Source organism: Diadema setosum, chromosome 15, assembly GCF_964275005.1.
Source record: "Diadema setosum chromosome 15, eeDiaSeto1, whole genome shotgun sequence".
NCBI lineage: Eukaryota > Metazoa > Echinodermata > Echinoidea > Diadematoida > Diadematidae > Diadema > Diadema setosum.
The window spans coordinates 18,257,575-18,329,663 of NC_092699.1; the positions used below are offsets into that span (position 1 = coordinate 18,257,575).

Consider the following 72,089-nt stretch of genomic DNA (forward strand, 5'->3'; position numbering starts at 1 on the left):
AAAACAACTTGACACAATAAATATTAATTTTAATAAATAATATGTAACACCTGCTGCGTGGAACCCCAGTAATCAAGTAGATATGATGTCTGTCGAGCAATCACAAGGTCATTGATTCGAGTCACACCTCGGTATGTACATGTATACCCATGATTTTTGTCATGGCTACTACTGAAAACTTAGTAAAGACAATTTGTTTATCACTTGCAATTAAAAAAAAATATTGATACAAAAAACACTAATTTGAAGTAATATCTTCATTATCATCACATATGTGTTATACAATGCAGCTACAATGTAGCTAGAGCTCTACATTGTGTGGTGAACAGTACCCAATATACTCTTAGTTGAACTGCAATTTTTAAATCTGCTTGTGTATTTGGTTTCAGAGGTCTCTACTTAAAGGGACTGTACAGTTCTGGTTCAGATGGGAATTCTGATTTCAACTTTTACAAGATAATTAGCACTTCTTTTATGAAATATTTAAATAGCATACAATTCTAAGAGGAATTCAAAGTTAACATGACAAAAATCCGTTTTGAAATGGCTGAGATATCCAGAAATGTGTCCTAACAAAGGGTGGGTCACATTTTTTTTATTAGGACCACTTCATTTTACTTTATTTGTTTGTTTGTTTGTTTTTTGATATCTCAGCCATTTCAAATTGGATCTCCATCAAATAAACTTTGAATTCCTCTAGACTTGGAATTGTGTGCTCTTTAATGATTCATTATAATTGGTTTCCAATCATCTCGTAAAATGTTGAAAACTGAATCCCCATTACTATACCATCCCTTCAATGCTGATTTTCATTGTGTATTTTGACATCTCCCCTCCCCCTTTCTGAAAATTATTCAGTCAAGTACATGTATTGTTTCAAGTGTCTATAACTCAATAGTAGCTGCAAAGTTGGGATGCTTTCTTCAGGATGATTGACCATTTGTGTACTGAGAGACCCTCCCAGCTAGTTTCATGCATTCACATGCAATATGTATGAGGATGTCCCATACATAACACATTTGTCCCATACGTAAAATTATTTAATTGCCTAATAAAAAAATGTTTCTTTTACTGTTTTTTCTCTTTTCTATGGTATTTAACTTCTCTAAACAATAAATTAGAACTTTCCAAAAGGGCATTCAAATAACCTTAGGATTTTCAGAGAAAACCTAAAGAATGACCTCAATTTGTTACGTATGTGGCATCTCATGATAGGACATGAGCTAATTTGCATAACCATTTGCATAATCCCTAAATTTTCATACCGAGTTAAACTATTTGATGAACTTCTTATGTCCACATATCAATCAAATATCATTTGCTTTCCTTTGAATAATTATGAATTTTTATAATGTCCCATACGTAATGCTGTATTTCACATTTATGCAAATGAAGCCCTTGAAATTTGCATAGATTTACATAATATTATTTTTTCCTCCATGGAAATCAAAACTTCAACTCATAAGCTTCAAAATGATACCAAACATGTCAATATTGAGCAAATATGAAATTTTGCCTTCTGAGGGGACCTTATCGTGGACTTGCCCTTTGTCATTCTTTTTTCAGTTCACCACTGATGATGCATCTGCTGTCAAAAGGCTTCTATCTATAGACAATTGCCCTGACCTGGTGTGAAAGAGAATACTGAGGCTATGTAGCACCAATGTCGGTCGTCGTAGGGACACGTGTCGTCCGTGGTCCAAACTGGGCGTATGGTGACAAACTTGCTGAGGAAGGCCATGTTGGGACTGTAATCCAAGTAAAACAAGCGCTATCGGTCACTGTCATTTGGGACAACGGAAACAAAAACGACTATCGTGCTGGTTCCCAGGGTCGATTCGACCTCTGCGTGTATGACAGTGCCCCCACAGGTATGACCAAGTGGATAGCATGCATTTTATCAAATGTGTTCGTTGTAAAAGCACTTACTAAGTTAGATACTGTAAAAAGCGATACAGTACTGGATAAACCTCACGTAAGTCAACATGGTACTTGGGACTAACAAAAATCTGTTGGCTTTCATACTCGATTTTCAACTGTCCCATATGAAGACAAATGTTGACTGACACGTGTTCAGAAGTTAGCAGTATCTTGAATCGCCAGTATAGGTGTTTATGAACATATCTACATTTGGCAATTTGAAATGCTTACTACTGATGTAGTGAACCTTAGCAGTTTGAGGTTACTGTATGTAGAGGTGGAATTTTTTGCACATTTCGCACTACATGAAACTACATGTACAATAGTGCGAAAATGAAAGCTTGCAAATGTTTGTGCGTCTGTAATATGTAATGATATTGCATATCTTAGATAGACTGCAATGCCTCTTTCCGGGCCCTTTCAAAATGTGGCTAGCATAATTTTTCTAGATTTAAAATTTATATAATTGTTTGGTAATTTGTATTCATTGCATAGCAAAAGTAGCTGACGGGGCTGCAATGCTCAGCTGATAATATTTCTTATAAAATCCAGATCTGTTCATCAGTTGATGATGATTTGCATACCGGTACTCATTCAGTTTCATTCACTGATTGCATTTTATGTTTGTTTGAGCCCTTTCAAAAATTTTGATGAAGAGAATGTGCTTTGCTTTTAGATTTGAAATTGCTTTTTAATGTAACTCAGCTTAATTCTCATCAAGTGAATTCTGTCGTTTATCAGTTATGCACAATGAAGAGATAGGGAAACAAGTAGTGCTTCTTTGACACCTAATATTTCAACCATCATGAATTAACCAGTACTTCCAACTGTACTTTATGTGTACAGTCATCATATGCCCACAATTTGTTGAGTACCATAGTTTTGACATGTACGTATGTGAAATATAGCATGTATGTTAAGCATGTAAAGTACAGTGTCCTCGCTTTTTTTTAATGTCAGTATTACTGTGTTTCTATAATTTAGAGTGTATCTCTCAAAGCATCATGCTACTTTTGTTATCTTCTGTTTTTTCTTTTGTTTCTATAATGTTGTTATGCTGTGTTATATTATTTCATATGTGTTTCAATATGAGGTGATTGTTACAGCCTTACGGGTGTACTACACACGGTTCAAACAAGGACCAGAAAAAACAAAACAAAACAAAACAGACCTTGGCCACTGATGAAGCTAACCTGAATTCCTTTGGAAAATGTACAGTAACTATGAATTTATGTAATTTATAAACAAGCGGTCATCCTACTTGCAGAGGTATCTTCTCAAACATTAACACCCTCATTCTTTGTCTTGTTTTTTATCATCACTCCAAGGTGTTATCCATCCAGGTGTGCACTGCTCTGGTTGTGGGCAAGAAAGCATAAGGGGCATACGGTGGCAATGTTACCGCTGCTTTGATTTTAATCTGTGCCAGCCCTGCTTCAACAGTGGCAGTCATGCGATTGGTCACGAATTCCTCAGATTGGTCAGCAGTGACTCTCAGGGGTAAGTCAAAGTTGACCCTAAGACATCATTATTGTTCTAAGAGTACCGATAGTGAAAGTTTCTAAGGAAAAAAAAGAAGAAGAAGATAAATTCAAAGAATTTAAAGTTTCATTTGATGTCACAACTGTTCACAATCACAATTAAATCAGATGAAGTAATGGGGCTTTCCCCATAAGTTTCCCTTTTGCCTTCATGGAAAATTCACTTACAATTCCCAGATTTCTATTGGCTGGGTTTAAAACAAGAAATTGCATTATCCATCACATCGCTCTTAAAGCCCAAAGAAAGTTCTGGTACGCCTGCAAAAGTTGTCAAATTTTGCTCCAAAATGTGAACGTGTGCCTAGGAAATGTGCGGAATAACGCTGTAATAACAAGATATACTCGATGGGTAACGACGAAAATGGGAAATATTAGCCAAAAACGTTCAGTCTCAGAACTTACCCGAACGGGATCAGGCTAGACTCGGACTCGGGGATAACTCGGTCTCGCTGTGCTTGACGGCGGGATGAGTTGTATTGGTTGTCCCTCTGGATTGTACAGCGTTGTACTATGCATATGGGAGCGGCCTGTATAAACTACATTGTAGCGTTCTGGCTACTCGCAGTAAAATGGTCCGAGTTGTTACAACGCGCGCATCAAAAACCTCTTTGGCGCGCATGCAAAATTAGTGTGCGCCTCTCAAGCACCTCTAAAAGCAATCAAAGACGCTTGATAAACAACAACAAAAACTTCAAAGACCGCGCGTCTCAGCAACTGAGGTAATGTGCGTATTTAGGCTTGAGGACCGCGCGCTGTCCATTTGTTTTGTACAGGATTAGCACGCACTTTCCTTTCTGCTCATCAAGGCCTCGTTTGGTACCTGTATTATAGAGTACTGATGAACATGGCGATCACGAACTGTGTGTAAATTGTCTGAAATAGGGTCGAGTTTTCCCTAAGACCGAGTTAGTCTGGAGCCTTCTGGAATAAAAGTCGGTCTACCGACTTTTATTATTTTTCTCAAAATACTCCAAAACGACTCATCATTCCGGCAAACCGCGTCAGCCAGGTAAGTTTCTTTGTAGACTCTTTCGATATATTGCAAGCAAATATGAAATGGTGTCAGACGGGTTCTCAGGCCCTTACCAGAACTTAGTTTTCACTTTAAGTTTTAATGATTTGCCAACAGTCCATTGACAATAATGGAGTTACATAGTTGTTTTATGTTGCTTGAATAGTTGCAAAGTTGTTTGATTGTTTGAAAAGTGTTTAATACTTCATTTATTATAAAAACACTCAGAAATGTGAGATAATTATCATAACCTCCTCTTATGCATCATGATTGTGACCAATACTGCTGTTTTGTAAATACAGTCATGTGGAACTTTCTAATTCCATTTCTGTCCTTCATTTTGTCCACTCACTGCTGAAAGTATAGTAATATCAAAATTTCTAAATTAAAAAACAAAATCAAATTCAATTCAATCATAGCAAGCAGTCCTGTAATCAGTTTTCACATAATTCCTGCATGAGAAGTGCAATATGTAGAGTTTGTGTCAATATTTGTCAAGCCTTCGCCCTGTTCAGACATCATGTGCAGGGTAAAATCTGCCCACAGGATTCTTGCAATGATTTCATTTACCAATCAGTGTAAAATTTGACATACACAGCCAACCAAAATGTTTATCTGTGGTCCACTTCTAATGTCTTTGTTTTTCTCCATTGTGCTCACAAAGCAATGTATTGTGTGATTTTGAGATGATAATTAAAGTCATGTTAACCCTAAAAAGACTTTGGGGGAGGGGGGGAGCCATCAGCCCCCCCCCCCCCCCCCCCCCTGGAAATTTTGTGATAACTTCTAGAATTTATGAGACCCCACCCCGAGACTTCATGACTTTTTTCTTTGAATGAATGAGGTTTTGCAAGATTTTAAAGGTGCATAGTCACAGTAATGTAGAGGGCGCTGTTGATGATACTGCCGATCATCATTAGCATTGATACCAAGATTACTGAAGTTGAGCTGTCATCAAGAGTAAAATGCGTAGGTGTTGCTAAGTAATGTTGCCTTCGTTGTCTTCTCTGCACATTGCGCAGTCTGTAGTAATGCCAGGGTGCGTGCATATGTGCTTCTTCTAATAGCATCACAAAAGAAGTATGCTAAAGCTGTCATCCCCCTCAGCCGAATCATGAGCCGAACTGTGATTGGCCCACTGACTACAGTGGATCGGACTCCTTTGGACTTGGGGAAGTGGGCCACAGCGTAAGCGCCAAAGAGGAGTCGATAGCATAGGTGTCCATACGAAACTTGCGCCGTGCGCCCGCGTACGCATTTGACTAAAACACCGGGACCATGCACCTTTAATGTGTTACTTCTGTTTTTGTACTGGTTTTCAGTGTGCAGAAGATGGTTATTTAGTACCATGGTATTTTGTGCAGCCAGATTCTGTGCAACTGTACCTAGTTCCTCATGGGATTAGTACATTTTTTGTAATTCCTTTGCCTTTGGTTACGTGCCTCAAACAGTTGAGTTCCAAGCAATACAGTGTACCTGCTTGTAATATAGTAACGTTACAGTGCTGTATGTATGTTTATGTTGTTATTCAGGACGAAGTTGTACTCAAGAAATTCAGCCCGGCAGGTAGAAGCGAGGGGGCTGTTCCCGGGAGCTCAGGTCCAGCGAGGAAAAGACTGGAGATACGGAGATCAAGATGGTGAGATTGTCCTGCCACATTTTCTGAAGTTTGTAGCTGGTAATCTTGTGAGTTAGCCAAGCAGAACCATTGTTATATGACCACTCTTTAATCACACACTGGGAGCACACCAAGTTCTTTAGACACCTGTTGAGAACATTTGGTAATTCAATTAAATCAACCATTGTAACTTTCTGTTCTCTCAAATGAATATTCAGTGTCATTTAATTCATTTGCATATTGATGTGGTCTAGAACGCAGAGAATCTTACTGGGACTACAGGGTGCTACATAACATTTTTTTACTGCTTGCCCAGTCGGGCAAGCACATTTTCAAATTGTTGCAGAACACTTGCCCGAAAGTGAATTTTACTTGCTCGAAAAGAAAGTCCAAAGATATAAGAAAATGATATAGAAAATTACTTGTAAAGTCAAGGGCTTGATAAAACACAATCATTTGAAAAAACAGCACATGTGCAGAGTAACAAACTTGGTTCGACAGAGTGTTGGTGTTAGATTGGTGAGACTTCTTCATGTAAGTGTTGGGAAGTAAAGATGGCTTAAAAATGTTTTACTTGCCCAATTCGGGCAAGCATTTATTCTCATTGTTTCAAAACACTTGCCTTACTTTGATTTTTACTTGCCCCGGGCAATCGGGCAAGTGCTATGTAGCACCCTGGGACTACCAGGTAGACAGATTGAGGTAATCTTACAGTGTTAATTGAATAACAATTTTGCCTTTTCCAATGCAGTAAAGCAATGACTAAATAACTGCAACTGAATTAGATATCAACATGAAAGACAGTGACAGGAGTATGTGTATTTATAAAATATCGTTCGCCATTTGTGCTGACTTGCAGGATTCTAATGTCAATTGTCTGAAACACTTTGCAGGGGGTGATTCGAGGCGCTTAGGTTATGTCATCGACGTCAGGAGCTGGCAGGAGACCGCCTACCGTGGGGCCGTGGCGGTGCGTTGGCCGGGCAAGTACGAGGACAAGATGTATCGCTACAGGGTCGGTGCGGATGGAAAGGTGGACCTCAAGAGCATTCGTGATGGTTCAGATGGATCCTACTACCCAGATGTCCTTCCCAAGTTGGGTGAGTGAGCTAGACAGTAGCCAGTCCGTAGAGAGTTGGTCAGCTCAAGTCAGCTAGTGTAAAAGTGGAAATTTTCGCGATGTTGAAATTTTTCCGCATTTTGTGCAACAAGAAACTAGCACCAGAATAAAAGCACTCAAATATTTTTGCTTGCCATATGTTCCATTAGGTGATGTCTTGATCTTGATTTTGAGGAATTGAAAAAACATGGGAAACTCATCTTACCTGGCTGAGCGTGAAAAATTACTCTCACGAAAATTTCCACTCCTACAGTATTGCCATCATTCACTCAAGTGTCTGGTGTGCATTTGACCATGCAAACACGTGGTCAAATTTTCTGCAAACTTTGCAGGCATTATTGCAGGTGTGAAAGCAAATACACAAATGGACACCATGCCCCCTTTCAACAAGTCTCCCAAATATGTTATGTTCTTCCTAGTTAGTCTCCAAGAATATACCCACTGGGTCTCCCGTTTCATTCTTCAATGTTTTATACGGTCATGCACTTTGCAATAATATGCCAGGCTACATTCATCAGTATGTAGGGAGCCTTCATTTCTCTTTAGCATAATGTAAATGAAATACTTGGGTGTTTACAGTGCAACAGGTTCTCCTCAAGAAGTCTGTTGTGAGTCATTATGGACTACAAGGATTAAATAATTCTCCTATACTTGGTTTCATCAGGACCTACGTGATACTGAAAAAGTGGACATTTTCATGGTGTGAAAATTTTCACACAATTCATGCAACAAGAAACCAGCAGGAAAATATAAGCATTCGAAATGTTTCGCTTTTATGTAACACTATTTCATGTTTTTATTTCATGGAATTAAAGACACTCAAAATTCATCTTAACTCTACTGAGCGTGAAAAATCACTTGCACGATGATATCCACTTTCACAGTGGTAAGCAAACAAAGCATGCCCACTGATATGCTCTCACAATCACACATGCTTGTTTGCTCCTGCTTTTTTAATGAATTGACATTACTGTGAATTATTTCCTTCCCATACAGGAGAGGATGATGACATCCGAGTTCATGATAGTGCCGTCGTTGCCCCCAACAAGGAGAGCAAGAATTGTCTCTCACCCCAGGACACCTCTACTGTTCAACAGGTATCAATGCTATATGGCCATTTGCCCCCTTTTCAGACGCAAGCCAGTTTATACCAAAACTCGATAAAGAAACGACGTATAAAGAATCATCGTATAGCCGATAGACCGTTCAGACGCTAATTTCGACCATTCCGGAAAAACGTCGTATAGATGTGCAGTTTCTCACTGCGCACGTTGTTATGGTCATGAGTGACAGGTACAAGGTCACCTTTCGTGCTCGCTCCCATTAAGCCCCGCCCAGTTATACCGTTCTATGGTCGCCATACGTTCAGACGCACAATGCACACGATGGAATGCTGATTCGTTATCGAGTTCTAGTTCGAAACAATGCTCTGACCGTCGTTTCGCTATACGTCGTTTTGTTATACGTCGTTTCGTTAGTCAGCGTTCAGACGTATAAATTCATCGTATAGCTATACCGTTTTGGTATAGCTATACCGTTCTAGTATAAATTTTTTGCGTCTGAATGCCCTGTTACTGTTTCAATGCAGTCCAGCGCAATGATAGTTGGTTATGCTGTATAAGCCTTGCTCTTTGGTATTAAAAAATTGTTTGCCCTCATGTGACGGTAGGTACATTTTCAATAAACAATATTGTGTGTGCTTTCTTGTAAATGCATTGCAATGATACAACTTTCTAAATTTATAGAAATTTGCAATCCAAAATGTTTAATTTGTTTATGTCATAGCATGGTTTGAATGATTTTTGTTTGGTATCATTTTGGCATACAAATTTCCAAACAGGAAAGAACAACATTTTGTTACCTTTTTCCTTATGGTCTTTGCATTGTGCAAATTCTCCAAGCATTGTCCCACCTATGCAAATCCATGTGAGTTTTGATTTTAATTGAGAATACCACCTTGCTTGCATATCCTGATTTTCCAGAGATTAATGCCTTCCATTAACTCAGTTTTATTATTCATCTTTTACTCTGTAAGTATCTCTCATTACCTTGATTATAATTTTGTTGTCGTAACTACCTTTCTACTTTTTTTTTTTTCCAGGTATCGGGGAAAGAGTGCAAAGTTATGGCCCTAAGTGACAAGGGTGTCGTTTCTGTCCAGGTCCCAGATCAGCCTCATATTCTGAAGGTACCCTCTTTTACCCTTCGAAAGGTCAGTACCTTTGCCATGAGCTATGTTTGTGTTTTTCTTTTGTTAGTAGTGGTTTTGACAGAGCTCATTGGTTTGACCTACTTTGGGTTTGCACTGTCTCATGTAGGTCATTTACTTACTGTATATGCCATATATTTCGCGAGTCTAAATTTTCGCGAATTGGGAATTCCGGACGATTTCGCGAGTGGTTAAATTCTCGATAGTGGAGTCTGAACTGAACGGAGAAATGTACATGCGTACGTCACATCCACATCGGGATCAGAGTCAATATTTTCGCGTGCCTTTAATTTCGCGAATAGCACCTGACTCGCAAAATTCGCAAAAATAAAAACCTCGCGAAATATTCAGCGTATACAGTACTTGGTCTATTGTGCTTTTAAAATGTCTCTCTTTCTTTTCCAACTACTCATGGTAACTTAAACAGGTCAGGAATTCCCCTTTAAACCAGGATCTGAATCTGCTGTTTCTCATGTATAGTACTCTCCGCATAATCGGGTAAGCTCGGGCAGAGCGTTTCTTACCCGATTAAGCGGAGTACCCGATTATCAGAAGAACATGTCTCATTCATAATTGACACACACAATGTATATGTATACATGCATTGTACACTGCACCAATCACCTTCACTGTATGTTTAACACGCGTGCTTGCACAGCACATTATACATACCTTACACTTGCTCAGTCATGAGCAATCATTTACACTCTTTTTATGGACAAATATGTCTTCAGAAAACTTTGTCATTTGACTATAGACTCCTCGCTAACACGTAGGCATTTTCCGAAATGAACACGTCTATTTGCGTGCACTAGTCACGTAGAACGTCGGGTTACTTTTCGAGAAGTGACTGGGGAAAAGCAAAATTATATATGGAGGTGTGGTGCATGGCCTGATTTTTGTTGCACGCTTCTCGTATAGTGAATGTTGTTGCGGAGTAAGGGAGGAGCGCAAGTGTGTTCAACTCCCGTCTGTTTATTCAATTGTGAGTGCCAGCGACATGTGCAATGTTCGTTTACGTGTGGCAAGTCGGTACTGGTACATGTGTTTTCATGTTAAATCACTCCCCAAATGATCGGTCTTCTTTGCAATTTAAGCAGAGAACGCGATTAGTGCATTCATGATTTCATAAAGTGTTATATCTGCGATAAAATGTGGGTAGAAATTAGACTACAAGAAATTATTTGCCCATTTATGTGGAGAGGCAACCCGATTATCAGGTAATTTTAATGTGCATTGGAACTGATTTTTACATTACTACCCAATTAAACAGAGTACCCGTTTAAGCGATACCCGATTACGTGGAGAGTACTGTACCAATCACACATCCTAGAATGAGTAAGCTTCTGTTTTGTTGTACTTCCTTTAGGTGCCCAGCTTTCATCAAGGGGATAAAGTGCAAATCGTTGATGACGTTGAAGACTTGGCAAGAATGTTGGATGGAAAGAATGAATTGCAGAGCATTGTGAAAAAGGTAAGATATGATGTTAGCATTGTTTGGGGGGGGGGGGGGGAGAAGGGCTGGGGCCCAACCACTTATGTTGCACAACACATAGGAATACATACGGTGTAACCAATTTGGGCCCCCCTCATTTTTTACCCGGAAATGTCACCCGAAAAAAAAAAAATGCCGCTGAAACCTTGAAGTATGAGTGGATTATTTTTTTGCTTGTTAGCAGATAAAACCTGCAAGTGGCACCAGAACAAACTGCCCCCCGGAAAACGTGCCGGCCATGTTTAGTACACGTAATGATTAAAAAAATAGTACCAAGTGATGATGATGACCATGTAACATGAATTATAATTGAAACTGTGATGGATGTGTCTGAATGATTTTGTGATATCTCTTTGTCATTGCTGAATAATGGTAGTGTATTAACAGTACTAACATTCAATTCATGGATGTTGTGAGTTCTGGGCTCCATTTCATAAGAAGTTCTATATGACAGCAACTTTTGCTGAAATCGCAAGCACCATGGTAAGAATCCTTCTTCCTTATTGGCTGTTGCTCCAAGAAGTTGTCATTCTAGCATGAGTTGCTATCATCGTATCATCCTTCATGAAATGAGACCCTAATAATATGCTGTAAGCCTGTTTTCACAATGCTGTCCCAGTGTGGCTTATCATAATTTAGGCAAGTAGAAATGAACAGTAATACTCCACATTAAGTTGAAAGAGAGTATCCGCAGCATGTCTACATTTGGATTTTCATTTTTTGCTGTTTTGTTTTGTTTTATTATGTTATGATTTGTTTTGTTTTTGGTAATGCCAAGCATTTGACACAAGCAATGAAAGTTTGCTGGGACTTCAACATGGACATCGACTAGGTAATCAAAGGCTACAACATTTTTTTCTGTTGTTTTTCTCTTACCCCACTCTTGTCTCAACCAGATCAAGGAAAGGCAATTAAGTAGGCCAGGCATTGTGATGAAAGCTCCAGACAAAGCGCAAAGGTTGCAGGTGAAGATTGGGGACGAAGTGCAAGAACTGCCGCCTGTTTTCCTCAGCCTTGTGGAGACGGGCCAGCGAGACACAGGGGTCCAGTCACACCCCGGAGGTGGGTAGACACTTTTTGACTCTTGGAATGATGCCAAAGGGAGTACAGATAACAGACAACTTATGTTCAGGTTTTGTTTTGTTTTGTTTTTTTTTTGTCCAGTTTACTTCTTGATTGTCTGTCAAGCATTTTCCATTATGTGCCATGTTTTGCCCATTTTCCTTTCCTTGAAAACTGGAGGCTGGATTTTTGACCAAATTTGGCAGGAGTCATGAATGAGGAATGAGGGGATCATAGTTTGTTCAAATGATGTTTGTGTGTGTGTGTGGGGGGGGGGGCCTAGGGTGGAGCCAAAATAGCCCAAAATAGCAAATTTTCATTGTTGTTTTTTTGTATCTCTGCCTTTTAGAAAACCAGTGACTTGATTTTAACCAAATTTTGCAGGTATGATCAATGGATTTAGGGAGGGGATCATAGCATGTACAAATGATGGTGGCGCCACATAAGGGAAAAGTGGGCAGGCCTTTTTGTGTATCTTATATAACTTGTGTCTCTGATGTGTACCTTACATTTTGATGCTAAATTTGTGAGGATTTGATCCACAGTTTGGGTGTCAAATAACAGTAGCCAATCACATGTACAAAGTTTGTTTTTGTGTTATTCCATGGCAAAAAATGCTCCTTTCCGTAAATAATGGCTATTTAAATTGTTATTAACAATTTCATTGTGTGATACTATGTTATGTGATGCAATATCAAAAGTTAATTGTTACATTAATATGTTGAGGAAAATTTGCACAACAAAACTAAGAAACGCAACTGTATTTGCTAATGACTCCCATTTGACAAGTGATAATGAAATTTTAGCTCCTATCCCTTTCATTCAATGGAAATAGGCAGCTTTCGAGAAATTGTAAAGTATGCAAAAACAACAACAACAACAACAACAACAAACATGCAATCCTTGCTTTTGTATAATGGAGGGGAGGGGGTAGCTCAGTGATTCAGGTTTCAAGAGGGGGTTCTTGGACATCTCTGGACTGAATGTTAATGTTTACAACAGACTTGTAAGTACACATATTTCCCTAAGAGATAGTGGCAATGTCCCAAGCCCTGACTTTCACTGATGACCATTTGACTTAATGTGGATTTTTGCAGGTGGGCCACGGTCCCTTCGTAATACAAAATCGTCAACACAGATGGAGGAACGGAAGCTCAGCCAGGCAGCAGCATGTGGCCACATTAAAGAGATCAGGAAGATTTTGGAAGCAAATCCCAGCTTGGTACGAAAAGACCTCATTCAGCAGTCACAATCCTCTCATTTAAAAGAAAAACTGGGGGGGGGGGGGAAATGTATATATAACACCAATGAAAGTACATGATATAGTTTTCACCTTCAGTGAACAGAAACAGAAAATTTATATTGAAAATAGTAATGGTGACAGTAATGATTGCTGATAGCAGTGATGATAATGATGATGATAGTAATAGTCATAATGATGATACATAGAACCAGGGACTCATTGCTTAAAGATGTTTGCCATGAAGGGAGGTTACAATACTTGTTACTATGGCAACATCCAGGTAACAACCAGTCAGCCTTAAGCATTTATTTTATACTAGTCCTGTGGCATCTGACAAACATCCCTGTGAAACGGGCCCTAGTTTTGGCTCTGCCAAGTAGGCCAGCAGCTTTGAGTTTTGAAACTTTCTCTGTATTTCAGTCTCAAATAAATGGCAATAAGAAAGTCAGGATGACACAATTTGATGCTTTAGCATGTCTAATTTCCCCTATTGTGATGTTTTCTGATACATTGCTTTCTCTAGAATTAAAAAGAAATGGACTTTGTAATTGTAGCTTTTGTATCTATGTTACGCCTTACTTGATGTCTAAATGTGTCTCTCTGATATCAATACACCAGGTGGACTCTGCATACTCGGGTCGATCTCCGATGCAGGTTGCTGCTCATCAGGGTCACTTGGAGGCTGTCAAGGTGTTGATGCAGTATAAGCCTTCTCTCGACTACAGAGACGGTGACGGTGATACTGCCCTGCTCTATGCAGCCTACGGGTAAGGTCTTCTCAATCCTGCTTATCAAATTGTGATTTGAATACTGTAAAACTAGATTATTTGTGGCATTAGATTTTTCGCAAATTGGAGCTGACTGTCTTTTTAAAAGTATGACATTCTTATGTATTGCCACTGGCATTTAATATGGTGTAGACAGGAATTTTCGTGTGCATTTTAATTTTGCAAATCTTGGCTCCTCGCGGAATTTTTCGAAAATTTCATGCACACAAAAATTTCTGGTTTTACTGTGTGATGTATTCCTTGTCTTAGAAGATGCACTTTTACATAATTTCACCAGTCAGTCCGCAGCGCGTGCAATAATGAGGCATGAACGACAATTTTATTAAGAATCACATTTGCGCAGTTTGTGCCCTTGAGACTGACGAGATTTCGCAATACTTTGCGAGAGTTTTTGCAGAGGTCACAAAAACAGCTTTCATAGCTTTCGCAATGCGTTGTGTGGCCAAGGATGGTTAAGTAAGTTATAGAGCTGATTATGCTCATTAATTTGATACCTAATTTCCCTATTTTTGATCTCAATACAGTAGTCCATTTTAGCATCAAAGTAAACGATTATTTTGCTAGTGTTTAAGAAGCTTTTAGCATAGTTTGATGTTTTGCTAGTTCCTGACTGGTATTGAAAATAGATCTCCGTAATTTCTTCGATTTCACAATCATGAAACTTGAGCGAGTATGATCAGTTAAAAAACGAAGAGGGGCACCATTTTTATGGTTGTGAATTTTCCTGTTGAAAACAGGGCAAATTATGTTTCCTTACCGGAAGTGGGGTAGTGAATGAACACGCGTGAGAGCAATGTGACGTCGTAAAATAAGACTACACCTGTGCAAGTCGCGAGTGTGTGTCATTATTTCGAAGGTATACATTGTCATGCAGTTGTTTTGTATAGAGATTATAATTACATCTTGCACATGTGCATGTGTGTGTATGTCGTCTTTCAGTTAACGTTCAATGTGATTCTTGTTTTCCATTTTTTGGAAGAGTGAATCATATTCAGTGTACTGGATGTTACAAAAAAATTTCTCACTTTTGATCCTTAATAGTTCAAAAACTATATATCATATAACAATAACATTGATATGAGCAATAGCTGAATAGTGTACAATTTTGTTGGAGGTAATTTGAAAATGAATGCATGATTCAGTTTTGTTAAATTCAACATTGATTTTTAAGTTAGGTTTCAGATTTTGCTCTATTTTCAATCCTCTGTACTAAACTTTAACTTCGCACAGGGGTTATTGGTGTGTATAGGAGTGTGTTGTTGATACCCAGACAATGGTCGTGGACAATGACCAGGATTGGAATGCTTCATGAGAATTCCACTATCGCAGTTAGTCTTTAGTAGGTCATTGTGCAAGTAGTATGTGAAGGGTTAACCTGTCAATCACATTGGTTCTCCTAGGGAGTTAGTCCCTCTCTGGGAAGCTATCGAATCTAAAAGAGAGTACACGCAGTTTTGAAAAGTCTATTTTTTTTCCCCTTTTTAACCAGGAATAACATGGAAATCATGAAATACATGATTGACCACTGTCAAGAGGCAGGCGTCAAAGACCGCCAAGGTTTTATCGATGTGCGCCAAAAACAGCAACGCACCTGCCTTCATGTTTCTGCACGCCGTGGCAACCTAGATTGTGTGGAACTCCTCCTGAAGAGAGGATGCAGTTGCAATTTGCAGGTGAGAAGTTGATTTGCTTCTTACATTTGAGGGACAAGTTTGCATTGTGTTATCTGAAAGTGATGAATGAAATTGGGCAGAATGTAAGAAAATGCTCAGAAATATTGCAAAATTTCCTTTAATCTTGCAATCGTACAGTAGATATAAGGGAAAAATACTGCATGCATTTTGAGTACCAAGTCATCGGGTGAGAATGAGAAGGGCATTAAGTTGCCTTTAAACCCTTTGGCCCGAATTCACAAAAATGTGGTACAATTGAAACCATGGTTTAAACCATGCGTGGACAATTTGTATGGAGCGCCAAGTGTTGAATGGCCTATTTTGTTACGAAATCAGTCATTTCATCGACGTCACAAAATAGGCCATGCGACACTTGGCGATCCATACAAATAGTCCGTGGTTTAAACCATGGTTTCAATTGTACCACCTTCGTGAATTTGGGCCATAGTGTTCAAGACAACTTAATGCCCTTCTCATTCTCAGCCGACGAAGTGAAGTTGGAAGTGCAAGGAGACATGCTTCTCATTTGACAATGAGCTTTTGGATCAGGTTAAAGGGAATATTTACCTTTTGCAGATGAAACAAAGATGCAGCTTTAGTGCTTTAAAATAGTTCTAAAATGTGAGTCCGGGATAGAAACAACCAATGTAAAAATTTGAACCAGTATAATCGATGTTAAGTATTGTTAAATATACAAAATGTAAACAATAGTTCTTGAGCATTTTTTAAATTACTGCTCCCAATGGTAAACTGGACCTTTAAAGGCATGATTTACCATTTGCAAATGAAACAAAAACCCAGCATTAGTGCTTTAAAATAGTTCTAAAATGTGAGTTACGGATAGAAACAACCACTGTAAAAATTTGAATCTGTATACTTGATGATAAGTGTTTGTAATAACACAAAACATGGGCAATAGTTATAATAATAATAATAATATATCAATTTATAAAGCGCAAAACCTATAGACATATATTCTTCTGCGCTGCAAAAGCTTCTGATGTGCTTGATAATAATGAACAATTAAATGAAAAGATGTGTTTTTAGCCGTGATTTAAAAACTGCTACGGTTGGGGATTTCTGGACTTGTAATGGTAGATCATTCCAGAGTTTGAGAGCTGCACAGGCAAATGCTCTGTCTCCCAATGTTACTTTTGTTTTACATGTTGGAATTTGTGAAAGAAGAGTGTCCTTAGAACTGCGCAAATTGTGAGTGTGTCTATGAGGTTTAAATACTAATAATTCGGATATGTACCTGGGGGCTTGGCCGATGAGTGACTTATATACAATCAACAAAATCTTTAACAATATTCGTTTACAAATTGGAAGCCAGTGTAAGTCTTTCAGAAGAGGAGTAATCCTTGAAAACCTGGGTTTGTTACAGATAATAAAAATGTTTCCAGATTAAACCCTTTTCTGTTACGGTTTATTGAGAAAAACACTAATATCTCCTTATATTTTAGGCTTTATTGTCCCCGCCGAACGAGTTCGAGCAGGGGACTATGAAACGGGCTCCATACGTGTGTGTGTCTGTGCGTCCGTCTGTCTGTCCGTCTGTCTGTCCGTCCGTCCGTCTGTGTGTGCGTCTGTGTGTGATCAAAATGTTCAATTTGCTACTTCTCTGTCATTTATGAGCCAATTTTGATTCTGTTTGCTTTATATGATAGCACTACATGGGAGCTTTGAAACTTCTACACAGAATTTCAGTTGTGACCTTTGACCTTGACCTTTGACCTATATTGTACATTTTGCTACAAAATGCTACTCCTTCGCCATTTCTAACCCGATTTCGATTCCGTTTGCTTTATGTGATGGCACTAGGTGAGGGCTTCAAAACTTCTACACAGAATTTTGACCTTTGACTTCTTTGACCTTTGACCTTGATTTTTGACCTATATTGTACATTTTGCTACAAAATGCTACTTCCGGCGGGGACATATATTACGTACCGCGTAATTTCTACTTTTCCTTGTTGCAAAGATTTTATGTGGAAGGATGTTTTGTGATACAACAGACCTACACATATGCATCAAATATGATATCTTGAACATTTTTGTCGAGCCCACCGGAGGTGCAAGGAGACTAAGGGATCGCCTGCGGCGTCTGTCTGTCCGTCGTCCGTCCGTCCGTAACGCTACAAATACTTGAATAACTCTACTGAGGACTTCAATTTCAATCAAACTTGGAGGGAAGAGTGGTTATACAAAGTTACATATTTTACCAAACATGAAGGTCACCTCAAAGTCAAAGGTCACAGGCAGGGGTCAATGAACTTTAAGGCCCAATGTTAAGTTTTTACGGCGCGTTTCGATTATGGCTCATAACTTTTGATGTATGATGTATATGTCCGTCTGTGACCAAACTTGGATGGTAGGCGTCCCTTGGGGAGTTGAAGGTCACCACAAGGTCAAAGGTCACAGACGGGGGTCAACAAACTTTAGGGCCCAAAAAGTTTTTACCGCGCGTTTTGATTATGGCTCAAAACTTTTGATCCATACGTCTGTTTGTGACCAAACTTGGATGGTAGATTTCCCTTGGGGAGTTGAAGGTCACCACAAGGTCAAAGGTCACAGGCAGGGGTCAACAAACTTTAAGGGCCCAATGTTAAGTTTTTACGGCGCATTTCGATTATGGCTCATAACTTTTAATCCCTATATCTGTTTGTGACCAAACTTGGATGGTAGATGTCCCTTGGGGAGTTGAAGTTCATCACAAGGTCAAAGGTCACAGACAGGGGTCAACAAACTTTTTGGGCCCAATGTTAAGTTTTTACGGTGCGTTTTGTTTATGGCTGATAATTTTTTATCCCGATGTCCCTTGGGGAGTTGAAAGTTACCACAAGGTCAAAGGTCATAGGTGGGGTCAATGAACTTCCAGGAGTTAGAAAAACATTAATTTCTTCTACGTGAATGGCGAGACACATTGTGGCACTTTCTTTGTTTAAATCACTGCTTCCAAAGGTAAACAGGACCTTTAAGCTCTTGAGCAATGCACACCACTTGGGGAAATTATGTAACAGTGGATACTCATGGGAGATTTAAATACCTTTGTATGAAAACGGGAAATTCATGGAAATCTGGAAGGATTGAATGCATCAATCAGTGTTATTCTGTGTTTGTTGATGGTACTCCCTCGGTAAAACTGTTTAGTACAGTGGTTTCCTAATTCGAAGTAAATTTACAAATTTTGTACAGACACAACATACTGTATGTCATAAAACATGACAATTGTGTAATGTTTAAACATGCTGACTTTCCAGGATAAAGCAGGGGATCTTGCCCTCCACGATGCAATACACAAAGACAAACGAGATGTGGTGAAATGCCTGGTTGAGTGGCGTCATTCAAATCTCACCATATGCAACAAGAAAGGCCTGTCTCCACTCCACTATGCAGCACTGCGGGGAAACAAGTAGTAAGTAATACAAGGAGATTTATCATGTACTGTGTATATGTGACCGTGCATCACAAAATGAACAAATAGTCGAACGCACTGATTTTGTGTGAGAGCGGAAAATAGGTGAAATAGGTCAACCTAGCCAATCTTGACTTTTTCATATTTTCTGAAAGAGCAAGTCTTCTTCTACATCGTACTAAATTTTGGGATCTTAAAACAAAAAGGAAATTGGGTTTTCAGCAGTTTTTCTGGAACACTTTTTAGTGGAATGGTGTGATTAGGTGTTTCTCTCAGAGCCCTCTTTTCATTTCTTAAAAACCCTGTCCATGCTTATCACTTTCAACTCCAATAACTTTAGAAAGGATTACGCTACTGCTTTGAAAGTTGGCATTTATCATCAACAGAATGTGTTAATAAGGAATGCACAATTTCATCTTAATCTGTTAATCCCTTTATTGTTGTTGCTCTGGTGGTAATCATCCTGTTATTTGTTCCATTCATTGCACAGCTAGTGTGGCTTGGTAAAGATTAAACGCTTGAATAGACCCTGTTCTTCAGAGCCTCTTTTCTCAGTTCACATTTGTCCAGGGTGTGTACGTTCTTTCCAATATTTAGAAAGGTTAGAAGAGTCCATTTGGATTGAGTTATATATCATTTTAAAGCTGCATGTCTGGCGACTTTTTGTTCATTTTGTGATGCAGGGTCACATATAGAGAGAGAAACTACACTCTATGTTGCAATTTTATCAAAAATGGCTGTGATTTGGCTCAGTAGGTAGTGCGTCCGCCTCCAGATCCAAAGGACCCGCATTTGATTCCCGAGGCAAAGTGAGCAATGCTGTGGTATGAAGTCATACCATCCCCTCCATAGTAATAGGCAAAACATTCTGTCTCTCAGTTAGGACATGAAATAGAGGTCCCGTGTGCGAGAGAATTGGAACTCGGGCATGTGAAAGATCCCACTTCATTCATTCATCGCAAAGAGCAGGGTGCATAATGCAGTGAAGTGGTCTGCTTCACATCCAATTGGACTCCATGGAAGACCAGCTGGTGCAGCAGAGTATGAGCTATCCAGCCCTCATCTCAGATGGAATAATGAATTAAACAAACAAACAAACAGTATTTGAATAGATAAACTTGCATTTAAGTCAAAAGTAGACAAAAAAGCAAGTAGTTTCAAAATTCCCTGTTCTTTTTGACCCATGGATACAAACAGGTGAGATTATGATCTTTGGATCACTTATGGTACATTAATTAATGGTGATTACTAGTAATCTCTTATTGACATGATTGATGATGATGATGATGCACATGGAATATCTTTAGAATAACGATGGAGTGAAATGAATTTCCCTTGACATTGGTTTCCTGGAATGTTTTGTGTTGTGGAAATTTTCAGGAATTATATTGAACTGGTACACAAGTATAAATACACAAGTATTTTTTTAGATATAAAATTTCTATCAAATATAAGTACTCTCATTCATGAAATTCTGAGCTCATACTGGTTCTGTCTAAAAAAAAAGATGAAAGCAACCAAAACTTTAATATTTTTGCTGTTGTGTTTAATCTCTCTGTGAAGCCAGACTCAGTGCAGATCAGTTGATTTAAAATCCCCCCATCTTCCCCTATCTCCCTATCCCTCTCTCTTTCTTTCTATCAATCTATCTATTTATCTATCTATCTATCAATTTGTCAATCTATCTATCAATTTTTGTCTATCTATCTATGTACTTTGTGTCTAACATCTTACTATACATTTGCACATCCATTGTCTGTCTAACATGTTAATTTTTTGTTTGCTTGTATGTTTGTTTGTTATTTTTTGTAGTGCCACAACTTGTCTGGTCACACATGAACCGTCCTTGATCAACATGCTGAGTGGATATGATGGTCAGACTGCCCTCCACATTGCCGTCAGCAACAACTTTGAGGACGTGGTTGGAGAACTCATCAAAGTTAGTGTGACCTCATGTCAACCCCATGATCAGTGTGATCAACTTGCTTACCAGTGGATTTGTTAGGGTGATGGGATAATTTGTCAGGAATGTATATTCCTGGGAGGGGGAGAGGAGGTGATAAGATAACTGGAAAGGAAACTTGCACTATCTACAGCACCTTGTAAAGTAAATTTCATACTTATCCCTTTGTATGTCCAGACATTGGGCTTAACCTGCCAAGCTTTTCTACAAGCATTCAGTAATCCATCCAAACTTGACCTAGTCCTTGATTAGCAGACCAAACTCAGGTGTAGCAATGTGCCTTAGTCCAACAGGAAGGCCATGATGACACTTATAGGATTAGAGGGATTAAGTAATCTCTTCATTGACAATTAATTTCCCAATATCTGCACAAATTGGCAAAGAAAGCACTTTCAGCAATTCACGGCAATCATTGAACAAAAGCACACAGGGTTAAATGTAGCCATATATTTTGTTAGTTAACTTGACATGTAAAGCAAAGGCAGCAAATGAGGGCATCTTATTGCAATCATCTTTATGGATCAAAGACCATTCTTCAAATACATGAATTCTTGCATTGGGCTGCTTTTATTACAATTGATGAACAAATTACCCTACATCGACATAAATAAGCACTGAGTATTCAGTGTTGTAGAAATGACCATGGAAAAAAAACAACAGATCATTAGCATGCACTGTACATGCTATGGTTGGATTTGAACCAATCATCTCTTGATTACAAGACAGGCATTGTATCCACTAGATTGCTGAGCTTCTGCCCGAAAGCCAGTGCTGGTTCTAATCCGTATAGCATGCAGTAGGTACTGCTTATTTGTACAAACAGATGATTGTTGCATTGACTTGTTTTTAATTGCAGCCAATTGACTAACTACCCTATATCAACATAACTAATAAAACCATTGTTAGGGCATTGTTGCATAATGGATAATACTCCCGACTCTCAATCGGAGGACCCGCGTTCGATCCCTGCCCAGAGCTTACGTCCATGGACAAGATGTTTTTACCCACAACATCCTTCACGACCCAGGTGTATAAATGGGTACCTGGCAACGCTAGGGTGATAATAATTGCAGGGTCCTCTGGTACAGCAGTGACAACACTTAAGAGGCTACCCTGGATTAAATAAGAGAAAAATGTATTTATCATTATTGTTATTACTATTATCATTATTACTATTATTGTTATTGTCGTTATTATTATTGTTGTTGTTGTCGTCATTGTCGTTTTTGTTGTTGTCATTGTCATTATCAACATCACTCTTTGTGATTCGCTGACAGGGCAAGTGTGATTTGGAGGTGACTAACTACCAGGGTAACACACCACTCCTCCAAGCCCTCTCAGGGGGGCACATCAGGATTGTCATCCAGCTGGTGGAAGCGGGTGCAAGACTGTCGGCAGTTAACCAGGATGGAGAGACGTGCCTCCATCTTGCAGCTGTGAGGTCAAGACATTTCCATTCTCCAGAGGGGGAGAGCAGCATTCTTCGTCAGGTACTTTTTTTCGAAATTCCAGGAGCTGATTTTTCATTCATTTGATTTAAAGGACAAGTTTACACCTTCATGTTTGTGTGGATTGGGATAATGCAACAATATGAGCAGAACGCATCAGTAAAAGTTTGAGGAATATCAGACAATCTGTTCAAAAGTTATGAATATTTAAAGTTTCTGTGTAGTCACTGCTGGATGAGAAGGTTACTACAGTTGATGATGTCACATGCATAGAACGATATCAGGAAAATATAAAGTAAATACCACGAAATTTCATTTTTTGAAAAAAAGTACACATTCCCTCAACTTGTAACTGATATTTGTCAAGGGTAATAGTACTCCTCCTGCCTTCTGAAAGACACAAGTCATGTGCTCTTTTATAAATCGAGAAAAGTGAAAATATGCTGAATTTTCTTTATATTTTCTTCATATATTCTACACATATGACATCATTAGCTGTAGTAGTCTTCACATCCAGCAATCGCAGAGCTGAAACTTCAAAAATTCATAACTTTTGAAAGGATTGTGTGATTTTACTCAAACTTTTAGGTGTTCTACTAATATTGCTGCATTCTCTCAATGCACATGTTTATAAAGAAAAACTTCTCCTTTGCATGCTGAATATTTTTGTGGTAGATATTACAATATCATTGATTGTTCAGAGTTTTCTGTGAGTATTTTTCCAGCACCATAGACCCATGGTACATGCTTTTCAATGATGCTTCAATCTCCCCCTTTTTTACATTATTATTATTATTACAGTTGAACCTCTATTATCCGGCCTCCCTTTATCCGGATCTCTCTATTATACGGACGCAATCTCGCCGTGATTTTTTTTTTTTTTTTTATATTATAATTAGGGGAGGAAAGGGGGATTCCCAACTCCATGAGAACTCCTACACAAACACACATGAATTACATATACTTGATACATTTCTTAATAATTATTTAGGTAAATCATCCCAAGAATTTATAAAAGAAAATGATTTCATTCTTGCAAACACAAACCTCTATTTTGGGGTCTGTGTGAGTGTAACAATCCCCGCATTCACATTGGTCCCCGCGACGCGGGGACAGCAACAAGAGATCTTATCTTTTTTACGACTGACCGTTCACATTGGTATCACATCTATCCCCGAGCTGTGGGGGCTTGGAGCGAGCTCTGCCACTTGAATCCAGGCATAGCGCATGCGCACATTTGATGACCACAGCTGGACGCTATCAATTGCGCCCCAAGGTCACTCTTTCCTCCAAATCTTGTCCCCGTACCCGACTTGCTTCGCGGGGACGAGGGGACAAGTCCCAGCGAGCGTTCACATTATGGTTTTTGAGGAGAAAGTCCCACAGCTCGGGACTTTCCCCGCGACACGGGGACCAATGTGAACGCGGGGAATGAAAAGGTTGCAGTATACACATTACTACATGTGGTACTACAATGGGCTACATCAGTACATGTGTATGTATATGTACATGTGTAAAGCATTGAGTCTCCCATATCCGGCCAAATCCCTTATCCGGATGAGCCCTGGTCCCGACTTGTCCGGATACGAGAGGTTCAACTGTATTATTATTATTTATTCATTTTTTTTTGGGGGGGGGGCCAAACTGGCATTCTTAAAATGCACTAGGCTTTTAAATGTCATATTTTGTGGACATATCTCAGATAATGTAATTTCAACTAAGCCTGTGTGTCATTATGCCAAGAGCATCATCCTGCCATCAAAATGGATGTTCAGGGATTCATATATTCATATATTGATAATGGTTATAAGTAGATTTCTTAGTCATCCTGTTGTGACCTTGTATGATAGGGCTACTTTAAATGACTAATGAATCTGTAAAGAAATTTGGTAGGCACAGCAATTTCCTATGACTAGCATGAATCTTCATCATGCCTGAAGTCATTTTTTTTTTCAATCTTTGTGACAGCTTTCCAAGGAAGTCGATAAGTCCCTCCTTGACAAACCGGGGGCAAACTTGCTCTTCTACCTGATAAAGAAAGGTGCTAAGATTGCACAGGAGAACGATGCTGGTGACAACCCCCTGCAGTACCTGAGGGATCCGGCGCTCAAGGATGGCCTTCTAAAGTTCTCCCAACGTCGGCAAACAAGGTCAGTGTCCTCATTGTGTCACCATGGTGATGGAGAATAATCTTAAGAATATGTAGATGTGTGTATATAATGTGTTAGTTCTAAAATATCACATTTTTTTCATCTTATGGCAGAAAGCTGTATGTGCCAACATACAGACTTTATACATGCCCTTATGTGAAACTTTGTCAATGGTCTGCCACTGGTGCGGTGAGGTTGTATATCAACCATACAGGTTGTATATACAACTGTAACTTTGAAGGGGAACTTGACTTTCTTGAATTCATTAAGTCAAAAGTGTGGCATGATTTCACAATTCATTAATCTTTCATCTGCCGCTTTCAGTCACTTTAAGTGTATGTATAGCTTTTTCTGTGTAACAGCGGTTTGATTATGTTGAAAGGAGAGTGGTGAATGGGGTTGATTGTTTTGTCAACCAGGGAAGTGATTTAACCCTTACTGTACTGGGCTATTTGGCTCCATGAAAATACTGGGGGGGGGGGGGGGGGGGGGGGCCTGGGAGGCCCCCCATTGATCTCGGAAACGCAATGTCCGATGAATTTGAAAATTTGCATGCTGGTAGATCTTCGCGTGCTGAATCTGATGGTGTAATTTATTTTAATCAATTATGCATTTTTTTGCATAATTAGCTAATTAATTATTCATAATGCGTATTTTATGCATTTGGGGGATATTTTCATAATTTCAGCCTAAACAAGTACAAAATTACATGAAAACTGTGTAATAATGAAGAATAATGTTTCCCAAATATATATGAAATAAATCAATTCATTTCTATTTTTATAAGTACAGAGATTTGCATAAACTATTAATATGCAAATTTACTTATGAATTTTTGCATACTTTTGAAATGTATGATGTACTAAAATGAAACTGGAAGAAAAATAATCCTTTTACAGGACCCATGGGCACTACCATACTTTTCAACTGTATTCTAATGTCCCTGATAATTGTAAACTTGAAGTATAACTTATGCAAATTTATGTAAATTTAGGATTTTTAAAATAAAAATTAGCTTATATGTGATTTTGCGTGCAAAATATAAGAAAAATCAATGAATACAAAAAGTATAGAAATGTGAGAAAAATCAAGTTATTTGCCATAGTCATAAAACATTTTTGAAATTAACTTTACAGAATCATGTTTTTTGTCTCAAAAAGTGAAAATATCAATGTTTTTATTTCTTTTGTTTTTACTGTTTACATTTGTTATGTATTTTATTGTTTTCTAAGAGTGCCCAGTAAATCATGTGGAAGGATAAGAGTTATTTGAATCATCTATGTGGATAAAAACTCAATTTCCCCCTCAGAGAGAGAAAAAAAAAAACGAGAAAAAACAACTTTTTTGTTATGTTTTGTATTGTTTTTATTTCTTATGTTTTATATTGTTTTATATTCCTTATGTATATCATTGTTTCCAAACTTTGCCCAATTTATTTCAGAACAATATAGAAGTATGAACCAAGTGGAAAACCAATTCCTGAGCAAAATTTATAAAGTAATGCAAGCCATGGTCTATTGACAGTATGTAACTGTACACAAATGTATGCAGCGATTAGCCGTTTTAATGACATGCACATACTAATTGGCACATAACACCCCCTAGGTAGATCCGATATGGACAAATGTGGTATCAAAATGTGCGCAAGACTTTAGGGGAAAAAGTCATGAAGCGAGAATCCGAAATTCCCAGTGGTCGCGATGCAATCGCCAAAAGTATGGAGGGGGGCCTCCCAGGCCCCCCCCCCCCCCCCCAGTGCAGTTAGGGTTAAGTAGTTTAAAACATGTTCCAAGATACTGCACCTCTCCAACTCAAGGTCTAGTGAGAAGGCCTTGTAGCCTTCTAGAGAGCTAAAATGTCCTGAAAACTGAAATAAAGATATGTAGACGCAATTGTGGTGATATCTAGATGCTACCACCTTTTAGCACAAATAACGTTGGAAGGGACAATGTACTTAATTGTATCCGTTATGTGACAGTGAATACTTTTCAGTATGTTGATCATGGTTGATGAAGTGTGAATGATTATTGGTAGGACGTCACCAAAAGAGAGAAATGCTACTTCAGGTGCTTCAGAGAAGTTAGAGGGGAACTCTGCTCTGTGATCAACCTGACAGCTTGCAGTCATGCAAAATTTGATCTCTTTGATACAGTGTGGAAGACACAAGTGATTGGGGCGAGCAGCAGCGGGTTTTCAATCTTCCACAAGAAAAGATTGGCGAGGAAGAACCGGTGTCTCCTGAACCAATGGACGATACTCCAGCACATTTCGGTGAGAGAAATTCTGTGTGTTTCTTACTGGAAAGTCTCTCTAGTCAAAAAGATAAAAAAAAAAAAAAAAAAAAAAAGAATTTATGAATCAAATGCAACTTTGCATTTGATTTGTAATGGTCAATAAAACTGCCCACATTGTAGCAAAAACCAGCATTGTTACCACCAGTGTACTGATATTTTGTTCAGCCAAACTTTATTCAACTGTGTAAAGTAAAAGCAGCTGCTGAGACAATGCAAAAATTCATCTGAAGGTCAGTTTTCAGCAACTCCATTGATGATAAGTTACAGTGCACTGTCTGTAACAGGAAGATAGCATTGCATGTACGCATACATACACATATAGCTATTGCAAAGCATTCATAGCATTTGATGCAAAGTTGCATTTAATTGCAAGTCAAGTTAATAGCAATGGGGCCCTGGTGTGATGAAAGCAATACATTCATGCAGCGCTGCACACTGGCACTGGTCCAACACTCCCTGACCAGTAAAAATCACTGTCGCACCAGTCAAAAATGGAAAAACTGGGTACCTTCGGGGGGGGGGTGTTTCATCAACGTTTGTCAGCGCAAAAAGTTGTCATCGCTGACAATCACCATAGTAACAGTCAGTGACCAGAGCATCTCAGCCAATCAAAACCAAGGATTTTGCTGAAATTGTCAGCACTGACAAACGTTGATGAAACACCCCCCTAATCTGACAGACAGGTCAAACCAGTAGAAAAACAAAATGAATTAGTGTGCAGCCCTGATTTATTGCAACTTCTCAGTGAATAATTTGAGAAAAATCACTAAAAAGAATATGAAAAGATAGATAGTTAATGCATTTGGATAATCTGAGAAATAAAGAATATAAGTTGTCATGAGGATGGCAATTGTGACTCAGTTTGACACCTGCATATATTTCCTGTCATGTCCCACTACAGACCGCCTACAAGGTTTGTTGCATATCGTTAGGTTTTGCTACATTCACATTGTTTATTACAGTCTTCTATGTTGCTCATCAGCACTGTGACTGCCATGGCAAGTGTTTTTTGACAGTTTCAAAATCGGACACAGCAGCCATGGCAATCATGGCTGGTCACGTTTGCCCATCCTATACCCCTACGTTGTCTCACATCCATCCTATTTTGTTCATGATGGTCAGAAGTGTGATTGCCATAAGCTGCCAGGAACATAGTGTAAATGTAGCATTAGACACATTCAGTGAAATTTTACCTAATTTCAAATAGGTATTGTTTTATTTCCATTCATGGCAGTATTTGTGCTGAGTGCTTGAAGCGCAAGTATCAAACTTTTCTCTCAAAAATGCCATAAGTATAAAAAATGCCGCTAATAGGGGATTGTTTTCCAAGAATAAGGTTCAATGTGTTCAGCATGCTTTTTTGGTATTTCAGACTTTGAGGGAGTGCATCGAGTGGACTATAATGAACTGAGCCTGCATGAGTCTCTTGGGAAAGGTTCATTTGGACAGGTCTATAGAGGGCGCTGGAGGGGAACCCAGGTGGCTATCAAGAAGCTGCCCCTAGAGGGCAGCAGTCGATCCCAGGTGGAAAAAGAGGTTGCCATTCACAAGTAAGTCGATAGGTGCAGCCAGATGCCTCATTTAGTACCATGGCTACGTGATATTCACTTGGGGTGGGGGTAATCCAGAGGCCCCAAAGACCCAAAATTAAAGAATCTATAAAAACTTCATTTATAAAACCAAAAATGCTCTGAGTAAATATAGTACATACTGTCAAGTTTGTTTATGGCAGATCCAGGGGATGGCCCCCTTTGGGCCGGGACCAAAGTGGGGGCCAATTTTCCTATTTTGATATTCCATTTGAAGATGCACGATCAAATTTTCTGCAAATCCGGCAGGTGGTGTTTTTTACAAGTGTGCTTGAATATATACTAATAGACACTATACCCCCTGGGCCCTGAAGGCCCCATAAAGTCGCCCCACCAAGTTTGCTATGGTTTTCTGGAGTAACAGTCTCCAAGATTGTGTGAAAGGGGAACTTGCAGTACTCAGGTGAACGCTACACCCACTAGGTCTCTTGTTCAGATTAATATTGGCAATAATGATTGTAATGATAGTATTTGATAAAGTAAGAATGGTTTACAAATGGTTGTGGCAAAAATTATGTGCTTTCCTGATACTCACATGTGCCATTCACAAGACATGTTGATCTGTTTGCTATTTCAGGCAAGCCACTCATCCAAACATTGTGCAGCTGATGGCTCTAGGTTACAATGAGACAAATGCCTTCCTGGTAATGGCCTTCATCAAAGGTCCAACTCTACATGAAGCCATTTTTTCCAAAACGGGCAAGGTAAGGTGCAGACTCGGTGTGTTACAGGGTTTTTATGCCTCCGCCACAAAGTGTTGCGGGAGGCATTATGTTTTCGGGTTGCCCGTCCTTCCATCTGTAATCAATTTTGTGGACAGCGTAACTTTAAAAACAAAAACAAAAAAGGTTTGAGGTATCCTAATGAAACTTGGCATGTATATGTATGAGTGGGAGAAGTTGTGCCTATCAGCTAATGGGTGCACATCCTAAAGGTCAAGGTTAAATGCTCAAAACTTCACTATTTCCCCCCATATCTACGCAATGCCTAAAGAAATTTTCTTGAAACTTAGTGTATGCATAAAGTGAACATTTTACAAACACATTTGTAACAAACATGTCATTTTAATATTTTGCCAATTATTTGAAACTGTCATCGTACATTGTCCAGACTTACTCTAGACATACAGGGAAAATCATGCATTATGGCGGAGGCATACCGATTTCTAGTTTGGCTTATGGGGGGGGGGGGATCTCTACGATTTCCTCAAAGCTTGGAACAGGACCCTTTGAAATCCACAGGACACTGGTTTTCTTGAGTTTGTGATATATCAGCTTTTATAATTCAGCCAGCAACAGCTCCCAAAAGTACACTCTAAATTCTTAGTTTATGAAGCGGTTTTGATTTTAGATGTGTGGTATAATATGGTTGTACAGAATCCAAGATTAGAGTCTAACCTGAAATACAGGAGGAAAAAATGTACTTAACATGTTTCACTTAAAGTTATATTATGATGTTCAGGATTTTTTTTTTCTGTATTTTGATATATGTACAAGAGAGCAAATGTTTTTGAATGTGTTACACTTAAAACCATAGAAAAAGTGTTTCGTTATGGGTATTTAAAGGAAATTTATGTTTTATCTTATTTTTTCACCATTAATGTTCATCTATTGTACATCTGCCTCTGTGTCTTTCCAAAACTCCCCCCCCCCTTTCCCTTTATCCATCTCTCTGTCTCTATCTCTGTCTCTATCTCTGTCTTTCTGCAGAAGCTAAAGCTGACGACACCCCAAAAGAATGTGATATCTCGTGATGTCCTGTCAGCCGTGGCATTCATGCATTCTACCAAGCTGCTTCACTTGGATATTAAACCAGGCAACATTCTGGTATGTTTTTTTTATCGGCTGGAGTGTTGTTTAGATGTCTCCGGGTGATGTTTAAAGGAAATCAATGCCCAAATATAAGCGTGGATTGAGTGAAAGCAGCAACATTAGTAGAAAGCATCAGTGAAAGTTTGAGGAAAATCACACAATATATCAAAAGTTATGAATTTTTAAAGTTTTGGTGCTGTCATTGCGAGATAAGCAGGGGCGGATCCAGGAATTCTGTAAAGAGGGGGCGCCTTTACAAAATTAAAGGGGGCGCATGCACCCCTCATCCCCCCTTTTTTTTTTTTTGCTCTTTATTTCTTTTATTTTAACAAAACATAAAGGGGGCACGCCCCTGGTGAGATCCCCCTTGGATCCGCCACTGATAACGAGACTATTACACTTCATGATGTCATTATGTGCTATAGTATAAAGAAATACAAACAAAATTCAACTATTTTTCCTTTTCATAGCATAATGAAAGAACACTTGACTTGCCTCTTTCAGAAAGCATGGGGAATGATATTACCCTTAATATATGTCAGTAACAAGTCAAGAGAATGTGCCCTTTTCATGAAATATGAAATATGTGGAATTCTTATATTTTAAATCACTTTGCCCATATGTTGAACTCTATCTGTTGTATTGTCAAGCGAAGACTTCATGTTTAGGCATCAAAATGTGAGAGATGCTCTAGAATCAAAATCAGATCTCCCATTATAATGTGAAACATATGAAATGTACTCATTAGACAAAACAGTCATTTATACTATTTCAAGAAAAGAGGAAAGTATCTCAGATAAGAAATCCAAGCCAGAGGTAACAGACAGGATGGGATATGTCTGGCTTGGAAGGTACAACGTACAGTGGACTCCTGTTATAGCAAAGTCCTCGGGACCAGCAGTTTCCTTTCGTTATGTCGAAATTTCGTTCTAACTGAACAAATAAACAATAAAAAACAAAGAGTCTGTAATGGTGCGGCCAGAATTGTTGTTTTGTTGTAACCGGAATTTCGTTATAACCATGTTCTTTTTAGCCATGTTCGTTATAACGGGAGTGCACTCTATGTCTTGTATCCTCTCAACTTACTATGCTTTGTACTTCCTGTCCTTGATGTAGTGTTCACATTTTTGCCAATGCCTTGGCCTCTTTTGATTATGTGATTGTTTTGTTTTGCTTTGTTTTGTTTGTTTTGATTTGCTTTTTGCCCTTGCCATCATTTGTTGTTTTTTATTTTGTTCTGCTTTGTTTTGTTTGTTTTGATTTGCTTTTTGCCTTTGCAATCATTAGGGTTTTTTGTTTTGTTTTTGTTTTATTTTGTTCTGTTTTGTTTTTTGTGGGGATGATAGTAATGTTCTGTGCATTATAAAGAGTTGAATAGATTTGAAAACAGTTTGTAATTTGTTACATTGCTTTCTGTTTTGTCATCCTCTTTACATCACTTCTGGCCTGCGACCATCTCCCAACATCTTTACAGCTGGAGCATCTAACTCTCAAGCCCTACCTATGTGACCTCGGACTGTCTCACTTGAAACAGCAAGCGGAGATGACCTCCTCTACCAAAATTGCTGGCGTACGTGGCACCTACATGTACATGGCACCAGAACTTGTTTTGGAAGATGAACGCGGTGCTTCTTTCACAGGTGCCCTGGACATATGGTCAGTGGCATCCACACTAGTGGAACTCTTTGGGGAAACCCAGGTGTACGATGACAAAATGAGACCCATACACCTTATCAAAAGATTTTTACAGGGCCAATTTGAACCGGAGTCACTTAAGAGTGTGGAGCCAACCCATCGCAAAATCCTCACACCTTGTTTTAGTAAAAATCCTGGAGACAGACCCAGTGCTATGGAACTACTTGAACAATTTGAAGAGCTCTGTGAAGATTCATGACGAAGGCAGTAAAGGCTGCTCCTTGTGACTACATTCCAAATCTGCCGTGAAAGGCATCAGCTTTTGATATGGTCTGCATTCGTGGGAGGCTTGACAACGCTTGCAAGACAATTTTAATATTCAAAGGACCAATGATACCCTTGATTGATTGTAGCTACTGAGAACCTGTGACATTTCTCACATGGCTTAGTTACAGAGGAAGTTGCGATAGTGATACCAAAAGCAAAGATGAGGATTTGGTGTCGTAGTGGAAGCAGTAAGCATTCAATCGCCATGGATGACACTTCTGTCAAATCATGTCCTGACTGACGTGAAATCGAGGTTAGGGAGCATTTGGGACAAGTGAAGGTACTGCAGAAACATTTCCCTGCAATCTTGATTACAGGAAGGAACAGAGCATCATCTTTGAATCACTGTCAGCTAGACTGTCAGTTGGTCCCACTTAATGTATTGTGACTGCATTCATGTGTACAGAATCTGTGCTGTAAGAGAGTTGGAAGCATCAAAATGAGTGGTGTAAAGTTGTGCAATGAGTTGGTCTTACATTCTATACACTTTTGATGAAGTATCCTCTGTACTGGAAAACCTGGAAAAGACTGGCTGAAAGAGTGGCAGTTGTGTGAATTTTATTTCTTCTTCTTTTTCTTTTTTTTTGCTAGAACTTTGAAAGTCATGTGTAAATAGAAAACAAAAGATTTATTTTGTTGAAATTTGTCAATGTGTAATTTCCAGAGTCATTTTTTACCTTGTTTGAATTATGAAGTAATACATGAAATGTATTTTTAGTGCTGCCACACTGTCTAGATCATATGATGTTGCAGAAATGATTTTTTTTTTTTTCATGGCTCTTACTCTAACACTGAATAATGAATTTATCAATCAGCTGAAATAAAAACAACTCAGTGCAAGAATCTTTAATTTGAATGCCAATAGATAAACCCTATCCACCTGCCGCAAGGTATTAAGTCCATCGCAGGTTATCGGGTGGAAGCTCAGTAGTGAGTGTAGTGAATATGGTGCCTGTCTAGCAGTCAGGAGGTCATGGTTTCAAATACCATCAGAGTCACTGGAGTGTGTGTGCTCATGATTTTTATTGTGGCTGCTACTCAAACACGGTATAATCATTGCTTATTTACGGTGATGAAGGACAATTTGTCAATCAATTGCAGAAATATATCCCCATATTTTTTTAATCTTACCGTTTTTTAAATTTACAAGGTGCAGAAAATCTGTTAAGGTGATTCCAGTGTGGCTGGAAGGGAGAGAGATGTCATTATAGCCAAGGAGTCCTATGGCACTTGTATTCAAGATTCCAGTCAGTTTATTGCTACTCAGTTCAAAGAACTTTGGTCTAGCTCGCTTGACTTATGCTGGAGCTACCCAGAAAGAATTCAAATATTTATCAGCATTATCCCATGGTGACGCCACAAACTCTTCAAAGTTCTTTAAAACCTGTATAATCCTGTATAGGCCAAATTATTCTTGCCTGACTGAATTCAGTTATGAATGAGATAGATTGTATCATACAAGTACCAAAAATACATAAAGTACAATAATATTGTTGATATACACTTCTTTCAAAGTATGTTGTGTTGGTAGTTTTGCGCTGGTTATTGTGAACATGTAAGACACATTGGCCCGAATTCACGAAGGTGGTACAAATGAAACCATGGTTTAAACCATGGACAAAAACTGTGGAGTGCCAAGTGTCGCACGGAATATTTCGTTAAGAAATTGGTCATTTCGTCGACAAAATGACCGTTTCGTTAACGAAATTATCATTTCGTGGACGAAGTGTTCATTTAGTTACCAAACGTTGTCATTTCGTTACAAAATAATCATTTCATTTACGAAATGACTGATTTCGTAAGGAAATATTCCATGCGACACTTGGCGCTCCATAGATTTTGTCCATGGTTTAAACCATGGTTTCATTTGTACCACCTTCGTGAATTCGGGCCAAAATGTTTTAGGATGAAACAAGTTTTTGGAGCTGTCTCAGAAACAAGTGCAGTTAATCCTGCAATTGCAGGCAATGAAAGGGAACCATAAAGGTAACCTTTATAGACTGGTTTCTGGCCAATTTGCTTTTGACTGTAATGAAAGGCACACGCATGTCTCTTTTACACATATGAATGCAAAAGGTCATGAGACACAACTTACTGGTGTTAAATCGTATCTCAGACATAAATGCGTACAAAAGACAGTGCAGCATTTTCAAATGAATTTCCACTCAGAAACTTAGTGAAACACTCCAACAAAGTGATGAGCAGCTCATAAGTGCAAAAAGAAACAGGGCCTACATGGAGTCCAGTCTGCAGCCTATGGCTGCCATGCCACAGTGAAATAGTCCCCAGGAGGGGCAAATTATTTAAAGAGAATCCTCATTCTAATGAGGACCTAAAAACCATTGTAATTACCTTGTTATGTCTGTTTTCTCACTGTATCAGGGTATGTACAAACATTGAGAAATGCTCTGAGCTTTAGGACCTACTAAATCACCTAGTGATTATACAGTTTTGTTATGTCCGAAATCTTTATAAAGTGGTTCCATGGTATATAGCTGGTATATGCTAGGTCTCAAGTTCATTTTTTCTATTAATGGCTGGGCCCTCCAGAAGAGCAGTGGCAACACTGAAGCGGCCACCCTGCATATAGAATCCCATATTAATATCATGTCTGTTATCATTTATCTTCTGACTTACCTCTAATGAAACAAACTAAAGGTATGTTCTATGTATGTTTGATCCTTGCTACACTACTTCTAGGAAGAGAGAGCTACAGCATTCAGCTGGAGACACAGCTGAGATATTGGTGTACTATTGTTAAAGATTCTTACTCCCATGGTGTTATATGCCTCTGATAAGATGAACTTCTCAGAGTTATTGAATATGTCAATTTTTTCAATACATCTTATTCTATATGGCTAAATGCCATTTATGACCACCCATTTAGCACTTTCAAACTTGGTAGAAACCAAATATACTATTTATTTATTATGAGTGCCCTCATCAAACAGAAATTTATTGCATTTGAAAATAGAGAAAGTGTTACAAGGCAAAAAAGACAAGGCATTTGGTGAATAGCTTATTAGGACCATGTAGATATTCCTCCACTCATTGCCAACCTTGTACCTCGTGTCGTCAGCTGACGTGGTCAATCCTGGAAGCATCCAAAAAACCGGAGCCTGCAGTAACTTGATATTACCTGCATAGTGCTCATACGTACATGAACCGGCGCCAGTTTTCTGTGAGAGGTTTGAGATTATTCCATATTCAAATTGACTTTATGAATACAGGAAAATCAAAATAGAGAAATTTTGATTCAAATGGGACAGGAGATAAAAAGCTTTGGAGTATCATGGACCTACTACACATGGACATTCATCGCTCATTAATTGATTTGTGCACCTGTTTCTGTCAAAAGCATCACAAAAACATTTTGAACATGCTTTCCTGCTTTGATCCAGTGTTGTCCACCGACAGCCAGCCTAGATAAAAACAAGACGGCGCTTTGAGAAATCTAAAAACTACATGCGCAGAAGATAATAACTCTCTTAAATCAAGAAAAATGCAAGTGCAGTTGTAGTGTATATTGCGAAATCATCGCTAAAGCAATTTCATTTGCGAAATACAAGTACTTTACAAGAAAAAGCAAGTAATTAGGCAGGTTGACTGTGCTTTGTAATCTACTTTTTCCCCATCTGTCGCACATTGTTTCAAGTAAACATGGAAAGTAACAGTACACGACATGCTTGTCTCGCCATTCAGGGGCGTTACATTCGTGGCCGCAAGTGTCCGCTTCAGTAATTACCAATTTTGTGACGCATAATTTGTCCTTGTTGTTTGAGGTTTGCTGCTCCCCATCATTGGTGTTTATTCAAAGGCAGTTTAGTCTGAAAAGGCACCTCAGCCAAAAAGGACCAAAATGAGGTAAATGGTTCTTTTGTCAGTGACAATGCACGATTACACAATCGTCATTTTCCAAACGTCTGAATGTACCATTAAGATGCACATAATCAGGTGGCGGCGGTGAATATTGGATCAAAGAATTACCTCCGTTCATAGTCCCTATGTGTAGTAGGCCCATGGGAGTATCGACGTTTCACACTTTCTTCACAGAATAGTGAACATTGGTCAGAGTCCAATCAGTGCAAAATAGCAGAAGTTATGATGTTGTAGCCTTACAAGACTCATGTTTTCTTGGGCTCAAATATTTAGTACATTTTCTCTATTGTTATGAGAAAAATTGCATCCTCTGATTTAAAACAGAGGACCTTGCAAATGGAAGTATAGTTGCTGAATTATTCATCTAAAGAGTGGTATCATTTTATTTTCTTGTAAAACCTTATTGGAGACTTGTAAGGGGATAACAATTGCATTACATAATTTCTCAGTCTGCATATTACATATTATTTATGTGAATCCAATTAATTTTACCGTTTTGCGAAAAGTGTTTTAAATTCAGCAACGCATAGCTTTTTGTATTCCTTTGGTTTTAGTGAGATTTTTTTTTTACTGTTGTAATTGTTTAATTTGTCTTGTATTATTATAAACTTTGAGTAACATCTCCCTTTGAAAAGTAGATGAGGTTTGTCCACGACTTCACTCAAAATGTATACAGGATATTGATTTTTATTGCATCTTTTAAGAAATATGATGTCTAGAATCTCATTGTTTGTGTGACACATGTACCGATTATCATTCTTGAAAAACAATCCATGAATTTAAATTCAATAACCCTGATGGCTATAAGACATTGATAGAAATACATGTCTCTTCTCAGAATCATGCTGTATATAGTGCACTCCCATTTTAACAAACACGGTAATAGCAAAAAAATCATGCCATAATGAAATAAAAATTCAGGACCCAAATTTGCTGCTTGTATATATCTTTATATACTTTATTGCTTGGTTATAAAGAAATTGCAATACAGTACTCTCCCATTATAACAGACACAGTTATAACGAAATTCTCGTTTTAACAAAGTAAACATCAGGTCTCAAAATTATAATCTACATATATATATATATATATATATATATATGCATGTATATATATATATATATATATATATATATATATATATATATATATATATATATATATATCGTCATGTACTTTACTGTTCAGCCATAACAAAATTTTGATACAACAAAAGAGACCACTGGTCCTGAGGACTTCGTTATTATAGGAGTGCACTGTATACTAAAAGAAAACTGCAGGTTTCGAGGACTTTGTTACAACAGGAGTCACATGTACTAAATTAATGAGACATGTCCATGTGCATAATCGAGTGAGAGGTCAGGATTTTCGTTGTTGCTGTGTAGTTTTGGGCATGCATTGCATGGTCTTAACATTGCGTCAATCGTGTGAATCAGTACTTACAAAATGCATAATGGTACCTTCGAGATTACATTCTTTGAGAATATTGGTAGAATTTCATCTCTTTCAGTTTACCACTGTATTTCAATTTACATGTAGCAATTAGCATGTAATTATCTAGTGTGCTTGTGACCATGAGGTCATCAGGAGCCTCCCATTTGCTGTACGAATGTGAAAAATCATGATTTTTCATCTGTTTTTCGGTTATTGGTGTACTTTGGGGTTTTTATAGATCACATTGTGTAGTCTTACATGTGCCACTTACACTTCAATTCCATACATAAAGTGTGGCTGTATTGATATTTTATGCAATAAATTCTAGATATTACTAGGTATGAAAATTATGTCTCAAGACTCTACTGTATGCAAAACTCTTTTGCAGACACATTTTATTTTATTTTATTCACCTTGTTGATTTGATATTTCTTGTTAACTGCAGATCTCTGTGTAGAAAAGAAAAGAAAAGATGTAATTTCAACATAATTAGAATAGGAGATGATGTTTACCCCTTCAGAATTATTGAACACTTGGATCCCGTCATTACAATGAAATATATATGTGTATGTATGTATGTATATATATATATATACAAGGCTCGACACTAACGATGGCCCGGTGGCCCGGGGCCACCAAAAATGAAAGTCGGGCCACCAAATTTTTAAAAAGGGCAAATTTGTTGGCCCGCCTCGGGCCACCAAAATTTTTTGAAAAGTATGTCAATAAATTCGTAACTTTTTGCGCCGGAACCTTCAAAAGGACATAGAAGTAACTTTGTCTTTTGTGTTTTGCGAAATAGAAATATGTTTCTTCTAGCTAAATCATTTGCATGTAATAATAATGATGTCATTTATTTATGTTTAGATGTTGCAACCCATGTCCCTGTCAATGAATATTTATACTTAGTCTTCACCATTCACCAGTTGAATTTGTTTAAAGGATGGATGAAAAGGACTGAATGAGTGCCTGAGAGTGAGCGTTGCGAGTTTGTTGAGGTTTATTTATGAGTAGATATGTCCAGCTTCCAATTCTTACTATGACAAAACTTAAATATCTGACTCCTTTAAAAAAAAAAAACAGGACTTTTAATGTTTTTTTGGGGGGCCACCAAATGTTTCTCTCGGGCCACCAAAAATTTGAAATTGATGATTTTGGTGGCCCCATCGGGCCACAAAAAAAAAAAAAAGTTAGTGTGGAGCCCTGATATATATATATATATATATACGAAATTGCTAGCGTATTTGCGTCGCACCAACTCGAAACCTTCCTAAAATGCACATCCATTATTGCTATATCCAATTGAGATACTTCAGTTGAAAATGCATGTAACAAATTTTTATCATCAGCGAAAGCCTGAAATTGAAATGTGCCGATGAATTAGCTATAATTATAAAATCGTTAATTTAAGTAAAAAGAAAAAAAAAATGCAGGTCCTAACACAGAGCCCTGTGTCACACCACAAGGTAACTTTTCATGAGAGTTTATTCTCCACCATAATTTTGAAAATTAGGATCTATTCCGGTAATAACTATGAATAAGCCATTGGAGATTTATTCCCCTCACTCCATAGTTTTCGCAAGGTAACAGTGACAAGCTAATTTGTAGGCCAATTGTCCATTTCCAACTACAAGCCTTTGTCTGTATGATTGTTTGTCTGTATGTCGTCCTCTCGTTTGCTTGTCTTTCTATAATGTAGAAGTGAACCAAGGCAAGAGAATTATGAAGGGGTAGGTAGGAGAGAGAGAGTTGGAATCCATTTACGTTTTATGGGGTATAATTCTATAAATATGTTGGAAGCTTCCGGAGATAATCACCCTATTCTCCCGTCTGTTTGGTTAGTTAACGACTCCGATTATCAAATCACTGTTACCCCATTAACGATCCATAGTTTGCCCTACCCACTTGTATTGTGTTCATAATCACGTACCTATTTTGTGGTTAAAAACCGTTTAAAGACCTTATAAGGTGAAATGACCAGATTATTGAGGAGACTCCGTGCCTCCTGGCGTGTGATACGCTCGTGACATGCGAACAGCGTGAGTCCGGTGATCCCTATTTTGGCGTGTTCTCAGGTGTAGCTTCCAAACAAATCTGATGACAAGATTGTGGTATGTCATCCACTAGAAACGACAGTTTGTAAGCTGAGATTGTTATAATAACACCAACGGCGTAAATCCGTACTGAGGAGTGGGGGGGGGGATGATTGGCGATAGTCACCATCACCACGATTACAAGCCCATAACCGGACCGGCGCAGCCCGGGGGGGGGGGGGGGGGGAAGCTTGCCCCCCCCCCCCCCCACACACACACACACACACTTTACAGGGATCAAATGTCCCACTCCTTTCCATGCAAAGTGGGAGGGAAGTGGCAGCAACAATATGACGACTTTTTGGTCTTGTTTTTGTTTGTTTGTTTGTTTTTTCTTGTCAGCCGACTTTCGGCGGAGAATCAGACCTTAAAAGTACGAAGAATTTTTTGTTGTTGTTTCTCTTGTCTTTTGATGTTCTTTCTTCTTGGCTGACAGGCGATTTTGCGCCCCCCCCCTTTCAAAAACGTAGCGCAGCCCTGAATAATGCCCAACTAAATTCAATAAAATTATAATAAGGATATCTATTTCTTGAATAACGCAGTAGATATTTTCCTGTAGCTATTAATTGTATTCTTCAATTTTCTTGATTTAAGTCATCACAGGGGCATCGTTCCGTTTTAATGATGGGGGATAGGGGAGGGACTTTGAGTTTGAATATCTGTGCGAGGGAGCGGAGCGGCCTGGGGGAGGGTGTGGGGAGGGGGTTTCCCCCTCCCATGCAGACGAGGAAAATTTGGCATTTTCAGACCTCAAATTCAGCGATCTGGTGCACACTTTTGGTAAAATTTGGGATCTTTTTCCTATAAAGAAAAACAAGTAAGAAAAAGAAATATTCATAGATAATTGAATGACTACATCGTGGTATTTCAGCTCTTGCTCCGCCTGTGCGACATCACTGTGAAGTAGTGGGGCCTATCACCGGCGTAGCCAGGATTTGATCTTAGGGAGAGCGGTTAGATGCGAGGGAGAGATGCGAGCGAGGGGGGAGGGTGTGTGAGAACTTTTTGCATATTGATGTTGTAAATGGTGCAATTTGATTCATTTTTTTTTTGCGTGTTCTATCGACTTGAAACAGTCCAACATGTTTAAGGCAGCAGTACATTTTATGTAGATTATTATTGAACAATTTTGCCTAAATGGTATCATTTAGAGAAACTTCTTGTCTTAATTCTTACACTGAAGATCATGAATTTTGACATTGTACAGTCCAAAAGCGGCCGTTTGTAGCTATATATTTTTTTCGGTTTGGAAATTAAGGGGGGGGGGCACACCAGGCGCATTTGCTGGCAATTTAATATCATCAGGAGAATGGCATAACGATTAAATGCGAGCGAGCGAAGCGAGCGAGCTTGAAAATTTTGACATTTTACAGTCCCCAAACTGCTTTTTGTAGCTACATTTTTTCGCTTGCAATTACTCGGCAGCAACATCAGGAGAATAGCATAGCGATTAACGCGAGCGAGCGAAGCAAGCGAGCTTGAAAATTTTGACATTGTACAGTCCCAAAACGGCAGTTTGTAGCTATATTTTTTCGCTTAAGAAATTAAGGGGGGTGGGGCGCACCGGGCGCAACTGCTGGCAATTACTGGCAGCAACATCAGGAGAATGACATAAAGATTATATGCGAGCGAGCTTGAAAATTTTGACATTTCACAGTCCAAAAACTGCCGTTTGTAGCTATATCTTTTTCGCTTTGAAAAATAAGGGGGGGGGGCGCACCGGGCGCAACTGCGTAATTACTCGGCAGCAACATCAGGAGAATGGCATGACGATTAAATGCGAGCGAGCGAAGCGAGCGAGCTTGAAAATTTTGACATTTTACAGTCCCAAAACTGCTTTTTGTAGCTACATTTTTTCGCTTTGAAAATTAAGGGGGGGGGGGGCACCGGGAGCAACTGTTGGCAATTACTCGGCAGCAACATCGGGAGAATAGCATAGCAATTAAATGCGAGCGAGCGAAGCAAGCGAGCTTGAAATTTTGACATTGTACAGTCCCAAAAAGGCAATTTGTAGCTATATTTTTTCGCTTAGGAAATTAAGGGGGGTGGGGGTGCACCGGGCGCAACTGCTGACAATTACTGGCAGCAACATCAGAAGAGTGACATAAGGATTAAATGCGAGCGAGCTTGAAAATTTTGACATTTCACAGTCCCCAAACTGCCGTTTGTAGCTATATCTTTTTCGCTTTGAAAAATAAGGGGGGGGGGGGGACGCACCGGGCGCAACTGCTGGTAATTACTCGGCAGCAACATCGGGAGAATGGCATGACGATTAAATGCGAGCGAGCGAGCTTGAAAATTTTGACATTGTACAGTCCCAAAACGGCAGTTTGTAGCTATATTTTTTCGCTTAGGAAATTAAGGGGGGTGGGGGTGCACCGGGCGCAACTGCTGACAATTACTGGCAGCAACATCAGAAGAGTGACATAAGGATTAAATGCGAGCGAGCTTGAAAATTTTGACATTTCACAGTCCCAAAACTGCCGTTTGTAGCTATATCTTTTTCGCTTTGAAAAATAACGGGGGGGGGGGGGGCGCACCGGGCGCAACTGCTGGTAATTACTCGGCAGCAACATCGGGAGAAAGGCATGCCGATTAAATGCGAGCGAGCGAAGCGAGCGAGCTTGAAAATTTTGACATTTTACAGTCCAAAAACTGCCGTTTGTAGCTGTACTTTTTTCGCTTAGGAAATGAAGGGGTTGGGGGCGCACCGGGCGCAACTGCTGGCAATTACTGGCAGCAACATCAGAATAGCATAGCATGGCATGACGATTAAATGCGAGCGAGCGAAGCGAGCGAGCTTGAAAATTTTGACATTTTACAGTCCCAAAACTGCTTTTTGTAGCTACATTCTTTCGCTTTGAAAATTAAGGGGGGGGGGCACCGGGAGCAACTGCTGGCAATTACTCGGCAGCAACATCAGGAGAATAGCATAGCGATTGAATGCGAGCGAGCGAAGCGAGCGAGCTTGAAAATTTTGACATTGTACAGTCCCAAAACGGCAGTTTGTAGCTATATTTTTTCGCTTAGGAAATGAAGGGAGTGGGGCGCACCGGACGCAACTGCTGGCAATTACTGGCAGCAACATCAGGGGAATGACATTAAATGCGAGCAGGGGGGTGTTTCTCTTCCCACCTCCCTGATTCGAGCGAGCTTGAAAATTTTGACATCTTACAGTCCCCAAACTGCCGTTTGTAGCTATATTTGTTTCGCTTTGAAAAATAAGGGGGGCACACCGGGCGCAACTGCTGGCAATTACCCGGCAGCAACATCAGGAGAATGGCATGACGATTCAATGCGAGCGAGCGAAGCGAGCGAGCGTGAAATTTTGACATTTTACAGTCCAAAACCTGCCGTTTGTAGCTGTACTTTTTTCGCTTTGGGAATTAAGGGATGGGGGCGCACCGGGCGCAACTTTTACTGCTGGTAATTACTGGCAGCAACAAATATCTCGTAAACACATTTATGATGTAATCTGGGGAAATTTCAATCCCAGAAGTGTATAACACTTTTCGTACTATTCTGGCAAACTGTTGATGATATGTCTTGCCTTTTCTGTGGGATTGTTTAATTAGGGATTAAAGAATCCATTTTTCTGTTCGTGAGATGAATGTTGTATATCAGTAAAATTGGCTGCGAATAAACTTGTCTTATTAATCTATTGATTTATGTTTGTTAACAGGTGAACTTTCTAGTGCTTTTTGCACATCTCCCATGAAAACAACAAGAAATCTGGTTAATAGGTCTGAACCATTAATCTAAAGCAATGTTCATTAGACTAAAGGAGGTACTTGCATATGGCAAAATATGGGAATCGACACGCGTTCCTTTTGTTTTTTCTGGAGGCAAACGAATTATACTAACTGAGCAAAATCACTGCCAATATGGAGAGGGTAAATGTGTTGCAATTCCTACGACTGAAACTCGTACAAGGCTGTTCACGAACTCGTTTGTTATCTAAAATTTTAGATCTTTGCATTACAGTATATAGCCTATAAGCTAGCTAGGTGGGGATGCAGCTGGTCTGATGCGACGAGACTACGAACAGTGGATGCGCGCGAATACGCCGCCTATGATCCAGTTGTTTGTCGTTGTTTTCTTTTCTTTTTTAAATCGGTGGCAGTCTTCTTACACGGAAAAAAAAAAAAAACTGCGATCGTGGCGCCTAGCGGACGCGGTAGATGCGTCCACTGTTTGTAGTCTCGCCCCATCAGGTGTATCGCTTGGCAAAGACAATTATCTCGCTGCATCATACGTTTCAGCAAATTACAAAGACAATAACTGCATTCTCCGCCTAGATTATAGGCTATGCAATAATCCATCATGCTGAAATCAACATCACCACATTTCTTTTTGTTTGTTTGTTTTTTTGTTCCTACATCTTTTTCTTGGGAGAATTTCAGGGGGGGATATTTGTACAGGCCATCCCCCCCTCCTTCAAAAGTGGGGGGGATATATCCCCCCCATCCCCCCCGGGATTTACGCCCATGAATAACACAACCTGACACTTTGAGCAGACGACCAATGGCTACATAACACAAATCTAAATTGAGCCCCCTCCCCGAAAAATTGTCTAACAGAAAGCGTCAAAACAGATAATTCGCGTGCGTTTCTGCGTCTGATATTTTGTAAGTGTTCACGCTGCCATTAAAAGCATTTCAAATTATGATGTTGTGCAGTGGCAGAACATCACAATGGAAAAGCTTCCTTAAAGGGGGGGGGGGGGGGAGTAATTCTGGACCAGTGGAAATTTGATCCACAGGGAAAGATAAAAATTGTGTTGTCCTTGAACAATCAAGATGGATATGCAAATGAGCTGATGTCATCACCTCACATCTTGCCATATTATTGTTTAGGCCTATACACCAAATCTTCAAATTTCTATTCATATTATTATTATTCTTTTCAGACGCAATAATACTCTAGTCTCAAATCCTAATAATTATTTCTGACTGATCATTATCATATGAAGTCGTTCAAGTGGAAACAACTTTGTATTTTACACATTTATGGCAGAAAATGGAATATTCACCAGTTTGTTTGTTTGTTCGTTTTAAACACGATCATTGAAAATGTGTGACGTGATGAAATCATAATATATATCAGTCACACTTGTATAATCGTAATAACTGTTCGGGAACTGTTTTTGCATTAATTAGTGAAAATTTTTCATTTTCATGGCTTCCATACGTTCGCGACCGATTTTTATCAAATTTTCATAATTGGTGCTAATTAAATTTTAATCTTTCTTTTCAAAGCAACTATCAACTGATCGGAATGTTCATTTTAATATACAAATACATATAATGTACATACATAGGCCTATAGGTCTACAACGCTATGAACAATACTGTTTTGTTGTGGGATTGTTGTTGGTTTATTTTCGGGAAACCATGCACTTGATAGATATATATAGCTAGCCAATGTCGTTGTTTCTTAAACTGTATTGCTATCTAGGACTTGTTCTTGTCAAATCACCCGTTCAATTGTTGATCCTAAAATACCATGGCATACTTACGCGCATGTGGTATCAAGAGCTGTGAAGCTGCTTAAATAAGGGAATTCAGTTAATGTAAAAATATTAGAACAGAGCAGTGAAAATTGAGGAAAATCTGACAAGCCGGTCCAAATATATGAAAGTTTGGCTAAATCCATGTGCATGGAGACAATTCATGGTGCCACAGTAATAAAACGATGTGAAAGAATTTCTTCAATTTGTCTCCCTCTACAAATGAATTTTGTTAAGATCGCAACTGCTGATCTGTAAATTAACTTGTAATCTAGCTTTCATTTAATATGCCTTGTCCGTCTTGGACTACTTAACATAGCAATTAATGTCGGAATTTTGGAGCTTGTGTATTTGTTCCATGTTCATCGTGTCACTGCCGGCAACCAGGGACAGCCTGGTGGTAGTGTCGCTGCCCGGAAAGCAGTACATGACACGTTCGAGTCTCACTGGTTCCTTTTTTCTATGTTATTTTGTTAATTTATATATCAGCAGTTGCGATCTTAACAAATTTCATTTGTAGAGGGAGACAAATTGAAGAAACTCACACTTGAACCTTCACCCCTCTGAATAATATCTAGCTTTCATTTGACATGAAAGAATTTGTACAATATACAAATAGACTTACACTTTTTTTTCCATAAAAAGTGCACATTCCATCACTCTTTTCATTCCTAGTACAGTGCGATATCATTCCGCCTGCCTTCTCGAGGGAGGCAGGCCTAAGTCAATTTTTTTTTTTTCCATTTTGCTACAAAATGCAGATGTGCAATTAGATACTGGATCTCAAAATAAGATTAAAGATTTTTTTTTTTTTTTTGTTCATTATGAATTTAACCCGGAAACATACATAGTCTTATCAAAGGATGTGTGATGATAGTGACCATGAAACTAGTCAGAAATCTATCAACGGTTTAATTTTCTTGGAAGAACTAAACCATACAGGAAACATTAAAATGACAGTACAGGAAATCAGGGGACATGTCATAACGTTGCATCCTGCTGTTGAGTAAAAGTATCTTGCTTTCGTGTGCTATTAAGACGTTGCTGTTCAATTGATTAAATTCTATGGACTTTGAGGAAGATGGGTGAGGGGTGGATGGGGGAGTCTCCTCCGCGCCGGGCGATGGATCGAGCAATGTCCCAGCAGAAGTGATGAAAGTGACAGTGTGTATTACCTTTGCCATGACAGGTATCTGGGTTTTTTTTTTTCAGAATGGCCCGGGGAAGGTGCAGGAGGAAAGCTAATCCTTCCTTTCAGTTAATGCCCTCTCGTTAGGCTTATCTCATGATGATGGGAATAAGTGTAATTATCTGATCAAATATCCTGTGGCCATCACCCTTATAACTTTTACTGTCTCGGAATGTGTAGGAGCCAATAAGAGAGGATATAAAAAGGGAAAAGGGGCTTGGTAGGAAGGGTGAGCAATGGCATTTTCAATCTGATCGCAAAAATAAGATGGCTTGAAAGTGGCATTAATGAGGCGCCTTTTCACTGTATGAAACGTCATTCAACCAACTCTTTTGGTATCCATTCAAAACGTGATGATTACTATCCGAGGCATGCACCACCCACAGTCATTGTCGTCCAATTACCCGTAATTAGCGTGAAAGGCGCCTCATCATCGGCCATTGTGACTGTATAAAGCTTAGTTTGGAGAGGGGAAGGGATGCTGGACAAAGATTTATTCAGAAAAAGTCTATAGTTGCCCCCTCCGAATACCTAACAGGTGGAGCTTTTGGGTGTGCACGATAATTTTCTCAAACAAACAACACCAAATCCCATGCGTGCGCGTGTGTTTGTCCGCATGTTGCTATAGGAGTGCGAAAGATATGCTAAGACGAATGGAGGACTTCTTCTCTCTCCTTCCTGATTGGACTGGGAAAAAAAAAGTGAAATCGGGCTTGAAAGGAGAGAAGAAGAGAAAATAAAAGACAACAAAGACGAAGATGTCGAAGCGAAGAGAAAGAGGATGAAGAAGAAGTCAATAATAGTACCAATGAAAATGAAGTAGAAGAGATGGGAGAGAAAGAAGGGGAAAAGGAAGAGAAGGGTGGTAGGAGAGAAAGAAGAAAAAGACGAAGGATATAGAGGATGAAGAGAAGAAGGGACAGGGGAGGAAGAAAAGGGAAAATAAAATGGACGAAGGAGCAGTTCAGCATTATTTTAAAGGGATTGTATAGTTTTGGTTGAGATGGGGATTCAGGTCTTAACCTTTTTGCGATATAATCAGAAACTACTCATATGACATATCAAAAAACTTTTATTCGATGAAAAGCGGTTTTTAAAGGGACTGTACAGTACTGGTTGAGAGGAGGATTCAGGTTTATAACATTCCTAAGTGAGATAATGAGAAACCTCTTATGAAATATGAAAGAGCATGTAATTCTAAGAAGGATTCAACGTTTATTTGATGAAAATTGGCTTTCAAATGGTTGAGATATCCAAAAAAGTGATAATAATAAAAGGCGACAGGCCACGCCTTTTATTAGGATCTCTTTGTTTCACCTTGTTTTTGGATATCTCAGCCATTTCAAAACCGATTTTCATCAAATAAACTTTTGATACCCCTTAGAATTGCATGCTCTTTGACATCTCATAGCGTGGTTTCTAAATATCTTGCAAAACGTTAAAAAGCTAAATCCTCACCTCAACCAGAACTGTACAGCCCCTTTGAATTGCTGAGATATGCAAACACAAAGAGGATGTAATGAAAAAGGTGGGACCCGCCTTTTATTAGGACCATTTTTTTTTTTGCTTTGTTTTGAGGTATCTCAGCCATTTCAAAACCGATTTTCATCATATAAACTTTGAATTTTTCTTAGAATTGTATGCTCTTTGATCTTTCACAGAAGATCTTCAATAAGTAATTTCTAATTATCTCGCAAAAAAAAAAAAGTTCAAACCTGAATCCCCATTCCAACCATAACTGTATCAGTTTTTTGTGCTTTGAGTGTCTATTGGCACAGAAAACCCACACAGCATTTTACACACTGTCTGAAGTCCCTGGCACATACCCACAAAAAGGGGGTTTGTTACCATGGTAAGGAACCCCTCAGTCCTGACCTGACGGGTGCTGTTCGTTATTCCGAAGGTTCGCTCTTCCGAAGGTTCATTGTTCCGAAGGGTCGTTAATCCGAAACACGCAAATTCCCTATACCTAGAGGTTCGTTAATCCGAAAATGAAAAGGGGTTCGTTAATCCGAAAATTTGTGGCGTTATTCCGAAGGTTCGTTATTCCGAAGATCGGTTAATCCGAAAATGAAATTCGGAACAATGAACCTTTGGAATAACGAATCTTAGGAATAAAGAGCCTTCGGAATAACGAATCTTCGGAATAACGAGCTGTAACCAGTCTGACATACTCTTCTTGCACACCTGGGCCACAATGAAAGCTAGTGAGCAAAATGGGTAACCATGTAGAAAATCAATGGTGGAGGAATATTTGTACGCAGATTATTCAAAGAAAGCAATACACGAAAAGTCCTTTATCGGACGAGTGTAAGAGAAATGAAAAAAAAAATTATATCAGTTTGGATTATGTCAACTTTTTCTTTTCTTTTCTTTGTGATGATGGAAATAAACTATTGAAACTGAACTGAACTGAACACGAAAAGTCATGAAGCAATGAGTATCATGTACAGTAGGCCTACATGATCCCATGGTACGTATTATGAATCGGGCAGATGTTATTTGCCATATTTTGTTTTATTAATTTGTCAGCATTCGTCATCTTATCTATGCAGTTCATGCGGTAATTTGTTTTTACGAATTATAAACGGTGATACATTTTGTTAACAAGTGAAACAATTTACCTAATTATCTGAAAATAACAACAACAAAAACAACAACAGCAAAAGAAAACAACCCACAGTTGATTGAAAACAGGTTCGGTCACATTCAATTATGTTATCAAATTTTTATATTCGTAGAATATGATCAGAAACTTAACTCTGACGGCAGAATGGTACACATTAGTACATCGATATATTGTTGTTGTGTTTTAAAGAAAGAAGAGAGAGAGAAAATTGAGCCCTATACAGGGCCCAATATTGATATATTAAGTAGTGGGTGAGAGAAAGTAGGAAGATATGTTTAACGAAATAAACTGGAATAAAACAACTCTGACCTATATACACACCAGAAAATAATTAATTTTCCGTCGTTTCCTCTCCAGACGACATTATTGCTGCAATCTAGCACATGAACAAGGCTATAATGAAACGTTACGTAGCACCACCTTTACTCCTGGGATGCAAACTAGTAAATGTACATTATTTTTTTAAACAGCAGCAGCAACAAAAAAGATACATTAAAAACTTTAATAATAAAACAGCAGAACTCTTCAAAAAAAATCAATATTAAACACACACAAACACACAATCACACACACTAAAACGTAGGATTTCTGCAAGTTTCGTCCTTATACATTGTACTATGTTCTTGGGCTGGCGTTGCTCCTGAACCCCTTCATGATCAATAGGAGGACCCATAGCCCATAGACTCGTTTCTCCTAATTCTTTATTCTTTTTTTTTAAACAGCACCAACAACAACCAAACAGACAAAAGACCTGTGCGGTTGGAACAAGGAACTCTGGGTTGGAAGAGCAAAAGGTAGAGGAGCGCCATCTTCCGTTAAGTAGATGCACAGTCATACGACCCAAGAGAAGGGGTGGGGTTGGGTGAGGTAACAGAGAGAGCGGACGACGGTTGTGGTCAGAATGCCTGCATGGGTACACATCGGTAGGATCATGTAAAGTATTATGACGAGAATACCGAAGTACGTATTATCCATAAGGTCAAGCCTGTTATCTCTCTTTCTGAGTTCTGCATGCAAATCAGGTTTGATTAATATCAAAATTCAGACCAGTTGACTTTCTTGATAGCATAGTATAATCCACCAAACAGAACACATTAGGATTTATGAAAATTGAACAAAACAAGATTATTGTTCAAATTATTTGAAAGTCATAAAATTCACACTCTCTCAAGATGAACATCAGCTATCACACTAATTATGCAAATGAGTTGCGATGATGTCATGTCCATACAAATATCGCACTCAACTGGAAATTTCGGATTCAACAAGAAACATTTTCATGTTTACGTGTTCTAGAATTGCAACTATGGTTGGCGACTTTGCATAGACGAGAGGGCCATAGTACCGTACTTTAATAGGAAATTTGTTGTTGTGTTTTATGATTTTATAGAAATTCGTCATGAATATATATTTATGCAAATGAGTGTAGCTGCTAAGCCCAAGTGGAGTAGCAAAGCTTCAAGAGTTTTCGGAGACAGACATGGGTCGACGCTCGAGGGTGAGAAATACAGTTGTCAATTACTGTTTTTCTCAAAGTCTGGTGGTGATACAGTCGTTTGCTGTCACTGATGATGATGATGCGTGTTACGTCACTGTCGATTACCACAATCTTTTTTTTTTTCACGCTCATAACGCAATGTTACATAAAAAAGTAACAGAGTGTAAAAATGGAAGAATTGTAACGCAATTGTTTCATAAAGGATTGTCACCGAGATCAGAGTTTTGCGAGAAAGAGTTAAACTTCACATTCCAAACTTTGCTGGTGTTTTGGATCTCATGAAAGAATTTACCGTTTTGTTTTCTTAACTCATCCACTTTTATGGAAATCATCTTGAATATCAAATTAGGTTTTGGCTTCAAGGGAACTAAACAATGCATCTTCAACGCTTTATAACTTCTTACGCTCAGATGAGACTTTGTCAGTTGTTTAAAAAAACTCATGCTCTTGATTTTACGGTTTCAGTGAAAAGTGAAGCCTTTATTGATTTCGTGTTGTCACGTTGTCGTCACTCTTTCCCTTCAGAAGGTGAAAACAAAGAAACGCGGGAGTGAGGAGGGCAAAAAGAAAAAAAAAAGCATGCAACTTTCCATCACATTCAGAAGAGGGTAAAAACTTCCAAATCCTCATCTTGGTCAACTTCGTCGTGACTTTGTTGATAAAAAGTCTAACCGCCGCCCTTATGAATAGACAGATTATCATTCCGGTGCACAGTCACACGCCTTTGCCCATCAACCTGTAGATCGGTATTTTTCTCTCCTCTCTCCTCTTTCTTCCCCTCCCCTGCTCTTTCTTCTGTTCTCGTTTAGTTTCTTTTTTTAATCCGTGTCCCCCTTTCTTTTCTTTTGTATGAAGAAGGGATAATGCGCGTGTGGGACCGGGTCGCAGCGCGTGTTCCCACGGCAGGATTAGACCACGAGAGCGCGGCGAGCGGATCGTGGGGTTTGTTCTCCGAACAGGTGGATTCGGAGTGGACCGTCAAGCAATGCATAAGAATGTCGCAGCAAAATGCGCGGGGAAGAAGAGAGAGGGGCAGGGAAAGCGGTAAGATTATTCTAAGAAGGTAACGATATTCAAAGGGCATTATTCTGAAGGAATGCCTGAATTCCGTTAGAGACATAAAGCATCATCGCCTTTGTATCTTCGCTTTCACTTTAATCGCTTATCTCGTTGTAATATCTCTCTTTCTATATTATCGTTAAAGCGAAGACCGAGTAAACTCATTTCGGATTTAGGGACTAGGGGTATATGATTATTGGGAAACCAGGAAAGAGAAAGCTGAAATGGATCTCGACAAAAGTTACTTTGAGATTTGTTATTGGCGTCAAGTAGCTCAGAGGGAATAGATGTTCTCCATGGAGAGCAGGAATATCATTATAGACACAAATAAGTGTCGAGAGGATCGAAAGAAAATCATAATACCAGACTTTCTAGTCTTCAGGTAAACGGTTTGGGATATTAAATGAAGCTTAAATCAAGTAAGCTGTCTTTGAGGTGTATAAAGTAAATTACACTCCCCGATAGATTGTAGTATGCCATTTCATTGCTTCAATTGATAGGGCCTATAATTCCAGAGTTCAATTTATGCGATCACGTTCTCCCAGTATAAGGTCCTGCGAAGGTTTGCATTAAGCAATATTAGGATGAAGACCAATTACTACCAACTATACTAAAAGATGAAACATGAAGACTGACGCAATTAACATGTCCAGTGCCTGAAAAAAAAAAAATATTTAGCCTCATAGATGGCGTCAAACTTATGCATTACAGACATGATAATGTCAATTATAACTATATATTGAAGTGATTCAACGCAATGTCTTCACCACAAAGAAAAGAGAACTTCATCGCCGGTCACCGACAGGATAGTGAAAAATATTCCCATGGTTCAAGACTGATATGCACATTACTTCTCTTCACTGAAAGCCCGCAGACCTACTAGATCATTAATATTATCGTTATAATTGTCATCATCATCATCATCATCATCAGTATAGTAGTAGAAGTAGTAGCAGTGATAGCAGTATCAGAACATCATCATCATCATCAGTATAGTAGTAGAAGTAGTAGCAGTAATAGCAGTATCAGAACATAACGTGTTTTTTTTTTTTTAAGTTATCTCGTCATCCCCACTCTTTTTTGTACGTTTTGTACGCTTTTCCATCTCCGTCCGAGAGCTGTATGAGCTGATCGGGATGATGCCGCGTTACACAAAACGAGAGGAGGTAAAGTGCCCGATGTCATTCAACCAATGGGCGAGAGTATCGGAATGCCCAATCAGGCGGCACGACAAGTTTGAAAGAGAGAGAGAGAGGGAGAGAGGGGTGGGGTGGGAGGGAACAAAAAAAAAAAACAAACAAAAACGGGCGCACGTGCTGCACTCAACCAATACACCTGTTTCTCTCATGGGAAAATAATGTTCTCATCTGTATCTCTATTGAATGTCTCATTTTCTCTCACATTCACCTGTCTTTGTCATCTTTGTGGCTGCTCGCCACCACCAAGTCCTTTCTTTTCGTGTCAATTATGGATTCTACCATCCATGAAATGTGATGAAGCCAACCGCTCCCTTTTCTCTTTTCAAAGTGAAATGTGGCTATTTTGCCCCCCAAAAGTTTAATTTTGGCAATGGAATTGTATTCTGAGACAAGCTGTCTAAACTTTTGCTCCGAATGACTGCTTATGCACTGAAAATAAGTTTGCAAAATAGGATCGGATTAGATTAGAGAACAAACCTCAGGTAATTAAGACTGGGACTTTCGTGGTCATAGTACTCTAAGGGAATTTTTCAATCGATAGAAGAATGGTCACCGAATGTGGCTAGTGTAACTCTTTCTTTGCATAATGGTGTCGCTAAAGTTTTCTTCAAAGTGTGATTCCCCTCTATGCGCAAAAGGGATCTTTTTCAGAATAATACAAACCGAGCTGAGACAAACAAGACTAGTAATAAAAAAGTTCAGAGGCAAAAGGTCGCAACATCACGCAGATCAACTGAAGCGATGATGATGACTGGCTCAGTAATAACCTGTGCTATTTATTTGTGAAAAAGGATTGATTGTTAAGTAATTGCAGCCTCTCATCTACCAAACCTAGTGTAATCTAATAAGAAGAATGCCAGTTACTCTCAAAACAAGAAATAAAGTCAAGATTTGTATGCAAGTCATTGTACAACCTGTAAGGTGCCGACATCATCACTTCATCTGATTACGCGATTGTAATTAATTCAAGCGCTTTGTTTTCAGCCATATAGGATTAACTTCAAGTCTTATTGTCCTAGAATTAATCTGACATCAGGCATATCAATTATTATTTATCATTCTGGAATCACGGGATGTCAGATCCACAGGTAAACAACAGTGTGTTTTTTTTTTCTTCTTAAAATCACACTGCAACACCAAACATTCTCAAGCAGTAGTGTCGTCATTATTTGCTGTGGTTTGTAGACAATTACAGACAATATTGCATACTTGTTGGCCCACAAAAATCAAGTAATTACAGGGGAAAAATAAATCAGTTCTTGAGGTCAATGATTGGTAATGCGCGCAACGCGGTGGGGTCGCGAAAACCTGAAAATTCATACAAGGAGATTCAGATACCTCCATGCTCATACTCTTTTAAGATGGCTCTATCATTGACGCGTCTGGGTAATCATGTACTAGTATTATATAGATAAAATTTCTCAAAAACACTATTAACCGTACAAACTTTACCGCCCCCCTTCACACCTGGTCCTATCAGCAGGTAGGTCATATTCTATTAATACATGATTTTCACTGAATATTGTCTCTGTCTGTCTATCTATCTTATCTATCTATCTATCTATCTATCTATCTATCTATATCTATCGATCTATCTATCTATCTATCTATCTTGGTAACATGATAACTTCAAAGAATGGCTTATTTACGGGTGCAAACTTTTGAGAAATTTTGTCCAGGGACGAGACTTTCTTTTTGCCTTTTGACCATCTTTTCATTCAGTGGTAGAATCGACCACCGACAAGACAGGATAACCATTATTGTATTGTAATAATGGCTAGAGCGCCTGGAGTTCTGGACCTCTGTCTGCACACGTGAAAGAAAAGTATTGTGGGGTGGATGTGAATGAGCTCGTGAAAAAGGGAGTGACTCTTGCACAAGATGTGGGCGAGACAGTATCTGGGACAGTACAGGACTTCGCAGAGAGATTCAAGAGGACTGTAAGACACGACCCGCATTGACCAAGCAGCTCCCTGCATAGCGGGACTAATCACCGTAGGCGAGCCCCTAACTAAAGTGTCGAGACAGCGGTCTGCAAGGGCCCGGGTGGAAGACGGCGATTGGCCCTGAAACAATGCCCTCGACACTTGGCCGTGGCATTATCCTAGTAATGACCCCCTTAACACAATCAAGACGTCGCATTAGGACCCTCTTCACCCCATATTATTGATGGGAGCTGGTGCGTATTTATGGGAGAGAGCGTGTCTGTTGCTCCAAGGCAAGGTTTGTATTGCCTATTTATACCAGACACACAATGTCTGAAAGTGAGACCATACCGTCAACAACAAACTGATGAATGCGACAACGACAATCAAACACTACAAAAGTATTCAAGACGATCATTTTGCATGGCAACTCACACGAGAGGCGCCACATCCTATGTAGTCAACGAGTTGGTGGCGTGTGCTGTGTATGACATTGGTGGTATGAGGATCACAACGGATTCACGTCTTCTCCAAATCACGCTACCAAACGCAATACAATCATTACGAAACTTTACCCCCGCGGTAGAAGCTAGACGCATAAGCATTAAATTTAAGTATAAATATATAACGTATGATAAGCATGTGGATATTGAGAAAACTTGATGGTCATCATATTTATATTTTGCTGGTTATTGTGATACATACAGTTGTATTGAAAGTTGACACTGCGTTTTTAAATGCTTTTCTGACGTAGAAGAGCATGGTAAGGAATGACGTAAACGCAACACTGAAACTGTGTAAATTGTAGCCTAACCTTGTCCATCACATGCCTCATAGGCTATGGAACAAACCACTTTATAGGAACGGTTTTGGTGGTGAATCTATTCGTCATCACGTATTCATATTAATTGAAACTTCTACATATGTTCGAGTATTTCTTCATCCACTTTAAACGCCACAGTACATCTCGGCTGACAAAGTTCGTCACTTTTTAACAAGATTGAGTCATCATTGCATAAAATGATGCATAGCACGAAAGTTAAGCGTTTTTGTTCTTGCCACCTGGCTGCGGATCCTAGCATTTTTTAAAAAGATGTTTATTCGTTTCAATTTCCTGCTCTGATCCATAAACATAAAGCGATATTTAAGGCAAAAAATTTGTCATCATCTAGTTACAACATTAATGATATTGCGTGCAACAGAAACGATGGACAGATTAGAGACACTTGAGGACACACGATAACAGCTGAAAGTTCACAATCTAAAATCAGGAGAATACAACCTCTTATTCTGCACCTAAGTATGACGGGGATATATCAAACGAACGCAGCCTTGAGCTATTAAATCAAGCTTCCTGAAATACCTGGTAAGCAATGAAATATAGGTAGGCCTATATACTTCGCAAGAATGTGAACGACTTGACATTCTGGCGTTGGTCTTTTACTAGTATTTGATCGAGGAGTTTTTTGATGACTTCTTGATGTGTCTGATGGACAGGTCATGTGATTAGAAAACTTTTTGAGATCGGCAAAGAACTCGGCTGTAAACCAGAAAGAAACATGTTTCATACCTATCGAGTAATTCGTTGGTACAAGTCTGAAAGAAGACTACATTCATGTTCCTTCCCGCATGTTTCTCTCTAATCACGTTTGGTCAATCGTGATGTACGCTCGATATTAGAACGTGTTTATCGCAATTATGGCAATTAGTTTGACATTGATATGCCCGGCATAACGACGCGAACGCACGCGATTCAGGGAAGGCGCGCCCGGTAGAACGACATGGACGTTGCAGCGCAGCGTTAGCGCGCTGGCGAGTTCCAGGAGTACAACACGCGCCTCACGAGCGCTATCGTCGTTCTCTCTGGCACACAAGCTGAGAAGACACGTTCATCTAGTTTAGGATATGTACGGACGGGCGGACTCTTCCGTGTATGAGAGCGTATTTGAGAGTTATGATTAGGGATCTGTAATTATGCTTGATTGACACGTTATAGCCTTTATGAAATGTAGGAAATGTGGTTCGCAGTTAGTGGTTGGCGACGAAGCTTATACAGCGTCGGGACAACGCATTTAGAAATGCATTTCAGAACCTTGTTTGCGGTAATACAAACGAGATAATGTGGCAAGTGTGAACCCTCTGAATCGAATCGCATGACGTCCCGTGAGTGTCATGCAAAGGTATCCACAAGGCATAATTGCCAGGTTTCTTCTATTATCTTCGCGGCTGTCCAAAACACTTATGAGGTAACGACAAGGTCTCGTTTACTTGTTGGGTTTTTGTTTTGCTCTAATATCATCGAGCAACAGCACTCAATGACAATCTGTGATTGACATCGAGTGACGTCAATCACAGATTGAACCATGACATTGTGAGAACGGATTCCTTGAGTTACGGCCGTCAGTCGCCCCTGAGCATCATTGATAGACAGGGTATCAACGTGTCATTAAGATCATTTCTGTTATTACTGGGTGTATCAGACCTTATCAACAGACAGAAAAGCGCCAAAGCTTGGCTAGGTAAGAATGGGATAGGGAAGAGAAGGGCTTTAATGTGAACAAGGTGAACGGCGGGGAGTCAGGGTGAGATACTCTGTTAACTCCTGATTGATTGACACATGACGTGAAATCGGCAACATTTCAGAATACTCGTTTTCACGTTGTTTCAGCCATTTTGTGGCAGCAGATCATTAACTTCCAAAGAAGACATCTATAACAGTATAAGGAAGTATACCTCACAGAAAATGTCCAAATTCTCTTGACTACAAACGGTCCTAAACTTGTCGACTAAAATGAGCTAAACCGGACAGAACAACTCAACGTCATTGTCAATGCGATCATTATAAAGGCGGCTTATGACTAACGATAGCATAGATTGTGAACATAATTATGAAGACCAATGTATGCGTGTATATATATATATATGTATATATATATATATATATATATATATATATATATATATATATATTTGTTTTGGGGGAGGGTTGAAGTCATATTGATGGTTTCATAAACAATAGGCGTGCGAGGGAACAATGAGGAAGCGACAGTGCGGTTGTGAAAAAACAAACAAACAAACAAACAAACAAACCACAAACCAGCAACACACCGACTCATTCGTGCTGCATTGTCTTTCATTATCAGTAAAATTTTGTCTTCTTTTTAATACACCTATTAGGGTTCCATTATTGAGCGTACTCATTCATACCTTGTTAAGTATAATGGAATATGATCAACATGATTCATCTTTTTACCTTTCCATCCCTCAATCCAATCTCGCGCGATCTCCATCTATATCTTTCCTTCTCCCTCTTCCTCTACTTCTTCTTTCTCCTTCTCCTCCTCTTCCTCTGGATTGGTTGTTCTGGAGGAATGATGTGCTCTTTGTTCAAAAAGACAATTTCTTGTTTCTGATATGTCGTCATTCTTCATTGTGATGAAATATTGTGTTTCCGATTCCTAATTGCTCGCATTCGTCACATGTCTCTACAGAACTGCTCGTCGACCGTATACCAGGAATGGGAGGACATGCACTCATGGCCTATCATCGTCATCAAAGCATTGTTACACGTCATCTTCACCCCTCCCCTCTCTGTCTATGTATGTATGTATGTATGTATGTATGTATGTATGTATGTATATATATATATATGAAGAGTGTTTGCAAAAACCGATAAGTCCATATTTGCCAAATGAAGATATTTGTGATTAAAGGTCAATAAATATAAAGAGAATAATAAGAAAACTTTTGCTTCTTTTGACCATAACTTCAAAAATATACCTTTATATGTAGTGACCAATAGGCCCTATATCATTTAAAAGGTATTATTTTGTACTTAATGACAGAGATCGTACTTCAAAATCTTCAAAAATGGACTTATCGGTTTTTGCAAACAAACCCTTCATATATATATATATATATATATATATATATATATATATATATATATATATGATATCCATCTATCTATCTATTTATCTATCTATCTATCTATCTATATCTATCTATATATCTATTATCTCTTACCTGGCTATGACTACTTCTTTATGTGAACAAGTTTAATACTTCATCATCAGACTATGAGAGAACGATCATCTTTCGCAACAGAAGCGATTTCCGACATAAGGAGAGCATATATGCTTTATAAACTGCAAATGATATCTCCCTCATTCGAGCAACACATAAAGAAGAATTTCCATCTTACCATACGGGTAAACACTGATCTAGATTCCATGCACCATTTTTTCAAGAAGGGACAAAGGAAGATGATTACTCACTGCCCTGTTTCGCTTCTTCTTCCGACGTTCGCGCGCCGAGCGGCTGTGATGTTTCCACAGGCATTTTGTTTGCTTCGGACAAACACGAATAAAAGATAGAAAAGAAAATGCGGAGATTAAGTGCCATATGCTGGGAAAATGTAAACTATAGGGGCTACATGTGTACGTGTCACCTGGATATCGCATGATAAAAAAAAAAAGATAAACACTTAGAAATAATGGTGGGAAATGATACAGGCTTGTATATCTCATTTCCGCTTCTGAATACTGTCTTGTGTTGAGCGCTATATAGTCATACCTCTCTAAGGGTATTCTAACAAAAAGAGTTCAATGGATGAACTGCTTAACAGGACTCCAGCGCTCTCTTTCATGTGGTTTATTTGAAGCGTCATTTCTCTCTCTGGGTTTGTTAAAATGCACGTAGGCCTATTTGTAAAATGAGGCAAGTCATACCTTCCTTTCACGCACGCACACACACACACACACACACACACAAATTAAATCTGAAAAATAAAATCATTCCATAGAATGGTTTCTCTCTGGACATCATGAGCGATGATAGTTGATCCATGCCAATTAATGAAAGGAAACAACATGAAATTACAAAAATCAAATCTACAATATAATGGCATAAACAACCATATTATATAGATCTTTGGCACGCTCTAAGCAATACTAATCACCCGGAGCTGCAAACTATATCATTGAAAATGGAAAAATATACGAAAAAACAATCAAGACGGTAAGGAATGGGTAATCAGACAGAACAGTTCCAGTTTAAACGTTCAACCGGAGGGCTAGCTGTGCCATACCCTTTCGTCGTCAGGCTCCAGTTTGTACATACAGAGAAGAGTGGATGAATTAAATGCACACCTCAAGCACGACTCACGTTGGACATGGAGTTACTGGTAGCTCCATGATTTGACCAACGGATCTCCAGAGCTTCATCCATATGATTACGGTGCTGTGTGTAGGAAAGCATCGAAAACGGCGCCCCTCGGAGAGGCGCAATACCCCACCCCAAACCCGGTGTTTTACTCGGTGACTGTTCGTTATTCCGAAGATTCGTTGAAATGAAAAAAAAAAAAAGAGATAGTGCGCTCTTAGTTAGCAACTTCCCTTTCCTTTTTTACCTTTACTTTCCGATTAATGAACCTCATTTCATTTTCGGATTAACGGGCCTTCGGAATAACGGCATAGATATTCGGATCAACTAACCCTACTTTATTTCCGGATTAACGAACATCTAAGTAATATATAATTCGTGTGTTTCGGAATAAAGAACCTTCAGAATAACGAACATATCACCCGTTTTGATCATGACTTTGAACGTTCTATAGCTGTGGACTATACGAAAGAATCGCTTTCCTCTGTATACATTTTAAGACCTGCAATAACAATAAATAATCTAAGAAAAAGTACGTAAAGACGCGAAGAAAATGCATTTCATTAAAAAAAATGAAATCAGTGACATAAGAATTTACGTTTTTGCAATTATTACAAATAATGTTCTGCTTATACATTGTATATAGTTTTCTCTGTTTATTTGATGGAAGTGAAAATAAATTTGAACTTTGAACCTTGAACTTTGAACATTATGTGCCACACATGCAGTGAATAGAACAGTCATATCACTTTTTTAAGAGTTCACAGCTTTTTTCCTATTATTTTGTGCGATTTTACTGATCTCTTTCTTTCTTTCCTTCACTTGGCTGTGTACACGCAAAATATTTCCATGGCATGCACTTTCTATCCAAGTGGAGTATAGGCCTACTCACGTGATTATATTCTTTACTAGCATCTATATGCGAATCATCCTTACTAAATTCATGGTCGTTATACATGTACTTGTAAGGTGGTTGGATGTTGTCAATACACCAATATGCAATCTTCTCTATAGTCTCTTTGAAGTACTTTTCACGTATTCGTTCCCAGGTGGGTCTGAGAAGTAATAGACTAGTATCACCATTCGGCTCAGAGCGCAACGCGCTTTTTAATGGTGCGGGCGCGTGCGCCATTGACAAGGCGCCAAACCCACTAACGGGAGGTCTCCCATCGTCGGCACGTGTCTTAACGTCGTCCAATCTAACAACTGAGATGATTCCATACGATGATAATCATTAAAAGCGATACATACGGCTGATAGCGCATATGGGCGTGCTTCATGCTGGCAAGCTAGTCATACATACCTCACTTGTTCGCCCCTCTGTTTGGTTTTTGTTTTGTTTAATTTTCTTCTCTCCCCCTCGCTCGAATTTCTACCAACCACCTTTCTGTCCAGCGCGTGCACACGAGCGCGCACTCGCATCGACTCGTGGTCATCCGCGCTTGAAAAAAAAAAAAATCCCTTCTGTCTTGACTCGTGCGAGTCTCGTGTCGTGAGGTAAAGACAGACTACCGTCATACAAGCTGTGGTTGCTATCATATCATACTAACGAGTAGTACAATTGCGTTATAATGAGAGCGAAATTTGAACACAGTGACAATGATCCCACTAAATTCTGGTTGGTGACAATAGAAACATCCAGCAATTCACAATATCATGATTTGTATTTTTATATAATATATTGATAGTGAATATTATTGACATCACATAAAGTAAAAAGGGAGATGAAAAGAAACATTTCGCCTTTTCGCATTAGCAATTATGATGGAGCATAAAGTAACATTATGCACGTGCGTGGCGTTCGGATATTCACGAGTGTGACAATGTAGCCGCTATACACCGGGAAAACGGGCGAGTAAATCACTTGATGGTTATTTTTCATGACCAGAATACAGTCTGTAGTATCAACAGAAAAACGACAGACCCTTATCCTTGTTTGTGCTTTCAATAATCACACCTGATCCTCTTTCAAAGAGAACACTTTGAAAAAAAAAGAAGGAAACTATTTTTGCATAAACGATGATAAAAAAAAAGAATTATCTCGTCATAAAAAAAAACTCAAAACAATCGGATTAATTTGCCATAGTTTTGGTTTAAATTCGATTCGTGCGATACAAGTGCGTCTTATGTGCACACAAGATTGCTGCAAGTAGGTCCTACTGAAATGTACAGTATTTTTTTTTTTAATATGAAAACAGGCGGTGTCACTTTTCTAAACTGTAACGAAGGGCGAGGTTGTAAGCAAAGTTTTGTTGTCTCAGGTTATTAATTAATTGTTTTAATTTACGAAACAGTGCTTACTGACACAGGTATGAACAATTTTTACACTAACCAAACACCCGAGATATATGCAAAGCATTCTGCTCTCAAAGATTTTGTTTCAGTTTAAAAAGAAAAAAAAAAAGAATCGAGGTTGAATGTTGACTTCACATCAGTCGTTATTATTGTATATAGCCATTGCCATTTCTAGAATAATTGGAACAACAACAACAAAAAAAAAAAAAGGGGGGGGGGAGAGCTGTGACTTATATGTCTCGAGAAACTTGCGTATATATAAAACCCGTTAAAATGTATTCCGTGTTAACTTTGAAGAGGATTATTAAAAGAATCATGAAGTCCAACAAACAGAACTGTAAAAGTATGCATCAAAGTCGGGCAAAGATGAAAGTTGTCCAATCTTCTAGTTTCGTTCATATTATCGCTAGATAATAATAATTATGGTGCACAATGGCAACAACTGGAATTGCACGATAAAAACCTTGTTTGTCATCCTGAGCGGACTTTTGTGAGGAACATGACATTGGGTGATTTCAAGTTCGGTGCTAGTGGTAGCTCCCAAATAACAGCCTTAAATCGAGCTCTAACACCGACGGTCAGATTAACGGAGCAATACCGATCAAAATTGTCGATCCCAACACTAGGTGCAAGCATCGTACACTGCGCGACGAAAAAAAGTAATGGCGCATAGTTAAAGTCAAATAAAAAAAGATGTAGCCATGACTGCTTAGTTTTGGACACACATAATGAGGAAGACTGATTAAAATACCACAAATTTCATGTCTTCTTGAAATCATAATTACCTTAATTTTGCTCCTAGGCTCAGATTTATATAGCCATGTCGAAAGTGTTCGTGTACATGTACGTTACGAGGGCGACCGCTGTATTAGTATAGACTTTGTACGTAAAACGTGCGTCTATATTGTGAACTTGAAATGACGAAAATGATAATCCCCTAGGGTGCTGTTCGTTATTCCGAAGGTTCGTTAATCCGAAACACATAAATTCCCTATACCTAGAGGTTCGTTAATCCGAAAATGAAAAAGGGTTCGCTAATTCGAAGGCTCGTTTATCCGAAAATGAAATAGGGTTCATTATTCCGAAGGTTCGTTAATCCGAAAGTGAAATAGGGTTCGTTGTTCCGAAGGTTCGTTGATCCGAAATGAAATAGGATCCGTAACGAACCTTCGAATAACGAACTTTATATCATTTTCGGATTAATGAACCTTAGGAATAACAAACCTGATCACATTTTCGGATTAACGAACCTTCGGAATAACGAATCTTCGGAATAACGAATCTTCGTAATAACGAACCTTCGGAATAACAAACTGTAACCAATCCCTAGGGGTTGGTGTAGTCAATGGGGGAAAAAGCACGTAAATCGCTAACACAAACGGCGGAGCTCGGCTCAGCAGACAACATTCAACACCGAGCCCAGCACCAACTACCGGAAATACGTCATAATTTTGAGGTCAACTCCCAACACCGACGTGATTTCAAGTTCGGTTTTATCGCCGGTGCTAGTGCTGAGATAGCACTAGCACTAGCACTGAACTTGAAATCACCCATTGTATATCCTTCAAACAAAATGTGATTGAAATCATAAACACTTCATGACGGAAGCAACTCACGGACACCCTGAGTATAATAAGTCAAAGCTGAAGAGACCATGACCAATGTCTACGTGTCAACAAGATCCGTCGGTCAAGAAAGGGTTATAATAATCGATAGATTTCTTTTTTCCACATCCGTTAAACTGGTATGTCTCTTTTCGCTGTTTCTCCTACTCCCTCCCATTTTATTTAATATAAATCTTATAAGTAGATTAATTTTCTTCTACCCGGTCCAATTACAAAAGGGAAAAATGTAAATGCTTGCACCTGTTTCGACAAATACGTTTGAATCCCAAGTTTCATCAAGCGAAGATTCTTGTATGAAAGTTTTGAGAGGAAGGACGCGACATAGTAGATTCTTGTATGAAGGTTTTGAGAGGAAGGACGCGACATAGTGTGCAGAAATATAATAATTGTGTGGAAAACGACATTACAAAAAGTTATATGAACGAGAATACTGTCCTCTTTTCTGTTGCCTTTCGCGACTCCGTAAAGATGAGTGTGTGTGGACACACGCTATGACTTTCAAAGAATGTGCTATGTGTAGCATCTGGGATGTATATCCATATATATGCATTGTTTAATAATGTTTTCGGATAGAAAATCTGAGATAAATGGTCAGTCTCTAATAGCCTAGTAAATATGAATCTATGAAAACGTGAAAAATGTTAAATACTAACAAAACGTGTCAAATCTGTAAGTGACCGGACTTTATCAATTTCAATAAAAAGCAGTGCTTGAATATTCCAGTTTTGAAGTCTTTTACGAGCACGGTGATCATTGTTTTATTTTTAGATGTATCGTAGAAATTACATCATAGTTTGCAAAATTTGTGATGTCAAGCATTTGTTCATCCATTTAAGTTTATTTACACAGCTCAGTTAGCATGGTTTTCTCATAGCTTCTAAAAGTGAGTCACTGCAATGTTTAAACCTATCGCTTCCCCACCCCATCTCTCTTTCCATTCTAGAATGTGAGGAGTCAGAGGGCTTTTGAAATTCCGATGCAGCTTATAGTGATCAATAATCAATGATGACTTTGAAGTTCCATCCCGCTAGAGTCGATTTTTGGGGTCATTACCATCCGAGTGTGTTCGGTGTATCGTCTGCGACTGTTGTAGAGTACCCCGCCGGAACTCGGGTAAAAGAAAATGATGTACATATGGCATGTAATGATGGGTGCAAGGCAGTAATCGCTGAGGGAACAATCACGAACGAAGAGTGGGAACAATGGTGTCAAAGAGGAAATAAACCATAACAGGTTCTCCACGAGACATAAATGGAAATAAGTAGACGCAGGCATACTAAACACAAAATAGAGCAACGTCTGATACCACATGTGAAGTCTATAGCTTTTCATTTCTTGTGCCATTGACATTGTTATGCCATCATGACCAAATCAAGGATCCATGTCTGAGCTCCTTTCCTATCAGACATTGGCTAAACATCGTCTGCATGAAAGGCACGTGTTCACTTCAATTATTGCCTTCTGGTTTTATTTCCAGATTGCATCGTTCACGTTGGTTTTTTTTTTTTCTCACAATAAACGAATCAGTCTAGATGGAAGACTACTATATCATTCCTTTAAATTGTTCCATTCAATTCAATTCAAATGATTTTATTTCCATATAAAGTAATACAAAGTAATATACATAACGCTTACATAACATAACATCAAAAGGAACTTTCAATCACATAATTTTCAATATCCCAACAGCAAGCGAATAACTTTACTGGAAACAAGATTATCACCTTCGTCGTGAAATTTTCAGGAAAAGTTGATAACAGCACAGTGAACAGATGACAAGTGGAAGTGATCGGGATCTTCGTCTGGATCCAGGATTTTTTCATTTCGTTGTAAAAATATTTGAAGGATTCCTAATCATTGGGAAATACGACAGAAATATGACAATTTTCAGCAATATGTGCTTCGCGGAGGTCTGCGCTCTCCTAGTGCTCCTGAGGGGTGCTGTATATTCAACGTGAATATCAGTGATGTCTTGTAAGACTTAGTCTCATTCAAGGCTGATGTACGAGATTAAGTCACCTACCGCCAGTTCGATGTCGGGGCAACCGGATGCTTCTTTTTATATGTTTATGAAAGATTGACATGTAATTGATGTATAGGCCTAGATAGATAGACAAGAGAGGGAAAACAAGAAGAGATGAGAACTTGGGTGTCATCTTGCATCATTGGTAGCAACCCGTTTTTTCTTTCTTCTCAGGAAATGATGATAGTCAATTAGAAAATTGAATTTACTCTGTACGACTAAAGCGCATTGCATTGTAGACGATAAAATAACTTCAAATTGCAGCCAATCATATAATGTTGCAGGAGCATGTATATTATTACCTTTTCATTGCTACACGTTTGGAGATTATATTGACAACCCCCCCTTTTTTTATTTTCATTTGCCACGTATATTTCTTCGAACGAAATATTTCACCCATTTATATATTACCTGACATTTTGTGGTCATCTTCTTTTTGTCACGCTGCCAGCCAGCTGTCCGCCCGCGCGCTTCTTCCAAAAGCCGTTTATCATTGTTTACTTCTTTGATCTTTTCCGTGTTCTTGATTTCTCTCCTTTTCATCTCATCTTTTTCCCTCCATTTCTTGTTTTCACGACGGTACTGTGAATCATTCCCCTTCTTTCCCCTTTCCCACGCCACGCGCAAGATGGTAGTTAAAAGGGGGGCGTAATCCTTTTCTTCTTTTTGTATGCAAGTTTGCCTTATTTGCAGCCACTCCATGTGTCATAGCAGTCATGGCGAGGGGTTTCGTTTGAAGTTCCTTAGTCATAGTCTGTATATACAATCGTCCTGCAGCGTTTAGAGAAATGACTGCAGTAATTTCTTAGAACATGATATTTCTTCGTGGATTGTGAGAGAATAAAGAGATACAATAGTCTGTAGCCTTGATAATGAAAGTCTCGGTACAGATTCTTCCAACGCTGAAGAACCGCCCGCGGTATACGTAGACAAAATGTACAGGCATCACCTAATCATGAGAAATTTGGACAGAACTGGGTCTGTACATGATCTCCGAGGAGACTAGCCTGGCTGTTGCGTTTGCTGTCGCGTGGACAAACAGTGTGTTGCGCTATTGTTGAGCGGATTTTCCCACGGGTTGCCAACAAAGGCATCATCGGGGCTTCTCTCCACGCGTGCCTATTCACAGGGCATTAGCCCCCCAGAGGATTGGTTGGTGGTGAGAGCGAAGGAGAGGGGATGGACGGAGAAGCAGGAAACAGAAGATGATGCAGATGAAGAAAGAGAATTAGATGGAGAAGAAGAAGAATTAGATGATGATGATGATGATGATGATGATGATGATGATGATGAAGGATGACGACGAAGAAGAAGAAGAGGAGAAGAAAAAATGGAGGAAGAGGAGGGAAGGAGGAGAAGAAGAGGTAGAGGAATTATATGAAGATGAAACAGAAGCAAGGGCAGGAGGAGGAGGAGGAGGAGGAGGAGAGGAAGGGAGGACTAGGTAGAAGGAGGATAGAAGGGGAAACAGTTATGAATATGCATTGCAGGGAGGTGAGACAAGGATTCTTCCCAGCAGTGAAACTGATCAGGATATTGTATCTAACAACAAGGTCGCGAGTGTTCCTAACGTGTACTGTTTCAATACGTGAGAAGATGATGAATATTGATAAGATATAAAACATAGATACTCAGACACGCGTGCACGCGCGGGCACGAAAGTTTTATTTGTTTGTGAACTATTTAGGAAAGATTCAAATGTAAGCGTTTTTTAATTCAATATTACGGACGTCGCTGAGCTTTAACAGTCGGAAAACATTTCACGAATAAAATATACAGAAAGAATAAAAACATTTCGCCTACTTGTTCTCAATGACTTTATGACTTTGCAGTAAATATGACTTCATCGATAACGTTTTGACCATAGATAATTCAAACAATTAGATGAAATAAAGATTATAATGATAATGAAGATAACAATAGCAATGAATATATATGGGAAACTTTATAGATTTACACTTCTTATTTATTTAATGGGAGGGGGACTGTTAATTCGGTGATTTCGTTGATGAAATGTATTTTTCTTCGTATGTCTCGAGATATCACAGCCTTGATGAGTATGAACATATTGATGACGAAGAAGAAAAAGTAGAAGAAAATTTGAAGGATAATCAAATTTCGATGGGGAGTTGTAAAGTTTAGAATCACCAGACCATCATGTATAAAGTTTGCCTATATCGTCTTCGGGAGCCTATAAGATTTTGGGTCATATTTAAATGTCGATGGGAACATCACGCATTGCGTGGAAACGGCTTTCGAACAGCATTAATAGAATAGACCTATAAGCGTATCCAGCATTTCATTTCGGCGACTCAGAACGCCACGTCACTGCCATGACTGCAGGAATTAGGTTGAGGAAAGAGACACGCCCCCTGTCGCTGCCCCGACAACCTGTGGCAGAATGGAGCTAAAGTCACCGTGGAGGGAGTTCCTTCACTCCAAACATTTCTAATAGTCGCAGAGACATCATGGGTTAAGATTTGATACAAATATAGTATCTATATTCACAGTATCTAAACTCAGAAAAGCCGTCACTTTACCACAATCTTTTAACTTAACAGGGAGGTGAGGCTCCCTGCACTATATCACGAAACCATCAGTCCCACTTCAAGTCTAATCATATAAACTTATAAACATTGTGATAAATGGTTGAAAAAAAAAACCCAGAAAACTATCTGCACAAAGGAACTATTCTTATCTCATCGCAAAACAATTATGAATGAAATCACAAAATAAACATCCGGTGATTTCAACCGTAGATATTGTCTGCGTTCCGTACATAGTTTTATTCATTCCCCTTTATCTGTCGTTTGACCTTGGTCATTCGTGCGATCATCTCGCATTTTGAATAGACGTGAAAGAAAGCAAAGCGAAAGGAAAATATCTGCAAATATCCACTGTTACCATTTTTCATCCGGCTTCTTTTTGCATCAAAAAGCTGAGATGCCTATCCTAGCGATAGGCTAAATAGCTGTTGCTTGGTGTCACGTTGAACAGGTGTTTCCACAGAAGGGGTGGTGAGCGCCACTAAACAGGATGAATCACTTTAGATTGTATCGATTTGTATCGATCGCAGCCGATGATCTGGATCTGTACCGCAAGAATAAGAGGGAGAGAGAAAGAGAGAGGGGTGGGGGACCTGGAGCAGCGCAGCGCTGGTGATATGAAATGGCTTCTCATCGAAATAAGAAAAACAAAACGAAACTTGATTGATGCAAAAGAAAATCCATCGACACTGAAAATGGCAAGATAACAGACAAACGACAAGGATTCACAGAAAACAAACTTCAAACATAATGTAGCTCCTAGTTAAACCAAAGAGGTACTATACCCATTTTGGTTTAACAGCTTTCTGCCGTAAAATCTTGCAATGGACAACATAAGTTTATCAAAGAACTGAGCTAAAGCCACACGACACTTTATTTTTGCATTGATGACTTGGGAGGAGTTTACAAGCAGAATGGAAGTTTATTTTGTATGGATTTTACCCATTGCTATACCACATTTGGCATCGCGTGCAAGATTGAACACGAGTCATGTCACTAATTAAATTGGAGGAGTGTGTCCTTTATTCACACGTTGTTGCTTCTATACTTAGATATTTTTTTTTATTATTAAAAACTGTTTCTTGCCCTCTTCTCTCTTTTTTTTTTTTTAAATTTAAGGTTGTTTTGGGAAATGAGTTAACATTCCTTGGGTTGCTCTGCTATTCAGGCCAGATGAAAAGATTGACGAACTGTTTTTCCTTGTTGACTGTCGTACACGTGTCATCTTTCATACATGCTTGGGTCTTGTTTGTTTCGTGGTTATGTCTTCTCATTGGCATAAAGAAAAGAGGGTGGCGCTTACCCACCTACTCTCTGTGTAGGTGTTCCTCTTTTTCTTCCTTCTCCATTCTTCGTCGTCATTCGTTAAAACTTCGATTTTCATTAACAGATAGAGAAAAAAGGCTCAGGGGTGTTTTGTCTGTGCTCCCTCGGCCGAGTCTCCACACCTTGCTGCAAAGTCAAAAGATGTGGAACTATTTCCCACGATCGGTTTTTCTTTCTTCCGTGTGCAGCGGGCTATTGTACTGGACAAGAGAGGGACGGGATCACCGTTGAGTTTGTCTGAGAGTTATTCTTTACTCACAGACGTTTTTACCCTAACATTCGAGTACAACTCATTTGTTTTACCATGTCTTGAATATATTATCATTCTAACTAAAGCGGAAAAAGCACGACCAATGCTATGATTTCCGTGACAAGATTGTTGCTCGTTATTTGCCTTGTACTTTCGAGTGGTAGAAGAGCTTCAAATGGTAATTATTTCTGGAAAGAGACTAATTAATTCAACGTGATAGAGCTTCGGCGGTTGTCCCGTACCGTGGGAAAGTGCGCACAGGGACAATAGGCCAGTGCGCCCCGAGATGAATAGGCTTAACTAGGCTTGACGATGCCCCCTTCGGCTTCTTCGCGTGGATGTTAGAAGGTTGATGATTATTTAGAAACTTAGGCCAATAAACCACGTCACAGATAGTCGGACTGATTTGAATACGGTAAGGCAACACAGAAAGATGGAAAAATATTGAGAAGTCGTTGCGCATTATTTCGGGACCCAAGAGTTTAAGGAAAACAAGTTAACATCATCTGTTGTAGCCCCATGTTTACACCAGGGAGGTGGAAGTCCACCTCCCTGTTTACACCAAGGCTAGAAGAAGATGGAGCACCTCCTGGCATCATGATACGAGTTGATGAAGTCATATCTCCCGTGAGATGCTAGTCTGCCTCCACATCTCTCTACACACCCGATCTCCCTCCCCTACTCCCTCTCCCTCTCTGTCTGTCTCTCGATCTCTTCCTCTATCTCTCTTCCATCCTCCCCCTCCCTTCTCCCTCTCTCACTCTCATCAGAGAGCTGGCCACCCCCCCCCCCCCCCCCCACTCCCATTCTCATCTTCAGTCGAGTTCACGCTCATCCTCTGTTTGCATGGGCGTCAAAAAATATGCTACTGTTAACCAATGGAGGCGTGGGAACAGAAGATGTCGCCTATAGTGCGTTTCATCTCAACTGTATACTGCACTTCCTGATCACGGCACGCGCGTTCGGCCGCGCCCAATCAGGACAACATTTTATGTATAATTGGGGCGAGGGGGGATTGGACACACACACACATACACTTTCCAGATGTTACAATCAGACTTTACTTATTACTTGTTCATTTCCTGGTGTATCCCGATTTCAAGCGTTCATTAATCTTCCGACTGCACTCAATTTAATCGAATTATGATTACTCTAGATAGCTAACGAACGTCTGACACAACTCGGTCCTGCTTATTAAAGCGATTACTGATCAAATCACTAACACCATAATCATATCTAAATTCAATTTTAATCTAAATACTATTTTTTAAAAGTGTACTTTCTCGCTCAAAAGAAAGAATAAGCAAACTGACTGCCTGTGAAATCTAAGCCGTGCGCATAGAAAAATTAAGTAATTGCATGTATTGCGGTGAGGTATGACAAGACGCTCCCTATAGGGAGGTTCAATTAGGCCTTACTCGATGACACAGGCTTAGTGAGCACGAAAATTGTGATTGATTATTAATTTTGATGATGATTACTATTATCATCATTACATCCTACTACCCTGGCAGCAGATATCTTGATGAACTAACAATGATTCGCTTTCCTGAAAATATCTGTCATATTATATTTGTCAGTCGATTAACTTCTATTCCCACATGAGCTTCCTAATCGAAGCAAGATGATGATCGCCATACAAAGTATAAACGTAGCACGGAGGATGTTATGAAAGGTCGTTACCAAGACAACGATTTGGTCTATGGAAGTAGGGTCTACCATCCGTTCAAAACTTTGGGCTGTATCCAAAGGAGACTTCATGGAAGACGGAAATGAGTTTCTTATTCCAAAAATGAAAAAAAAAAAAGTTCCTTATTCTGAAGATTCGTTAAGCGAAAACGAAATGTTTGTTATTCCGAAGGTTCGTAAATGCGTACCTTCAAAAAAAAGGAGTAATGATAATGATAATAAAAGTGGACTCTTATATAAAGCGCTAATTCTACCTAAAAAGATACTCGTCGGGTGCTGTGGAAACACAAAATGAATAGGATATACGTTACAACTCAGTATCATAGAACATAAGAACAAAGAAACAAACAAAGGTATGTTTTTAAGGTTCCCCAATGTTTTGATCCGAGGAATCTGTAAAATGTGAGTTAGATGAGCGAAGATTTCTTGACATGGAGCTACATGGT

General features: G+C 39.0%; 1 protein-coding gene and 1 long non-coding RNA gene across 2 annotated transcripts; both read left to right on the forward strand.

Moving 5' to 3' along the window:
- The first annotated feature begins 1,663 nt into the window (after positions 1-1,663).
- Positions 1,664-32,244, forward strand: LOC140238578 (uncharacterized). Its single transcript, XM_072318479.1, has 19 exons — positions 1,664-1,871; positions 3,249-3,420; positions 6,006-6,112; positions 6,985-7,191; positions 8,208-8,308; positions 9,313-9,399; positions 12,327-12,333; positions 13,075-13,199; positions 13,839-13,987; positions 15,498-15,681; positions 18,941-19,095; positions 20,908-21,034; positions 22,336-22,548; positions 24,475-24,656; positions 26,809-26,927; positions 28,323-28,500; positions 29,117-29,243; positions 30,252-30,365; positions 31,825-32,244. The coding sequence occupies exons 1-19, from the start codon at positions 1,664-1,666 to the stop codon at positions 32,242-32,244; spliced, it is 2,982 nt and encodes a 993-aa protein (XP_072174580.1).
- LOC140239257 (uncharacterized) lies at positions 9,403-11,927 on the forward strand. Its single transcript, XR_011901958.1, has 3 exons — positions 9,403-9,423; positions 10,790-10,894; positions 11,812-11,927. It is a non-coding gene; the product is annotated as an uncharacterized lncRNA (long non-coding RNA).
- Positions 32,245-72,089: the final 39,845 nt, after the last annotated feature.

Coding starts and splice junctions, on each gene's coding strand:
- LOC140238578 (XM_072318479.1), top strand. CDS start 1,664: ATGTCGGTCGTCGTAGGGACACGTGTCGTCCGTGGTCCAAACTGGGCG. Junction 15,682..18,940: donor GATGCAGTTGCAATTTGCAG/GTGAGAAGTTGA, acceptor CTGACTTTCCAG/GATAAAGCAGGGGATCTTGC. Junction 26,928..28,322: donor CGATACTCCAGCACATTTCG/GTGAGAGAAATT, acceptor TTGGTATTTCAG/ACTTTGAGGGAGTGCATCGA.